Here is a 72089-nt window from a genome sequence, read left to right as displayed (position 1 = left end):
ATCTCACGGGAACCGGTGTATCCACTGCGGCAAGGCCGTTGCCTCTGTGGTATATGGGACTGCACATAAATTCACAACACCTCATGAAACTGCTCTTACACAGCATACCACAGCTTTATACAGGTTGAAAAGTATTTAAACCGACAAACTCTGTGAGGCTGTAGGGGATATCAAAACAAATATTTTTCCTAAATGTAATTTTTTCCTAAGAAGGTTATTTAAACCAGTGGATGCCGTATTACACTCTTCAATTGTTCCACAACCTGGAACCAATTGATTATCCATCCAGACCACAGTTTTCGCAGTGGTACCTGGACCACTGTGAAATGCATCCTGCATTTCCATCCTCTGTGTTGTTTACCGATGAAGCAACGTTCGTCCTGATGGAGTCTTCAACATGCACAGTTCTCATATTTGGAGGGAGGATAACCCACATCCCACAGTTACTAGCGCTCATCAGGTGTGGTTCTTTCTTAATGTGTGGGTCGGTGTTGTTGGGGACTGTTGAATTGGGCCGTATCTGCTACCTAGGCCATTAAATGGCAGGCACTATTACAATTTTCTCGACGGAGCATTGCCAGAATTGCTGGAAGACGTCCCGCTCCCTACAAGACAACGCATGTGGTTCCAACATGACGGGGCGCCGGCACATTTCAGTCGTCGTGTGCGTCGATTCCTGGACTGACGGTTCCCAGAAGCGTGGATTGGCAGAGGTGGTCCTGTACCATGGCCTGCTCGATCCCCAGTTACGTCCCCACTGACCTTTTTTGTGTGGGAGAGATACGCAACCTTGTTTACGCAACTCCTGTTGCATAAGAAGAGGGTCTGGTGGCCCGAATAGTAGCAGCAGCATGAAGAATTCAGGATACTCCTGGGGTTTTTACCCGTGTCAGACAGAACATTATCCGACGGTGTAACCTTCGTTTACGTGTCAATGGAGGCATTTTTGGAAATCTACTGTAATTGAAATTAGGTTGTGTTAATGTGTTGTCTCTTGGTCATAAAAAAATGGAAAATTGTTTGTTGGTTTAATTGACTTGCCGCCAGAGAAATCTTCCTCTACCGGTTTAAATACTCCTCATCGGAAAAAATGACATTAGGGGAAAGTATTTGTTTTGATGTCCCCTTCAACCTCCTAGAGTTGGTCGGTTTAAATACTTTTCACCCTGTATTATTGAGTGGGTTAGAGCTTGTCACTTAAATATGTGTCCTTGGCTTTACTGAACAAAATATTCTCGGTTTTAAAGCAGCGGTAATTCCAATAATATTCTCGAGCATGTCTTGCTAGCCCGTTGTCAGGAGTGAAACTACTTTGGATGTCGAAAGGAAGCAACGCTTGTAGGGAGGCGGGAGCGGCAGTTTCAAACGTGGCGTCGGCTTCCCCGCACCATCTGACGTCACTCGGTCCCCCGCTGGGCCGCAGCCGCTATGAGCTGCCCAATTCGCCATCCTCGCACCCGTCGTTTCGGCCCTCTCCAATTGGTGCCGGCAGCCGTAATCGTGGGTATATAAGTGAGAAATAGTATCCGCTCCCGCCTCCCGTCTCCAACGCGGATCCTCTACGACCTGATTCCTTTCCCACATCTGCTCCTTTTCCTCGAACACGTCCGCGTCCTCTACGCCTCCCGCCGACTTGATCCCCCTAATCACCTGGTTGCTCTTCTCAACCCCCACCCGCTACTGTGCCTTCACTGTTGTGTCCCCCCTATCCTCCACCTCTACACCCTTCATCTCCTTTCCTGAGATGGCTTCCATCAACTCCCCTCCCAGATGATACCCTCTCTCCTTCCATTTCTCCCTCCTATCAACTATGATCCTCACCTTCCCCTCCCTCCCTCTGTCCTATTCCTGGGCTATCTCTCCGCCCTTACATCCTGTTTTTTTCTCCACCTACCCACTTCTTGACTCCATTTTCTTCCACTGAGTCCTTTTTCTTTCCCCTCCACTGTCTTCCCCACTCCTTTCTCGCATCTGCCTGGTTCTCACCTTTTTTGTGCCCTCTACCTCCATCGGTTCCCCCCCATTTTTTGCTTTTCCTCTCCTCCCCTCCTTTTTCCCCTGTACCAACCAGATTCTCTATCCCCCCCCCCCCCTCCATACCAATATGTCTTCGTATTCTATAATGCAATGTTTTCTAAGAGTGTTCAGTGTTGTGTGTCCCCTTTGTAAAGTGTTGCGAACAGAAACCAGACTGTCGCCATGTTTTTAATTGTGCCTGTCTATATTCTAAGTGTTTTTAATTGGCGTCACTGACCCCTTTGTTTTTTATGTTTTTATCCTTTTTAAAACAAATCTTATGGGACTTACGGAACTGCTAGGGTCATCAGTCCCTCAGCTTAAACCCCACTTAACCTAAATTATCCTAAACACACACACCCATGCCCGAGGGAGGACTCGAACCTCCACCAGGACCAGCCGCACATTTTATGTTTTCTTCACAACTTTTTCGCCATGTGGCAGTTTTAAATCGTCATCGTTTATCACCTCTTTTTATTGTTATATCTCCTCATTATCGAAATACAATAAAGCAAAAAAAGCCCCAGCAGTCAATAGTTTTACTGCTAGGGAGATGGTGGAGCTAGCTATCACAAACTCGAAAATTTTATTGGCATTGACGTGATTTGAAAACCAATAAGATTTTATTTGCGGAATGAAATTTTCACCCTGCAGCGGAGTGTGCGCTGATATGGAACTTCCTGGCAGATTAAGACCATGTGCCGGACCGAGACTCGAACTCGGGACCGTTGCCTTTCGCGGGCAAGTGCTCTACCAACTGAGCTACCCAAGCACGACTCACGCCCCGTCCCCACAGCTTCACTTCTGCCAGCACCTCGTCTCCTACCTTCCCAACTTTACAGAAGCTCTCTTGCGAACCTTGCAGAACTAGCAATCCTGAAAGAAAAGATATTGTGGAGACATGGCTTAGCCACAGTCTAGGGGATGTTTCCAGAATGAAATTTTCACTCTGCAGCGCAGTGGGCGCTGATATGAAACTTCCTGGCGGATTAAAACTGTGTGCCGGACCGAGACACGAACTCGGGACCTTTGCCTTTCGCGGGCAAGTGCTCTACCAACTGAGCTACCCAAGTACGACTCACGCCCCGTCCTCACAGCTTTACTTCTGCCAGTACCTCATCTCCTACCTTCCAAACTTTTAAAGTCCCGAGTTCGAGTCTCGTCCGGCACACAGTTTTAATCTGCCAGGAAGTTTCAAGATTTTATTTATTTTAGACAGCTTTAAAATTTTCAGTTTTAGCCTTTATCAGTTTCATATACCACGACTGGTTTTCAGAATGCTTGATAATGACAACATGTCGAAATTGCAGCCGCAATATATATTGTTTTAATAGCCGAAATCTAAGTAATTTCATTCACAACTTTCACGAACGCTGAAGATCCAGTTATCATGAAACATCTATATCGACTCGATACTGGAATGACAGTGCACCATTGGGCGAGTATGCACGAATGCAATCTACACAAGATTTCACTGGACTCAATTCGCAAAGTTTGTTTCTATTGTGTCCAGTGTTGGAAGCGAGTTGGGCTCCTGTGCCGGGCAAGTCGGCGATGCGTCCCCTGCCTCACGGCTGGCGGCTGCAGACAAAAGCGGCGGATGTCACGCACCGCCGTCCGGCCCATTGTCCCCGCGATCTGTGCCAGCGCTCCTCACACACGACACGACACGCCACACAGAACCCACAACACAAGACGTCTCACACAGTAGCCGCCCGCCCGCCGGATAGCTGCACTGCTCAATGGGTGCGCCTGGCATCTCGGCAGCCCGCGACGCGCAGCAAGGTTCCCCCAATGTCGCGGCCAAGGCCACGGTGCGCCGGGACTGGCGCCAGCAGTACTTTCTCGCCAAGACTCGCTGCTGCAAACTGCGCCATCGCCTTCCCACGGCGCGTCTACCACTGCACTGGCGCGACATTGTTTCGCGGACCACTTGCCTGCTTTCTGTCTTGTACTCGCTTCTACATCTACATCTACATACATACTCCGCAATCCACCATACGGTGCGTGGCGGAGGGTACCTCGTACCACAACTAGCATCTTCTCTCCCTGTTCCACTCCCAAACAGAACGAGGGAAAAATGACTGCCTATATGCCTCTGTACGAGCCCTAATCTCTCTTATCTTTGTGGTCTTTCCGCGAAATGTAAGTTGGCGGCAGTAAAATTTTACTGCAATCAGTCTCAAACGCTGGTTCTCTAAATTTCCGTAGTAGCGATTCACGAAAAGAACGCCTCCTTTCTAGAGACTCCCACCCGAGTTCCTGAAGCATTTCCGTAACACTCGCGTGATGATCAAACCTGCCAGTAACAAATCTAGCAGCCCGCCTCAGAATTGCTTCTATTTCCTCCCTCAATCCGACCTGATAGCGATCCCAAACGCTCGAGCAGTACTCAAGAATAGGTCGTATTAGTGTGTATAAGCCCTCTCCTTTACAGATGAACCACATCTTCCCAAAATTCTACCAATGAATCGAAGACGACTATCCGCCTTCCCCATAACTGCCATTATATGCGTGTCCCACTTCATATCGCTCTGCAATGTCACGCCCAAATATTTTATCGACGTGACTGTGTCAAGCGCTACACTACTAATGAAGTATTCAAACATTACAGGATTCTTTTTCCTATTCATCTGCATTAATTTACATTTATCTATATTTAGAGTTAGCTGCCATTCTTTACACCAATCACAAATCCTGTCGAAGTCATCTTGTATCCTCCTACAGTCACTCAACGGCGACACCTTCCCGTACAACACAGCATCATCAGTAAACAGACGCACATTGATATCCACCCCATCCAAAAGATCATTTATGTAAATAGAAAACAACAGCGGACCTACCACACTTTCCTGGGGCACTCCAGATGATACCCTCGCCTCTGATGAACACTCACTGTCCAGGACAACTTACTGGGTTCTATTACTTAAGAAGTCACATATTTGGGAACCAATCCCATATGCTCGTACCTTAGTTAGGAGTCTGCAGTGGGGGACCGAGTCAAACGCTTTCCGGAAGTCAAGGAATATGGCATCCGTCTGATACCCTTCATCCATGGTTCGCAAGACATCATGTGAAAAAAGGGCGAGTTGCGTTTCGCAGGAGCGATGCTTCCTAAAGCCGTGCTGATGCATGGACAGCAACTTGTCTCAAGGAAATTCATTATATTCGAACTGAGAATATGTTCGAGAATCCTGCAACAAACCGATGTTAAGGATATTGGTCTGCAATTTTGAGGACCCTTCCTTCTACTCTTCTTATATACAGGCGTCACCTGCGCTTTTTTCCAGTTGCTCGGGACTTTCCCTACAAAAGCAAAGACAAGGAACTATAAGGAAGCAGTCGAAAAGCTTCCGTTTGAACGCGTCACTGCAGCGTGTATGCAACGTAGCGCGACTCAAATGCGGGTATCTAAGCACCCGCATGTAGGCAAGCGATTAGTGCATTCGTGTCTTTCTGGCGGGCGGAAGAGTGAACATTTTTTTTACTTATCAGTTTCTGACTCGTTTGATGCGGCTGATGTGCCAACCTCTTCATGTACGAGCAGCACTTGCAACATACGTCGTCAATTATTTGCTGGATACTTTCGAATATCTGTCTTCCTCTAAAGTTTTGCCCTCTACAGCTCTCTCTAGCACCATGGAAATCATTCCCTGATGTATCAACAGATATCCTATCATCCTGTCCCTTCTCCTTTTCATTGTTTTCCACATATTCTTTTCCTCTCCGATTCTGCGCAGAACCTACTCATTTCTTACTTTATCAGTCCATTTAATTTTCAACAGTCGTCCGTAGCACCACATCTCAAATGCTTTGATTGTCTTCTGTTCCGGTTTTCCCCACAGTCAGTGTTTCACTACCATACAATGCTGTGCTCCAAACGTACATTTTCTGAAACTGTTTCCTCAAATGGAGGCCTACGTTTCATATCAGTAGCCTTCTATTAGCTAGACGCTGTTTAGAAGGGCGTAAAGCTGCCCCTACTGTCCAATCTGTATACTGAAGAAGCAATGGCGGAAATAAAAGAATGCATCAAGACTGGGACCAGGCTGATGACATTGTTATCGTCAGTGAAAGGTTCAGTTGAATGGAATGAACAGGATGATGAGTACAAATATGGATTCAGTCGTCGTCGTCGTCGGCTAATACTCGTATCCGAGTTTTCATTTCTCTCCTGAGATTTCCTTTGTCACGGTTCAGTCGTGGAAGTGTCGTTGATGGCTTAGCAATCCAATCCTAGCGTGGAACAGGCGGCCACAGACATTACAGCTGATGGAAGGTGGAGGACGTGGCTGAGCCTGGAGGAGTTTACGTCTCTGGCGTTTGTCATTCTCCATTCTTCGACGTTCCAGCTCAAAGTTTTGAAGAGCATTTGAGGTAACTGAGCGCCAGCGACTTCGGTCTTCTGCTATTGTGGACCAGTTACTCGGATCGATGTTCAAGTTTTTCAGATTTTTCTTGTACTGATCCTTATAACGTTTGAGAGGGGCACCTCGTGGCCTTTTACCTGTGCTCACTTCGCTGTACAGCATTTGGCGTGGAAGTCTGTCATTTTTCATCCGCTGGACATGTCCGACCCATCTGAGTTGATGCTCAATGATAAGAGCTTCCATGCTATGCATTTTTGCTTTCTCTAGAACAGCCGTGTTGGATAGGAACTCATCCCATTTCAGGTTCGTGATATATCTTAGCTTCTGTTGGTTGAAGCGTTCTAGTTTCTTCAGATCGCAGCGATATAACGTCCAGGTTTCGCAACCATATAGCAGGGTGGAAATGACTACAGCTTTGTACACCATCAGTTTGGTGTACAGCGTTAGGTCTTTATTCAGGAAGACACGCTTTGTAAGACGACCAAATTCTACATGTGCAGCACGTAATCTATTCTCCACATCTTTTCCAGATGAGCAGTTGGATGACAGTATGCTTCCCAGGTAGAGGAAATGGTCCACTTGTTCCAAGAGTGTATCATAGATGGATATGCTGAAGTCAGGAACGGAGGAGCCAGGAGTTGGCTGCGCCATCACCTTTGTCTTTGGAATATTGATGGAGAGACCAAATCGTTCGTACGCCCTGCTGAAGGAATCAACTGACAGCTGCAACTCTGCAGGTGAATGAGCTGGAGAGGCATTGTCATCAGCATACTGCAGCTCTGTCACACGAGTGGTACTGGTGAACCTTTTTGAATGGAGTCTGGACTGGTTGAATAATCCTCCATGAAACCTGTACTTTAGTTCTATTCCTGCATTGTTTACGGTTGTCTCGTAAAGCATAGCTGCCAGATACAATGAAAATAATGTAGGTGCAAGAACGCATCCTTGTTTAAGCCCACTTGTTATTGGGAATTCACCAGTCATTTCATTCTGGCAGAGGACCTGTCCAGTCATATCAACGTGGAGAGCCTCAATCAGGTCAACAAAATGTTCAGGGCAGCCGAAGCGTTTTAAGACCATCCACATGGCTTCTCTGGGAACTGTATCAAAGGCCTTTTCTAGATCGTAGAAAACAAATAGTAAAGGCTTTTGCTGTTCTCTGCACTTCTCCTGTAGTTGTCGTGCACAGAAGATCATGTCAATTGTCCCTCTTGAAGGTCGAAACCCGTATTGAGACTCAGGTAGTATAGTCTCTGAAAGTGTCTGGAGGCGATTTAAAAGGATTCTTGCAAAAATTTTTCCAGTGACAGAGAGTAGAGATATTCCCCGGTAGTTACCACAGACGCTTCTGTCGCCCTTTTTGAAGATGGTGACAATTGTGGAGTTCTTCAAGTCAGCTGGTACCTTGCGGGTTTCCCACATTAATATAATAAGTGAGAAGAGTCTAGTTTTTAGAGGCAAGCCGCCACCCTCAATAAGCTCCACCGGGATGCTGTCAGGTCCAGGAGCCTTCCCAGGTTTCACACTCTTGAGTGCCTTGCAAAATTCTTGAAAAGTTGGAGGATCAGCCAGCCAGGGTTTTGGAGGGTGCTGTGGGACATTTTTGAGAAAATCTCCAGCGGCAGTAGAAGGGCTGTTTAACAGTGAGCTGAAGTGCTCTTTCCAATGGATTCAGTATACCTCGAAGAAAAATGGAAGTTATTGGAAGTAGCAGAAATGAGAACAGCGAGAAACATCAACCTTGTAGATGTAAATGTTTTGTGACTGGGTCCTACCGTTGGGTAGACCGCCGAGTGCAAACCTTTCGATTTGACGCCACTTCGGCGACTTGGGCCTCGATGGGGTTGGAATAATGATGGTTTGGAGAACACGACACCGAGTCTCTGAGTGGAGAAAATCTCCGACCCATCTGGGTATCGAACCCGGGCCGTTAGGACTGACATTCTGTCGCGCTGACCACTCAGCTACCAGGGACGGACAACACTGGAGATTGCGAGGTAGAAGAAGTACAGGGTTATTATAAATGATTGAAGCGATTTCACAGCTCTACAATAACTTTATTATTTGAGATATATTCACAATGCTTTGCACACACATACAAAAACTCAAAAAGTTTTTTTCGGCATTCACAAATGTTCGATATGTGTCCCTTTAGTGATTCGGCAGACATCAAGCCGATAATCAAGTTCCTCCCACACTCGGCACAGCATGTCCCCATCAATGAGTTCGAAAGCATCGTTGATGCGAGCTCGCAGTTCTGGCACGTTCCTTGGTAGAGGAGGTTTAAACACTGAATCTTTCACATAACCCCACAGAAAGAAATCGCATGGGGTTAAGTCGGGAGAGCGTGGAGGCCATGACATGAATTGCTGATCATGATCTCCACCACGACCGATCCATCGGTTTTCCAATCTCCCGTTTAAGAAATGCCGAACATCATGATGGAAGTGCGGTGGAGCACCTTCCTGTTGAAAGATGAAGTCGGCGCTGTCGGTCTCCAGTTGTGGCGTGAGCCAATTTTCCAACATGTCCAGATACACGTGTCCTGTAACGTTTTTTTCGCAGAAGAAAAAGGGGCCGTAAACTTTACACCGTGAGATTGCACAAAACAGGTTAACTTTTGGTGAATTGCGAATTTGCTGCACGAATGCGTGAGGATTCTCTACCGCCCAGATTCGCACATTGTGTCTGTTCATTTCACCGTTAAGAAAAAATGTAGCTTCATCACTGAAAACAAGTTTCACACTGAACGCATCCTATTCCATGAGCTGTTGCAACCGCGCCGAAAATTCAAAGCGTTTGACTTTGTCATCCGGTGTCAGGGCTTGTAGCAACTGTAAACGGTAAGGCTTCTGCTTTAGCCTTTTCCGTAAGATTTTCCAAACCGTCGGCTGTGGTACGTTTAGCTCCCTGCTTGCTTTATTCGTCGACTTCCGCGGGCTACGCGTGAAACTTGCCCGCACGCGTTCAACCGTTTCTTCGCTCACTGCAGGCCGACCCGTTGATTTCCCCTTACAGAGGCATCCATAAGCTTTAAACTACGCATACCATCGCCGAATGGAGTTAGCAGTTGGTGGATCTTTGTTGAACTTCGTCCTGAAGTGTCGTTGCACTGTGATGACTGATGTGAGTGCATTTCAAGCACGACATACGCTTTCTCGGCTCCTGTCGCCATTTTGTCTCACTGCGCTCTCGAGCGCTCTGGCGGCAGAAACCTGAAGTGCGGCTTCAGCCGAACAAAACTTTATGAGTTTTTCTACATATCTGTAGTGTATCGTGACCATATGTCAATGAATGGAGCTACAGTGAATTTATGAAATCGCTTCAATCATTTGTAACAGCCCTGTAATGAATTTGTGCTACCTAGGCAGCAAAAATAGCCCATATAAGACAGAGCAAGAAGGACATCAAAAGCATATTAGCAATGGTAAAAAGTATTTCTGACCAAGAGAAGTCTACTGTTATCAAATATAGACATTAATAAGACAAAGAAATTTCTGGGAATGTACAGTCGTGGACAAAACGAGCGAGACCCCTCGCCTTTTCGTTATGCTGATCTGCACAGCTTAGAAGTCTGCTACACAGCATAACAGGCTAGGCGACGAAGTGCTACCAACATACTATGCACAGGCGTGAAATTGAAAAACTATCCGAACTTTGTCAAACTGTTTTCAGTCATGTATAATACTATATTAACGCTGGTTAGTGTGTTAAACACAACACGTAAATATAAAATATAAATGAAAGAAGAAACACTAATTTGTATGAACTGTATTAGTAAAAATGAAATCCAGCTTATTGAGATAGCATAACTGTTTTAGTAAGACAAAGTACCCCACATCTTTACGAATTAGGAAAATACTACGCGCATTCGGCTATGTCATCGTTCAGACCTGTCACACTGGATTACCGTTGCTGAACTACCACGGAAGTGTAAAAATTTAGCAATGCGTGAAGATTCGTAACGAAATTCTGTTAATGGCGAAAAGGGTTTCAGCGGGTGCGGTGGCCGAGCGGTTCTAGGCGCTTCAGTCACGAACAGCGCGGCTGCTTCAGTCACAGGTTGGAATCCTACCTCTGGCATGGATGTGTGTGAGGCCCTTAGGTTTAAGTAGTTCTAGGTCTAGGGGACTGCGCAGGATAGCTTCTGTAAAGTTTGGATGGTAGGGGACGAGATACTGGCAGAAGTAAAGCTGTGAGACCGGGCGTGAGTCACGCTTCGGTAGCTCAGATGGTAGAACGCTTGCCCGCGAAAGGCAATGGTCCCGAGTTCGAGTCTCGGTCGGGCACACAGTTTTAATCTGCCAGGAAGTTTCATGTAGTGAAGTCCCTCCACAACGGAAGTGGCTTGGCGCGTTATAAGAGGTGGCTAGCCGTTGCACGGTACACATCGACGGTGGGAATGGAGGCAATTGGAAGCCGGTTTGCAAGGAATTAGGTCTCGATGGTGGATTTGGTTGCTGCTTGGTACTCTCGACAATAGGGAATGGCTCTAACACGTTAAAAAGCCGACGACAAGAGGAAACTTTACAGAGCATTCAAACATCAAGAGCCGTGAATGCAGTCAGCCGCCATGTCACTTGCCACCACAACTTCACCACAACTTCACGAATTTCACGCATACAGATATGTATCGGAGGAAGAAGATGCTGTAATATGCAAATGACTAGCTTTTCAGAGCATTCACAAAAGGTTGGCGCCGGTGGCGACACCTACAACGTGCTGACATCAGGAAAGTTTCCAACCGATTCCTCATACACAAACAGCAGTTGGCGGCGTTGCCTGGTGAAACGTTGTTGTAATGCCTCGTGTAAGGAGGAGAAATTCGTACTATCACGTTTCCGACTTTGATAAAGGTTTATCGTATCGCGACTTTGCTGGTCGCGTTGGTCGAGATCCAATAATTGTTAGCAGAATATGGATCAGTGGGTTCAGGAGGGTAATACGGAACGCCTTGCTGGAGCCCAACGGCCTCGTATCACTAGCAGTCGAGATAACAGGCATCTTATCCGCATGGCTGTAACGAATCCTGCAGCCACGTCTCGATCCCTGAGTCAACAGATGGGGACGTTTGCAAGACAACGACCATCTGCACGAACAGTTTGACGTTTGCAGCAGTATGGACTATGAGCTCGGAGACCGTGGCTGCGGTTACCCTTGACGCTGCATCACAGACAGGAGCGCCTTCAGTGGTGTACTCAGCGACGAACCTGGGTGCAGAATGGCAAAAATTCATTTTTTCGGATGAATCCAGGTTGTGTTTACAGCATCATGATGGTCGCATCCATGTCTGGCGACATCGCGGTGAACGCACATTGAAAACGTGTTTTGGTCATCGCCATACTGGCGTGTCACCCGGCGTGATGGTATCGGGCGACATTGTTTACACGTCTCGGTTACCTCTTGTTCGCATTGACGGTACTTTGAACAGTGGACGTAACATTTCAGATGTGTTACGACCCGTGTTTCTACCCTTCATTCGATCCCTGCGAAACCCTACATTTCAGCAGGACAATGCACGACTGCATGTTGCTGGTCCTGTACGGGCCTTTATGGATACAGGAAATGTTCGACTACTACCCTGACCAACACATTCTCCAGATTTCTCACCAATTGAAAACGTCTGGTCAATGGTGGCCGAGCAACTGGGTCGTCACAATACGCCAGTCACTACTCTTGATGAACTGTGGTATCGTGTTGAAGCTGCATGGGCAGGTGTACCTGTACACGCCATCCAAGCTCTATTTGACTCAATGCCCAGGTGTATCAAGGCCGTTATTACGGCCAGAGGTACTTGTTCTGGGTACTGATTTCCGAGGATCTATGCACCCAAATTGCGTGAAAATAAAATCACATGTGAGTTCTAGTATAATATATTTGTCCAATGAAGACGCGTTTATCATCTGCATTTCTTGTTGATGTAGCAATTTTAATGGCCAGTAGTATAGAATTGTTGGATGTCCTCCTGAAGGATCTCGTGTCAAATTCTGTCCAATTGCGTTACAGTGCAAAAATCCCGAGCTGGTTGGAGTGTGGTGCTCAATAATGCTCCAAACATACTCAACTGTGGAGAGTTCTGGCGCCCTTGCTGGCCAACATGAAGGCGAGCAGTGGAAATCCTCGCTGAACGCGGGCGGGCATTATCTTTTTGAAATGTAATCCCAAGATGGCCTTGCGAGGAACGGCAACATAGCTTGCCGTAGAATATCTTCGACGTACTACTGTGCAGCGAAAGACAACCGCAGGGGTCCTGCGATTAAACGAAATGACACCCCAGATCATCACTCCTGGCTCTCGGACTGTATGGCGGGCGGCAATCAAGTTGATATCCGACCACTGGCCGAGGCGCCTCCAGGCACATCTTCGCCTGTAATCGGAGATCAGTTCGATCACTGAAGACAGCTCTACTCCGGTAAATGACATTCCAGGCCACGATTATTTTCAATAATTCGCTACAGTTTTCTTTCGTTCGAACGGGCAACAGCATTAGATGAGTATGTGCCAAGCAAGATGGTAAGAGATGGAAAAGAGCCACCGTGGTACAAAAACTGAGTTAGAAAACTGCTGCGGAAGCAAAGGGATCTTCACAGAAACCATAAACGTAGCCAAAGCTTTGCAGACAAACAAAAATTATGCGAAGCGAAATGTAATGTGAGGAGGGCTATGCGAGAGGCGTTCAATGAATTCGAACGTTAAGTTCTATGTACTGACTTGGCAGAAAATCCTATGAAATTTTGGTCTCATGTCAAAGCGGTAGGCGGATCAAAACAAAATGTCCAGACACTCTGTGACCAAAATGGTACTGAAACAGAGGATGACAGACTAAAGGCCGAAATACTAAATGTCTTTTCCAAAGCTGTTTCACAGAGGAAGACTGCACTGTAGTTCCTTCTCTAGAGTGTCGTACAGATGACAAAATGGTAGATTCCAAAATAGATGACAGAGGGATAGAAAAACAAATAAAATCACTCAAAAGAGGAAAGTTCGCTGGACCTGATGGGATACGAGTTCGATTTTACACAGAGTACGCGAAGTAACTGGCCCCCCTCCTTGCAGCGGTGTACCGTAGGTCTCTAGAAGAGCGTAGCGTTCCAAAGGGCGCAGTTCATCCCCGTTTTCAAGAAGGGATGTCGACCAGATGTGCAGAACCAATATCTCTAACGTCGAGCAGTTGTAGAATTATGGAACACGTATTATGTTCGAGTATAATGACTTTTCTGGAGCCTAGAAATGCACTCTGTAGGAATCACCATGAGTTTGGAAAAAGACGATCGTGTGAAACCCAGCTCACGCTATTCGTCCATGAGACTCAGAGGCCCATAGACACGGGTTCCCAGGTAGATGCCGTGTTTCTTGACTTCCACTGTCGTTTAATGAACACAGTAAGAGCATATGGACTATCAGACCAATTGTGTGATTGGATTTAAGAGTTCCTAGTTAACAAAATGCAGCATGTCATTCTCAATGGAGAGAAGTCTTCCGAAGTAAGAGTGATTTCAGGTGTGCCGCAGCGGAGTGTTGTAGGACCGTTGCTATTAACAATATACATAAATGACGTTGTGGATAACATCGGAAATTCACTGAGGCTTTTTGCGGATGATGCTGTGGTATATCGAGAGGTTGTAACATTGTAAAATTGTACTGAAATGCAGGAGGATCTGCAGCGAATTGACGCATGGTGCAGGGAATTGCAATTGAATCTCAATGTAGACAAGTGTAATGTGCTGCGAATATATAGAACGATAGATCCCTTATCATTTAGCTACAAAATAGCAGGTCAGCAACTGGAAGCAGTTAATTCCATAAATTATCTGGGAGTAGGCATTTGGAGTGATTTAAAATGGAAGGATCATATGTTGACCTTCGGCAAAGCAGATGTCAGACAGACATTCATTGGAAGAATCCTAAGGAAATGCAACCCGAAAACAAAGGAAATAGGTTACAGTACACTTGTTCGCCCACTGCTTGAATACTTCTCACCAGTGTGGGATCCGTACTAGATAGGGTTGTAGAAGAGATAGAGGAGATCCAACGTAGAGCAGCGCGCTTCGTTACAGAATCATTCAGTAATCGCGAAAGCGTTACGAAGATGATAGATAAACTCCAGTGGAATACTGTGCAAGAGAGACGCCCAGTAGCTCGGTACGGGCTTTTGTTGAAGTTACGAGAACATACCTTCACCGAGGAGTCAAGCAGTTTTCTGGTCCCTCCTACATATGTCTCGCGAAGAGACCATGAGGATAAAATCAGAGAGATTAGATCCCACACAGAGGCATACCGACAATCTTTCTTTCCACGAACAATACGAGACTGGAATAGAAGGGAGAACCGATAGAGGTACTCAAAGTACCCTCCTCCACACACCACCAGGTGGCTAGCGGAGTATGGATGTAGATGTAGACCTCTGCTTCCAGGATCCGTTTTGTAGAGGATAGTTCGTTCTTCATATCTGGCACACTCAGTTAACATTAAACATGTCAGATAACTCTGTTACAGATTGAGGTGGTGGTGGTTAGTGTTTAACGTCGCGTCGACAACGAGGTCATTAGAGACGGAGCACAAGCTCGGGTTAGGGAAGGATTTGGAAGAAAATCGGCCGTGCCCTTTCAAAGGAACCATCCCGGCATTTGCCTGAAACGATTTAGGGAAATCACGGAAAACCTAAATCAGGATGGCTGGAGACGGGATTGAACCGTCGTCCTCCCGAATGCGAGTCCAGCGTGCTAACCACTGCGCCACCTCGCTCGGTGTTACAGATTGACGTCAACAATATAGGCCAGTAATTATGTCTGAAATCTTTCTTGAAAACGTGAATCACCTTTGCCTTTTTTCAAACCGACAGCTGCCCTGCGTTGCTCCAACGCCTACGATAAACTACTGCTAAAAAGGGAGCAAATTTTCGCGTAATCAATGTAGATTCTCAGAAGTCTCTCGTCCTATCCAAAAGCCTTTCCATTGGCGAGCAACTGCTAATTTCAGTATCTTCTATTTACAAGTTCGTCCGATAATTGGTAGGAGGAAGCGTTTTACTCGCTTTCCAAGCGTAGCCAGTCAACGCAAATGTCTAGTATAACATCACAAGCCTTTTAATGGTCATGCTCCTGACGGAATTTGAGTGAGTGAACGCGGTCTAATAGGAGCAGCGCATTTCCAGCTCGCTTTAAAACGTTCCCGCCTGCCGCTGTAGGAGCTTTACTGCTATCGCGTTGTATCGCGGGTTCTTTTTTTCTCCTTCCTGTTTACCACGGCCGGCGTCTGGCCCGCGCCTGCCGCGTATGCAATCCGAAACACTCCGCGGCAAATGTCAAGGACACAGCAGCAGAGTCGGCGACATGCAGCGCCAACGCACGCGGACTGAAGCGCGTCAATAGAATTTCCTATTTCCACCTGTTGTTGTTATTGTGGTTGCTGTGTCCTCCAGGCTAAAGGATGTTTTGACGCCTTTCTCCACGATAACCTAACGCAAATCTGACAAAACTCTACCATCTGGTGAGCAAGATGTATGAGACAGGCGAAATTCCCTCAGACTTCAAGAAGAATATAATAATTCCAATCCCAAAGAAAGCAGGTGTTGACAGATGTGAAAATTGCCGAACTATCAGTTTAATAAGTCACAGCTGCAAAATACTAACGCGAATTCTTTACAGACGAATGGAAAAACTGGTAGAAGGCGACCTCGGGGTAGATCAGTTTGGATTCGCAGAAATGTAGGAACACGTGGGGCAATACTGACCTTACGACTTATCTTTACCGAGCGAGGTGGCGCAGTGGTTAGCACACGGGACTCGCATTCGGGAGAACGACGGTTCAATCCCGTCTCCGGCCATCCTGATTTAGGTTTTCCGTGATTTCCCTAAATCGTTTCAGGCGAACGCCGAGATGGTTCCTTTGAAAGGGCACGGCCGATTTCCCATCCAATCCTTCCCTAACCCGAGCTTGCGCTCCGTCTCTAATGACCTCGTTGTCGACGGGACGTTAAACACTAACCACCACCACCACCACTTATCTTAGAAGCAAGATTAAGGAAAGGCAAACCTACGATTCTAGCATTTGTAGAATTAGAGAAAGCTTTTGACAATGTTGACTGGAATACTCCCTTTCAGATTCTGAAGGTGGCAGGGGTAAAATACAGGGAGCGAAAGGCTATTTACAATTTGTACAGAAACCAGATCGCAGTTAGAGTCGAGGGACATGAAAGGGAAGCAGTGGTTGGGAAAGGGGTGAGACAGGGTTGTAGCCTCTCCCCGATGATATTCAATCTGTATATTCAGCAAGCAGTAAAGGAAATAAAAGAAAAGTTCAGAGTAGGTATTAAAATCCATGGAGAAGAAATAAAACTTTGAGGTCCGCCGATGACATTGTAATTCTGTCAGAGACAGCAAATGACTTGGAAGAGCAGTTGAACGGAATGGACAGTGTCTTGAAAGGAGGGTATAAGACGAACATCAACAAAAGCAAAACGAAGATAATGGAATGTAGTCGAATTAAGTCGGGTGATGTTGAGGGAATTAGATTAGGAAATGAGACACTGAAAGTAGTAAAGGAGTTTTGCTATTTGGGGAGCAAAATAACTGACGATGGTCGAAGTAGAGTGGATGTAAAATGTAGACTAGCAATGGCAATGAAAGCGTTTCTGAAGAAGAGAAATTTGTTAACATCGAGTATAGATTTAAGTGTCGGGAAGTCGTTTCTGAATGTAATTGTATGGAGTGTAGCCATGAATGGAAGTGAAACATGGACGATAAATTGTTCGGACAAGAAGAGAATAGAAGCTTTGCAAATGTGGTGCTACAGAAGAATGCTGAAGAATAGATGGGTAGATCACATAACTAATGAGGAGGTATTGAATAGATTTGGGAAGAAGAGAAGGTTGTGGCACAACTTGACTAGAAGAAGGGATCGGTTGGTAGGACATGTTCTGAGGCATCAAGGGATCACCAATTTAGTACTGGAGGGCAGCGTGCAGGGAAAAAATCGTAGAGGGAGACCAAGAGATGAATACACTAAGCAGATTCAGAAGGATGTAGGCTGTAGTAGGTACTGGGAGATGAAGAAGCTTGCACAGGATAGAGTAGCATGGAGAGCTGCATCGAACCAGTCTCAGGACTGAAGACCACAACAACAACAACAACAACAACCTACCGCAAGCAACCCTCTTCGTCTCAGAATAAACTGCAGTAGCCCAAATGCATTCCAGCGTGCGTACTGCAGCCAAACATTGGTTCCCGTCTTCAGTTTTTTACAACAGCACCTGCATCCCTTACAAAACTCACTATTTCTTCATGCTTCAGGATTTGTAGTACCAGCCGATTCCTTCTTTCACCGAAGTTGTGTGGTAAATTTTTCTCCCTGATTTCATTTAGTATTTCTTCATTAGTTAATGACTCTGCCCCATTTATTTCTCAACATTCTAGTGTCGGATCAGTCTCAAAAACTTCCAACATCTTGTTGTCTGAACTCTTCATCGTCTCCATTTCGCTTCCACGCAAGGCTACAATCCAGACATATCTCCAGAAAACACTTTCTAGCACTTAAGTTTATTTAGTAGTCTTCTTCTAGTAACCAACTTATTGCCAAGATCGTTATGCTAACACAATTACTGGACTACTAATTTCGGCTTATGTATTGTCATTCTCAGATCCATAAAATCTGGCAATGGTTGTTATGTCATACAGTGCTTACACCACTCTGTCATACGAGGATTGCACAATATGCATAAAAAAGTCGAGGTATTACAATGACATACCAGGTGTTCTGTCATAAAAAATGCATACTCAAACCCGTGCATATTGTATGATAGAATATCTGACATTTGTTTGTAATGCCTCGAGTTTTTTTATGCATATTGTATACACTTTATGTGACGCAATGGTGTAAGCACTGTACGATGTAACAACTGCCAGATTTCATGCATTTGAGGATCTCAGTACGTACTGCAAAAACTAGGCCGGCCGGTGTGGCCGTGCGGTTAAAGGCGCTTCAGTCTGGAACCGCGTGACCGCTCCGGGTCGCAGGTTCGAATCCTGCCTCGGGCGTGGATGTGTGTGATGTCCTTAGGTTAGTTAGGTTTAATTAGTTCTAAGTTCTAGGCGACTGATGACCTCAGAAGTTAAGTCGCATAGTGCTCAGAACCATTTGAACCATTTTTTTGCAAAAACTAGTAATCCACTAGTACACCTTGTCAAATAAATTAATTTTAAGAATACTACGGTACAAACATATAGATCACCTTCTGCACTGGATGATTATGCCAGGTAACCACAACATAAAATTATGTTATAGGTTATCAAAATTCTTTTTTTCAGAAGCGATTTTCTTACTGTATGCATTTTATGTAGTCTTTACTTTGGGCATCGTCAGTTACTTTTCTCCCGAACTAGGAAAAACCTCTCTACTGAAACTTCCTGCCAGACTAAAACTGTGTGCCGGACCGAGACTCGAACTCAGGACCTTTGCCTTTCGCGGGCAAGTGCTCTACCATCTGAGCTACCCAAGCTAGAGCACTTGCCCGCGAAAGGCAAAGGTCCCGAGTTCGAGTCTCCGTCCGGCACATACACTCCTGGAAATTGAAATAAGAACACCGTGAATTCATTGTCCCAGGATGGGGAAACTTTATTGACACATTCCTGGGGTCAGATACATCACATGATCACACTGACAGAACCACAGGCACATAGACACAGGCAACAGAGCATGCACAATGTCGGCACTAGTACAGTGTATATCCACCTTTCGCAGCAATGCAGGCTGCTATTCTCCCATGGAGACGATCGTAGAGATGCTGGATGTAGTCCTGTGGAACGGCTTGCCATGCCATTTCCACCTGGCGCCTCAGTTGGACCAGCGTTCGTGCTGGACGTGCAGACCGCGTGAGACGACGCTTCATCCAGTCCCAAACATGCTCAATGGGGGACAGATCCGGAGATCTTGCTGGCCAGGGTAGTTGACTTACACCTTCTAGAGCACGTTGGGTGGCACGGGATACATGCGGACGTGCATTGTCCTGTTGGAACAGCAAGTTCCCTTGCCGGTCTAGGAATGGTAGAGCGATGGGTTCGATGACGGTTTGGATGTACCGTGCACTATTCAGTGTCCCCTCGACGATCACCAGTGGTGTACGGCCAGTGTAGGAGATCGCTCCCCACACCATGATGCCGGGTGTTGGCCCTGTGTGCCTCGGTCGTATGCAGTCCTGATTGTGGCGCTCACCTGCACGGCGCCAAACAAGCATACGACCATCATTGGCACCAAGGCAGAAGCGACTCTCATCACTGAAGACGACACGTCTCCATTCGTCCCTCCATTCACGCCTGTCGCGACACCACTGGAGGCGGGCTGCACGATGTTGGGGCGTGAGCGGAAGACGGCCTAACGGTGTGCGGGACCGTAGCCCAGCTTCATGGAGACGGTTGTGAATGGTCCTCGCCGATACCCCAGGAGCAACAGTGTCCCTAATTTGCTGGGAAGTGGCGGTGCGGTCCCCTACGGCACTGCGTAGGATCCTACGGTCTTGGCGTACATCCGTGCGTCGCTGCGGTCTGGTCCCAGGTCGACGGGCACGTGCACCTTCCGCCGACCACTGGCGACAACATCGATGTACTGTGGAGACCTCACGCCCCACGTGTTGAGCAATTCGGCGGTACGTCCACCTGGCCTCCCGCATGCCCACTATACGCCCTCGCTCAAAGTCCGTCAACTGCACATATGGTTCACGTCCACGCTGTCGCGGCATGCTACCAGTGTTAAAGACTGCGATGGAGCTCCGTATGCCACGACAAACTGGCTGACACTGACGGCGGCGGTGCACAAATGCTGCGCAACTAGCACCATTCGACGGCCAACACCGTGGTTCCTGGTGTGTCCGCTGTGCCGTGCGTGTGATCATTGCTTGTACAGCCCTCTCGCAGTGTCCGGAGCAAGTATGGTGGGTCTGACACACCGGTGTCAATGTGTTCTTTTTTCCATTTCCAGGAGTGTAGTTTTAATCTACCAGGAAGTTTCATATCAGCGCACACTCCGCTGCAGAGTGGAAATCTCATTCTGGAACCTCTCTACTGCTTGTACTGCATTTTCTAATCTAATTTCACTGACGTCGCCCGATTGCATTCGACTACGCTCTGTTATCCTTGTCTCATTTTGTAACCCTATCTTAAAAGACGATTTCGACCAACTGCTCTTCCTACCCCTCTGCTGTCTCTCACACAGTACCAAAAGATCTGGAAGAGAGTGTAACGATATTTAGTAGAATACTTTCTGTGTGCAGGATACGTAGCAAGTTGGTGTCCTTCGCTATGTGCAACAAATGTCTTCTGTTGTAGGACACTGAGAGAAATTCGCTTGTTTTGTTTCTTTCTTTCTGGTGAATGCTCGACGTCTCGACACTGGCATATAAAGGGATGATAAAAACGTTCCTGTTTGAGGCCGCTCCCACAGTGTATAAGCATTCGTAGTGCGACTTTAAATAGGAGAGACGTTCAATAAGCAATACAACACATTTTTCCCTAAAAAGGTTGTTTTCTTTAGGGTTTTAGTACACCATGTTATTGCACGTTCTTCCGGCTCCAAAACCCTACTTTTCAACATAACTTTAGTGGGAAGGCTTGTGTGCTCACATGGTACCACTCCACTGGTCAACGACGGAGCCAACGTCTTGCTGCATCAATATCCTCCCCATTATCTATGTTCTGCTTCACGCAGAGTGTATCCTTCTTTAGGCCAGACCGATGGAGATCCGGGCAAAGGGTTGGAACAGGAATGACAGCCCAGTGACATTTTGTGAGTTCCTCTCGGATGCGCAGACTTTTGATGACATGCGTTGTCATGGAGAGGTTCTAATTTTTGTGGTGACGAACACACTAAAGTCGTTTCTTCAATTTCCTGAGGATAGAGGCAGGACACGAGACGGCATAAACCCTTCAGAATCCCAGAAGTCCGCCGGCATGACTTTGGCGGCTAGAATGTGGCTTCGAACTTTTTCACTTAATGGACTGCCGTTTTGTTTCTGGTTCGAGATGATGGACTCACGTTCCACTGTGACGATGTTCACCGAAACGTTGTCACGAACAGCCTCGTAACACTCAAATAATCCCCCACACGTGGTCCGCCCGTTGCTCTTTATGGTTTTCTGCTAGGTGGAGAGAAATTTAGTGAACACACATCTTTAAGTACCCCAACTGATGTTGGTGTCAGTACTACCAACGGCGACGTCCAGTCGCACAGCGAAGTGTTTGATCGTGATCCATCGATCACTTCGAATGAGCGTGTCAGCACGTTCCAACACTACAGGAATCGTAGCTGTGTGCGGCCGGACGGGGCGCTGGAGATCAGATACGTTTGCCCAACGACTCATCGAGCTTTTGTTCACTGCCAGGTCTCCGTAGCATTTGGAACGCGCCTATGAACGCCAGCGATGCTCTGGTTTTCACCAAAAGAAACTCAATGACATCTCTCCACTTGGAACGCATTTCAGTTACAGATGCAATTTTGAAGGCTATGTATTGCGCCGCTAGCTATCCGAAATTCTTGGGACTATAGGACCTACCCATCTCGCATCTCCTTTCTAATCGGCGAACAAAAAGAAAATGTCGCATTACTTATTGAACGCCTCTCATAAGAAGAAACATGCGGACCAAGGAGTAGTGTGACATTCCTGCCTTTCTGACGTGCGTGCGGTAAATGTACAAACGTGAAGTATGACGGTATTGTAAGACGTCATGGTCTCCTGACCTTCATTGCTTACATATTCCGCCCTCACAATCATATTCCGCACATCAAGCCGCTTCATTCGAACCCAAACTCGATAAGATAAAGTCAATGTTGTATGAATTCATGTAAACGATATGCAAATAACTAGTAAATCGCAAGTACGCACCGTGGTTGAAATACTCGAGGCTGGCGTACACACATACATTCCAGACACGACGGTCACGGGAGCTTTTATTTCGAGAGAGGCAACCGCACGCCAGGAGGCCGGTCCCAACCCATCTACGTCGGCCGGTGACCGCCCGTAGAGCAGGCAGCGTTCGCCCGAGTGAAAGGACGACCCCGTGTTCGCCTTAAAAGCAAATTCCGCTACATTGTGTGGGAGCGCACAACCTACCCATTCTTTACAAATATAGCATTCAGTTCCAGAGATTTTCACAGGGAGACAGCAAACGCCAAACGACGATGCTACAGATTTCCGGATTGGTTGCCTTAAACGAAACGTCATTCTACCGTTTTAGAAGAGCAATGCTGATTGGCAGACGATATTCTAGCGCCTTGATCTGAAGGAATAATGGAAGAGACCGAATGACATACCCCTTCACGTCTGGCGTGGAGAGGGGCCATTCTGTTGTCGCTCATGGAGTGAGAACATGTAACGACAGCCTGCACGCTCGTATGTGTACTGAAAGAGCGAGGAACAAGTCTCTCCTCAGTACTTCACTGGGAGAACACCTCTGTCGAGAACAAATCGAAGTGCGACTCTCTATACTGAGTCCTTGCGATTAAGCGTTGTTCACTGTGTTGGCCGCCACACTTATTGTACGGTGTGAACGGACAGAGTTATAGCTAAGCGCCTGTGAGCGGCATCGCGGTGGACTGGTTATGTGACCAGTGTACCACGCCAATAGTTAGACTAGGGGCGAATAGGAGTCCTTGACTTCATCAAGGCGTAGGGAGAGTTTGATTGGCGAAGGTCAGTCCAGATAGAACGAGAGTTATCTTATTTGTCAGCAGCGAGCGGCGCAGACAGCAGTCATCACACCTTACAGTATTGTGTGCTACAGCTCTTGCGAGCCCCATATTTCCTCCACAACAGTACACTTCACTGCGTTTCATAGACGACAGCCTCGACCGTACCTAGCAACATTCTAAAGGATTATTATTCAAGTTGAGTAGGGGTGGCTCTCAGCCATTCTGCCAAGTCAATAACAATCTTAAATTTTGTATAGAAATTGCATTAGCGAATCCTATCCTTGAGAGGTAACTTCACATTCCGAAAAGAACCTGGAAATAACGTGTTCAGTTCATAACTAAAAGTGCCATTGTGATTTCTCAGAATTTTTGCAAAATAAATAATAATTTTCGTTAGTTTCATGTTTTTCTTACACTAACTAGCACTACTCCAGTGCCCAAGTATCCCACTAGTTACGTAAGAAATTTTGTGAATTTTTGTGTCATTTCCTTACAGCGGAAGACTCCAGAATATATTTATTGCTGAAAGTTTTTCAGGCATTTCTCTTTGGAGCGTCTGTCTGACTTGTGTAGTAGTGTGGGGGTGGAAATTGCATCTTGCAGGAGCCACCGAGTAAAGGGTACTCAGATTAATCCGCTGCGCAGAATGGTAGAATAGCAACCCCACGCTCACAATGTGTCCAACGAGCTGTTATTCTTTTCTTGTCTGCCGATGGACAAACTCTGGTAGTCATCCGTCAGAAAATGAAATACGTTTATGTGCTGCCAGGTGCGCGCTGGTCACGACTGGACATGAGACTCGTCTATCGTAACGCAAAAGGTACGCCAACTCAAGTGGGGGTCACTCGAGCACCTGCTCTGTGCTTCTGATCTCTTCCCGTGCGTTTATCACGCCTTCGGGCACATAGAAAGTCGAGTCGACATATGCCGAGAACAGGCGACGCCGCGATCACCAAGGACGACACAGCCGATAGCTAGTGTATACAAGGGCATACCAGCACTCCAGTGGCAGTCATACCACTTGAATATGGCCAAGGAGTGCTCGGCTGGAAGCTCGAGTAATTTTAATTACTTGATGTGGTTTGAAATCTGAGAAAATTTTATTGGGAATTATGATTAAACGATTACAAAACATTCAGTGCAAGTAGTCACGTCTATGAGATATTGAGGAGTATATGCGCAATGACTTAAAAGTGGAACGACCACATAAAACAAATCGCACAGAGTCAGATGCTATGCTGAGGTTCGCTGAAAGAATCCCACTACGTTTAACATACGCACAAAGCTGTTAGCTTATGAAACTCTCGTTCGACTGTTACTTGTATTAGATTGGTGCACATGTTGTGAGAAGTCGTGGACTCCTGGCCTTCATTGCTTAATTATTCCGCCCTCAAAATCATATTCCGCACATCAAGACGCTTCATTCGACCCAAACTCGATAAGATAAAGTCAACATTGTATGAATTCATGTAAATGATATGCAAATAACTAATAAATCACAAGTGCACACTGTGGTTGAAATACTCGAGGCTGGCGTACACACACATTCAAGACACGACGGTAACAGGAGCTTTTACTTCGGGAGAGCAACCGCATGACAAGAGGTCGGTCCCAACCTACCTACATCAGGTGCTGACCGACCGTGGAGCGGACACCATTTGCCCGAGTGAAAGGAGGAACGACTCCGTGTTCGACTTAAAAGCAAATTCCGCTACATTGTGTGGGAGCGCCCAGCCTATGCTATCTTTACAAATATAGCACGCAGTTTCAGAGATTTTCAAAGGGAGACAGCAAACTCCAAATGCCGATGCTACAGATTTCCGGATTGGTCGCCTTAAATGAAACGTCATTCTCCCGTTTTAGAAGATCAATGCTGATTGGCAGACAATATTCCTCACACCTTGAGCTGAAGGAGTAGTGGAAGAGACCGAAAGATATACCCCTTCACGTCTGGCGTGGAGAGGGCCGTTCCGTTGTCGCCCTTGGAGCGAGAAAACGTAACGAGAGCGTGCCCGCTCGTACGTGTACTTAAAGAGGGAGGAACAAGTCTTTCCTCAGTTCTTCACTGGGAGAGCACCTCTGTCGACAGCAAATCGGAGTGCGACTCTATATTGAGTCCTCGTGATTAAGTGTTCTTCACTGTGTTGGCTGCCACACTTATTGTGCGGTGTGAACGGACAGAGTTACAGTTAAACGCCTGCGAGCGAATTTTTGAGTGGCATCGCAGTGGACTGGTTATCTCACCGGTGTACCACCCCAATAGTTAGACTAGGGGCGAATCGGAGTCTTTGACTTCATCAAGGCGTAGGGAGAGTTTGATTGGCGAAGGTCAATCCAGATAGAACGAGAGTTATCTTATTTGTCAGCAGCGAGCGGCGCAGACACCAGTGATCGCAGCTTACGGTATTGTGCACTACACTATTGCGAGCCCCATATTTCCTCCACAACAGTACACTTCACTGCATTTCACACGCGACAGCCTCGACCGTACCTAGCAACATTCTAACGGATACTTATTCAAGTTGAGTAGGGGTGGCTCTCAGCCATTCTGCCAAGTCAATAACAATCTTAAATTTTGTATAGAAATTGCATTAGCGAATCCTATCCTTGAGAGGTAACTTCACATTCCGGAAAGAACCAGGAAATAACGTGTTCAGTTCATAACTAAAAGTGCCATTGTGATTCCTCAGAATTTTTGCAAAATAAATAATAATTTTCGATAGTTTCATGTTTTTCTTACACTAACTAGCACTATTCCAGTACCCAAGTATCCTACTAGTTACGTAAGAAATTTTGTGAATTTTTGTGTCATTTCCTTACAGCGGACGACTCCAGAATTTTTTTTTTTTTTGCTGAAAGTTTTTCAGGTATTTCTCTTTAGAAAGTTAGGAGCGTCTGTCTGACTTCTGTAGTAGTGCGGGCGTGAAAATTGCATCTTGCAGGAGCCACAGGGAAAAGGGTACATCTCAGATTAATCCGTTGCACAAAATGACAGAATAGCACCCACACGCTTACAAAGTTCTCAGCCCTTTCCCATAAATTTTATAAACACAACAGATACGTAAAACAGAGACTTTAATTACCAGTAATACATCCTCATTCACCATTCGCAACAGTCTGCCAACGATGGGTAACATTTCGATTCCGCGACTGTAGAAATCATATGGTTCTGAGGCGAAGAAACTCGTCGACCCATGTTCGGAGCGCAGTTTCAATCAGAAAGGATGTTCCTTGAAGGTTGTTCGCTAGAGAGCGGTGACGGTGAAAATCTGAGAGCTCACTAACAGGTGAATAAAGTGGGTGCGGGAATGAATTCCTAACCAATCTCCCGTAAAGTTTTTTGATTCAGTGTAGCAGAATGCCGGCGGGCGATATCATGGAATGGCATCGCTTCACGGAGGCCTCGTGATCGTTGTTCTTAGATCGCATTGTTGAGAATAAATGCCAGCATTGATGGTTACTGATACGTGTTACAGAATGGTTCAAATGGCTCTGAGCACTATGGGACTTAACATCTATGGTCATCAGTCCCGTAGAACTTAGAACTATTTAAAAATAACTAAACTAAGGACATCACACAACACCCAGTCATCACGAGGCAGAGAAAATCCCTGACCCCGCCGGGAATCGAAGCCGGGAACCCGTGCGCGTGAAGCGTGATACGTGTTACAAACCGGACACAATGGGAAGGACCAGGCCCCTTTATTTTTTTTCTTTTATCACTCGTTTATTACATCAGAGAAATACACATTTTAATACAAAATTTAACTACATGAAATATTGCTCCCAGTAAAGGTTAACATAAGCAGATATCAGTTTAGCTCAAACACGTAGCTAGTGACTGAATCACGACACAGACACTTGAACAATTTCGGTAACAAATAAATAGCGTGCATTTGTATTCACAGTAACCAACTAATCAACAGCCTTGCCATTGAGTAAGTAGTAGGCCATTTGGAACGAATTAGGAACATCCCGCAACTAGGGGGAGTTAACACCAACAGTCTTTAAATGTCTTGCTCCCCATTAAATAAACAAACTTACAGCAATTAAATGAATAAAAAATCAAACACACTTCACTCCACTCAAACTCTTCAGTGGAAGTCAGACCAAAATGAAGATTCCATTAACTTACTAGCACTGAAGTCACACTAAAGCTCATCTCTGTGTTCCCAGACACACATGGGGTAAACTTATACAAGACAAGATTTTGAAGGGAGCACATCAGTAAAACCGGTGGTGGAGCTAACTCGTGCCACTGAAAATTAACGTACTAGACCGCGGCACAAGGTGATATACAATGAGGTTGCCTTAGTGCTATACTGCGCTCCAAAATATTAATTCAAATGTCCAATTCAAAATTAAGTACACATAAACCAGTATTAACTAACGAGGAGTGACACCAGGTCGCTCGAAGGGATGACAGCACTTAATTGAAAAGACAAATGCAGGAAGCGGCAGTAACATCAATCACCTTCTCCGAGTTTTAACCAGGAGTCACTTCCCGCTATACAAGTAAACATTTCACCAAGCACAGGGAAGGAATCCCAAAGAGAAAATTCAAATAAAACCTCCAAAAGATTATAAAGGACAGAGAACCCCAACTATTTAAATTTAAAAGAATTAGCTCTCCCCAAAGGCAGTGTAAAGGCGAAGGCCACACTTAAGAGGCCAACAAAATTGGTTACGAAAGGTCTTATACATTTGCTCCTTTTCTTGAAAGAAACACAAGGCTGCGTAACTTCTGCTGGCTTCTGCTGGACGTCCGGTATGGCTCGTGTAGGATACACCAGGCAGCAACCCAAGCTAGGCGGTCGCAAGGCACGGCGAGCAAAATCAGGAGAGTAGACAGGCAGGCAGCCAACACATATCCTCCATGCTGAACCGGCAGACCGCGTACAACCAACTCCACATATACGTGGTTGCTTCCCACCTCGTACCTCGCGGCGTCTCAGCAGGTAGCCCGAGCAAACGTCAACTGCCACTCGCCCCGCGAATGCGGAAAACAACAAGGCAAGCAAAGGTAAGACACATCGAAGGATCGATAATGGACATCCAGGAGACTGGCGCGCCAGTAACGAGCGCCACGGCTCAGTTACATCCCGGATAAAGCAATTGATAGTGTACCGCACCATCGCTGTTCCACGATATCCATAACATTATCTTTCGTGGAAGCGAACAGGTGTTTGTTCGGGAACGTTCTGCTTTGTTTGGGCCCAACCATTCCTTCCATGCTAGCCGCGCGTTCTACAGCGCTGCTTCCCGAGCGGGAAGGCGTGCCGGTCCCCGGCACGAATCTGCCTGGCGGATTAGTGTCGGGGTCCGGTGTGCCCGTCAGCCTATGGATGGTTTTTAAGCCGGTTTTCCATCTGCTTCTCCTTATTCCTCCTCAGTTACACTACGTCGGCGATTGCTGCGCAAACATCTACATCCACACGATTACTCTGCAATTCACATTTAAGTGCTTGGCAGAGGGTTCATCGAACCACAATCATACTATCTCTCTACCATTCCACTAGCAAACTGCGCGCGGGGAAAACAAACATCTAAACCTTTCTGCTCGAGCTCTGATTGCTCTTATTTTATTTTGATGATAATTCCTACCTATGTAGGTTGGGCTCAACAAAATATTGTCACATTCGGAAGAGAAAGTTGGTGAATGAAATTTCGTAAATAGATCTCGCCGCGACGAAAAACGTCTTTGCTTTAATGACTTCCATCCCAACTCGCGTATCATATCTGCCACACTCTCTCCCCTATTACGTGGTAATACAAAACGAGCTGCCCTTTTTTGCACCCTTTCGATGTCCTCTGTTAATCCCAACTGGTAATTATCCCACACCCCGCAGCAATATTCTAACAGAGGACGAACGAGTGTAGCGTAAGCTGTCTCTTTAGCGGACTTGTTGCATCTTCTCAGTGTCCTGCCAATGAAACGCAACCTTTGGCTCTCCTTCCCCACAATATTATCTATATGGTTGGTTCAAATGGCTCTGAGCACTATGGGACTTAACATCTTAGGTCATCAGTCCCCTAGAACTTAGAACTACTTAAACCTAACTAACCTAAGAACATCACACACATCCATGCCCCAAGCAGGATTCGAACCTGCGACCGTAGCAGACTCACGGTTCCCGACTGCAGCGCCTAGAACCGCAAGACCACCGCGGCCGGCTATCTATGTGGTCTTTCCAACGGAAGTTGTTCGTAATTTTAACACCCAGATACTTAGTTGAATTGAAGGAGTTGTACTATTTATCGAGTAATCGAATTCCAACGGATTTCGTTTGGAACTCATGTGGATCACCTCACACTTTTCGTTATTTAGCGCCAACTGCCACCTGCCACACAATACAGCAATCTTTTCTAAATCGCTTTGCAACTGATACTGGTCTCCGGATGACCTTGCTAGACGGTAAATTACAGCATCATCTGCGAACAACCTAGGAGAACTGCTCAGATTGTTACCCATGTCATTTATATAGATCAGGAACAGCAGAGGTCCCAGGACGCTTCCCTGGGGAACACCTGGTATCACTTCAATTTTACTCGATGATTTGTCGTCTATTACTACGAACTGCGACCTTCCTGACAGGAAATCACGAATCCAGTTGCACAACTGAGACGATGCCCCATAGGCCCGCAGCTTGATTAGAAGTCGCTTGTGAGGAACGGTGTCAAAAGCTTTCCGAAAACGGGATCAACTTGAGTTCCCCTGTCGATAGCGGCCATTACTTCTTGCGAATAAGGAGCTAGCTGCGTTGCACAAGAACGATGTTTTCTGAAACCATGCTGATCACGTATCAATAGATCGTTCCCTTCGAGGTGATCCATAATTTTTTAATACAGCATATGCTCCAAAACCCTACTGCAAACGGACGTCAATGATATAGGTCTGTAGTTCGATGGATTACTGCTACTACCCTTCTTAAACACTGGTGCGACCTGCGCAATTTTCCAATCTGTAGGTACAGATCTATCGGTGAGCGAGCGGTTGTATATGATTGCTAAGTAGGGAGCTATTGTATCAGCGTAATCTGAAAGGAACCTAATCGGTATACAATCTAGACCTGAAGACTTGCCCGTATGAAGCGATGTGAGTTGCTTCGCAACCCCTAAGGTATCTACTTGTAAGAAACTCATGCTAGCAGCTGTTCGCGTTTCAAATTCTGGAATATTCCATTCGTGTTCCCTGGTGAAGGAATTTCGGAAAACTGCGTTCAATAACTCCACGTACGCGTACACCACAATTACTCAACCGCGGCTGGTCCCGGCGGAGGTTCGAGTCCTCGCTCGGGCATGGGTGTGTGTGTTAGGATAATTTAGGTTAAGTAGTGTGTAAGCTTAGGGATTGATGACCTCAGCAGTTAAGTCCCGTAAGATTTCAAATACATTTGAACAATTAATCAACCACGCGAACATCTGGGGTTACACTCGTGTGGTATGAGACGTTCCTGGGAGGGTCTACTAAGGGCCGAACCGCACAATAACCCTGTGTTCGGTGTGGGGCGGCGGTGGGGCGGGTGGACTGCTGTCGCCTGTTGTGGGGCTGTGAACCACTGAGGGCTACGTCGAGGCGAAGCCTCTCCGTCGTTTCTAGGTCTCCGGTTCAATACACAATTCTTACCTTTTCCTTATGTTAGCACAAAGACACCATTTCTCGTCACCAGTAACGATATGAGATGGGAGTGGTCGGTGTCGAACAGATGACGCGCCAGCAGAGATGCACATACGGCCACACTGTTGTGCTACTTTCGCTTAAGGCATACGCTATCCATAATACCGATTTCTGAAGCTTCCCCACTGTATGCTTCTCCGTTTCATGCAAATGTTGCACGATGCTCGAATGATCAGAGTTCATCGCGTTTGCTAGTTCTCGAGAACAATGACGTGGATGCCTGTGAATTAAATAATAAATCTTAATGAAAACCAGAAGGTGCTCCTGAACGTGAAGAGTCACTAATGTCAAAACGAGCCTCCGTAAGGGAAAACGGAAGGCAATCTTTTTATCCCTATTTTGCCAATGCAATTTTACCCTTTGATTAGGTACACTTTTCAGAAAAACTATAAGTGATAAAACAATGAAATTTTTACTGCATATATGTAACATATATACCTCAATTTACGAGTAAAATGAACACAATACCTCTTATGGTTTCTAAGAAAAAAATTATTCTTTCACTAGTAAAATTTAACTTTTTTAGTATATTAATTACTATAAAACACTTTCTGATTGTTTGGTGGTTCTCAATTTACTTGTAATAACTTATTACCATCTGCAGTACAAATTGACCAAATTTCATTTTTCTAACCCCATTAGTTTTTCAAATAATGTTACCTGAAATTTAAAAAAAAAGTTAGTTTATAGAAAAATCCATTTAAAGTTTAATATTGCAATTATAGTATAGTTATTGATGAGAATTACTTACCACTAATATTTTCCTGCACCATTGCGAGCATCATCTGAATCACACTGATCTTTTCTTCTCTTGGTCCCTCTTCTTTTCTTCTCTTGGTCCCTCTTCTTTTCTTCTCTTGGTCTCTCTTCTTTTCTGTCTGGCTTCTATTACGCATTTTAAATTAGCAGTATCAGCTTTGCGTATTCTCTCTTTATCTAATTGCACGAAGGATTTTGCAGTATTTCCGCTATATTTTACTCCCGATAATGTCAAAACATCCAGTTTTCTAATCGCACCATCATTGAAGCATAAAGTAGCATCATAAACACCAAATTTGAGGGTTGTAAGCTGAAAAAGTACAGTTTTCGTTAACCTGTTGCAAAATGACAGAATTCAGACATTCATTTAAATTTTGGGTTTTCCCATGAAGGTAGGAAACACTGAAGCGATAAAACAATAGGAGCATGAAATAATATACAAGGAGTAATAGAATGCTCTGCATTATCCCTGCATGGCTCAAAAAGGAAGGCGTGGCATTTGAATGTCAGATTGCACAGAGCGTCACGAAAACCATCATACCTCACGAAGAAATTGTCGTACTTATAGAGAACAAAAACTATTTCACGCAGGAAAGACCAAGCATTTCAAATATGCTAAAATCTGAAAATCGAATTTTTGAAGCCCACTTGCTTTCCGTCTCCCCTTGTAAGACGTGTAAATTTCTACTGTCTATTTGTGAAAGATGTTTATATTTTATTAGTAGGATTAAGTAGGAATAATTAATACTTGTCGTGTTGGAAATAATTGTGGTAGCAGGGAATGTCTGCACCAAATTATTGTTGGCAAGAGAGACTGCAAATTGATATAATTTTAAAAAGGGCGGGAGAGACCGCGTATGGATACATTTTAAGAAAAGAGTGGGAAAGACCGCGCATTGATACATTTTGTAATGGTAGCAGGGATTGTCTGCACCAGAAAGCACTGTTGGCAGGAGAGACCGCACTTTAGCGTTCATAGGAGGTGAGTAGTAAGCGAGAAGTGAAGCGAGTCGGTAGCAGGTCTGAAGCGAGAGGTTGAGAGGAGCGGTGTGCCTGCCAGCCACCAGCTATGATTTATAAGAGATTATAAACGGATGTACAGGGACATCACATAACTATTATAGTAAGAGGAACTAATATTATTGAATTATTTTCTTTGCGAAACTCAAGACTACTGAAGGTATGCTTGCGTAATGCTAGTTGTAAGATTATTGTACAAACTAAGTCCCATTTGAACGTTTGTAAAATCATTTCATTACCAACAGTACAAAAATTGGAGGGCTTTCAGAATATAATTAATTTTTGCCAGAAATGTTGCATTACTGATTGTAATCCATCCCAAAAAGCATCAACGTAGAACTTTGCAAAAATTTATTGTTGTCAAGAAAAAGTGTAACAATGAATTACGTGACTAAAGTCAAATTAATTAAAGAATAACGTCAGCTTTGCTATTAAAGAACAACGTCAGCTTTGGTAATAAATACAGCCACTTATTATGAAAGCTCACCAGCAGCTAATAGAGTATAGTAAAACAGAGTAAGTACATTCATGTCGCAGTTCGATGTAGCAGTCAGATGGCGACCCAGTAACAGTAAAAAAAAGGTAAGGAACAATTTTAGGTTATTGCTGATAACGACTGAGGTCCAAGACGAAGACAAATTCTATGTTTCGTCGAAATAATCAGAAAATAACTTTTAATAAGCAGCATTTAAATTTGTATGCGAAGATTGAGAAAGAGAATTAATTTCAAAGCAAGGATTTCATTTGTTATTATTAAGCAAGAGATAGCAATCCTAAGGGAATGTTTCATAGGATATTGTAGAAGGGAAAGTTGGCGTAACACAAAAGAGATACAGAGGAGAGTGGAAGGTTTCACCCTTAAAAAGAGACACTCATTTTCTTGCCGTGCTCTGCCCAGTGGCATTATTCCGTTACACGGTGCAAATGTTTCTGTCTACCTACACTGCCGTCACCGCTCTATTGAGCTCAAACAGAAGACTATGTCGAAAATGTGCCGATTTCTCCACTTGACACTCCGCTTCATAATGTCCACAGCAGATGGTAAAATTACAAAAAAACTCAGGTAGCAACAGTGAACCACAAATAAAAAAATGACAGTCGATAAATAAAACCATAACAATGTGGTGTCACCGCCAGACACCACACTTACTAGGTGGTAGCCTTTAAACTGACCGCGGTCCGTTAGTATACGTCGGACCCGCGTGTCGCCACTATCAGTGATTGCAGACCGAGCGCCGCCACACGGCAGGTCTAGTCTAGAGAGACTCCCTAGTACTCGCCCCAGTTGTACAGCAGACTTTGCTAGCGATGGTTCACTGACTACATACGCTTTCATTTGCAGAGACGACAGTTTAGCATAGTCTTCAGCTACGTCATTTGCTACGACCTAGCAAGGCGCCATATTCAGTTACTATGTATCCTGAACAGATAATATTGTGAATCACGTACCGTCAAGAGCGACGTTCATCATTAATGGATTAAAGTTAAGTATCAAACTAATTACGTCCGCTTTCTGAATTCTAACTCCTTGTCATGTTCCAGACCTCACGTCAGTATATTTCTTCCCTCCTCACGCCAGCCTGCGTCAGCTAAAACGCGTGCATTTCGGCCTCCTCTAGTAACACGGTCTTGGCTCTTCTGCCAACACAACAAACACGAATGCCATTATGAAAAACAAAACCGCTATGAACTTGAGCACCAACCTAATATATCGCTCAGGAATCTGGGGCCATGAGGTACATAGAGGCCGTGTGTCCTAAAGGTCGTCAGGCGTTTTTTCTCCGAGGTCTCAGCAGATATTAGCAAAACCGGTTTTGCGATATGTAAACGGAGTGATCCCCCAACAAATACTGGTGACCACGTCTTTCATGATACGCCCAGTGTCGACTCAAAGGTTCCCGTTACAGTCAAAACTATTTTTAACGCATAACTGCACGTGCCTATTCGCTCTAATTGTCCCAGATTACTCTAGTGTCATATTTGTTTTATCGATATGAATTAACAGCAGCAGTACAAGATGGTACTGCAGCAGCGACGCCACTGCCATGGCTCTTTGAAACATCCCCTTAAAAGAATTAATGAATTACTGTGCTGATAAACCTCTTACATTATTTGATTTTCAAACAGCTGAGCAGAACTGAACGTACTCAGACATTTCGCTCTTTACTTATTCTGATCAACACTAAACTGACACACAATATTTTTAGCGCAACGCAATCTGACTTTCGAAAATCCCTACAAAAGAATGGCCCTGACTAACATTGAACTGTACCTTTCAGAAATCACTTACCTCACAAAAATCTTCATTACTCGAACTACTGCAATACAGCGAGCGCCACTACTGCCAGCTAAATAAAAGATTCAAACTACGGAAGGCACTAACCACTTATAGGGATAGTTAGCAAATGAAAGATATTAATAGAGAACAATGTACTTACCTTAACAGTCATAATATATATAGCAGTTCATGACAAATTACAAAACTCCGCCATCTCTCTCCCCACATCCACCACTGCTGGCGGCACACCTCCAACTGCGCAACGCTACGCGCTGTTCACATCCAGCTGCCGCTGCCCAACACTACAATGGCAGACAACAATGCAAACCAGCCACAGACTGCACACAGGTGGCGTTACCAATAAAAAACCTAAACAGCCTACTTACATAGCCCCCATGCTCCCCACAAAAAATTTTACAAATTATTTTGGGCAGTGGACAATAATGATTTGATTAAATTTTTCATAATTACAGTAACAAAGATATCAAATGCACACACGTATTGATACAATGTTGGTCAAAAGCTAAAATTTTCTCACAGTCTACGAAGATAGTCCTGATCATTCAGTAGTAAAAGAAATTGCACACAGAAGTAGTGGATTTCCATGCAGTCTTGAAGAAGTAGTGTTGTCCTTCCAACGGAAAGACAGTGCTGACTCTCGACATGCAGACAGGTAATGGGCCACAACAGACCAAACCCACAGCAGAGTCAGTCGAAGTTTTGAAGAATATTGGTAGGTAGGTCATCACAGAGCAGACCCACTGTAGTCCTGGTAGAGATTACGGTATTGGTGGGCCACCAGAGGTGCAGACCCACTGCAGTCCTTGTAGAAATAATGGTATTGGTGGGTCATCAAAGATGCAGACCCACTATAGTCCTTGTAGAGATAGCTAGCAGCCATCTGTTGCGACTGTGCAGGTGCACAATCACCATCGAAGAGTCATGCAGAGAATATAGTAAGTCCACAAACCACCACTTGTGCACTCACAAAAAAATTTTTTTGAAATGTCCTTAGAACCAGCAATGCTGTTATCCAGTCCCTTGCTGAATTATTAACACACGTGCAAACACTATCAGTCCCTACTTCTCACATATTGTCCATATACTATGACCAACAGAAATGTGTGCAGTGAAATGTAACTTACAAGTTACTTAATTTGATGAACTGGTGTCAATTACAATTTTATAACATAAGAATACAAATACAAAGGTACAAAATACATCATTAAAAAACATAACAATACAGATAACATTTGTAGTAAAACAGGCTTTACAAAAGAATAGAAATAGACATATACATCAGTGTTACAGGAATTATGACATAAGTAAATACATAAAAATCACAAGAACTTTTGAAACATCACCTTCACATATGAGCAACAAAACAGAATAAATAATGTCTCAACATCTTTACAAAGTAAATAACATAGTATTAGAAAAATTCTACAACATAGCTCTCATCAGCTACACACATAAAGACAGGAAAAACACAAATACACAAGGGTACACAGACATATAGAGGGATGACACAAAAGGAAAGGACAGGGTTTGTTTTACTGTAGTATTTTGCATGGAGATCTCCCTTTGTTCATCATTATTCCCAAAAGTACTATCTAAGCCTGCTTTCTGTATTCTGTTCACATCCTCTTTCAAAATAGTTTTTCTCCACTGTACACTACTTTTTTTTTTTTTTTTTTTTTTTGGCCAAACCATTTTCTTATATCTTCTCAATGCATTTCTTCCAATTCATCATAGTTAGTTTCTTGTATAGCCTACCCCATTTTAAGCTAACTTAAATCTACTGAGCTCAGATGCTAAACTAAGGAACGAGGCAATGCAGCAGCACAAAACAATTAACACAAACAGCAAGGATAAAAAATACAAAAGGCAAAGCGAGCAGCATAAATTACAACTAATATAAGGCAATGAGCAGCAAACAAGAAAAATAAATCAGTAGTAAAACTGGCTTAAAAGAATAATACAAAGTGAAATTTAGTAGCACTATGCCTGGCAAACAGCAGCAGAAAATGCTATAAACCTAAACATGACAAAGCTCAAGCAGAAAAAATAGTACACTAAAGAAAACAATGCATATAAGGGAAATGTCTATTCACATCTTAATGACTATGTAATTAAAGTGGTGCACCACAAGAAGTTATTCTACCAAAAAAAAAAATTACCAAGTAATTGAAAAGAAAATTCCGTATGCAATTCCTGTGAAGGGAAATGTCTTTTCATGCTCCTTCGTTTTTTTTAATAGATCATAAAATTTCTTATTGACTGGATCTGTAGGCATAAAATAACTATATTAGTACATATATTAAATTTTATTTTAACCAATGCTGCAGTGCAGCTAGAAACTAGATATTAAAGAAAATGAGCAAATATGTACAAAGGACAGCATGAAACACCATTCATTAGCCATATGGCATTTAATAAGGCAGTAAAAATTCTCTCAATTCTCGTAGATAGACACTTGTACTAATCAGGTGTGCAGATGTAAGAATGTTTCCAAGTTATGAATGTGTCGTATTTGCGATGCTTTCTACAAAGGAATGTCAATAGCAAGGATAATAGCCTCCCTTTTTTTTTCTCCACCTGTACCTCTGAAAGGCACACGCTAATGGCTTTTTTTTTCAGGCGACTGTCGCCCAGCTGGGTGCCCACGACACATTAGGTGCAGGTGGTCACTTAACTTTCTTACCGAAATATTTACGACACCAGTTTCTGCTACAGTGACAGTCTCATATAAAAATATTTCACAGGTCAAGAATTTGCGTTACAAATCTGTAAAAACAAAATCCTATTGATATAACAGTGTCCAAAAAATTTTCGTTGGCATTGTGATACATTCACGCATATACACACATTTCATAACTCTTAAAGTACGATTCTTGGTTTCCAAAAACCTTTTTCACAAACCAGAGTCCCTAACCACTACTCATTATTCCTTACCTTATTCGTCGACACTTCTTCAATATTTCATCATTACAGATATGTAGCATAATCAAATAACTCATATAGCATCAGCTTACTGATCATAAACATACCGCAACAGCATAATACACAGTCATCGTAACAATAACATCATAACACCTCAGTCAACTCTCAAAATCGTCGTAGCTTCCTCCAATAATTTCAAAACCAAAAAAAATTCACTGCTCATGTCAAAAGTGTCATCTGCCTCAAACGTACTTTTAAAAATCGTGATCCCATACCAAATACATCATTCAAAGCTCTCATAGTATCACAATGGTTCCAAAAAAAATATGAACAGTTTACAAAGTACAGACAAAATACAGTTTCATAAGTGTGAAGTTACCCAACTGTGTAATTGCATAAACATGTGTCACAGATGTAGTAAAAAAAGTTTCTTTCTCTGTTAAATGATCAGATAGCTGTGTAATTCTGTGTTAGAGAAATATGGTACCGATGTGTAAAGTTGTATAAGCAAATACCATATTAGCTAGGGCTCCTTGTGCTTGCCAAACACATGGTACACAAAGTAAGCGTGTACCCCCCTGAGGATTAATGTAATTATACCCTCAGGTGTTACAGATTACAGCAATGGAATGAAATGTATCACGGAAAACTTTCTTTGTAATTCAAAAACCTTGAAAAATAAATGGTTTAAGTACAAAATTGATCACTCAAATGTGTGTCCTGTAGCGCTAAATGTGCGTCTTGCTGTAAGATAATTCTGTGGAAGTGTTGTAGTTATCGTCCTCTGTAAGCAAAGTTCTGCTGAAGTCAATGTACTTACCTCATCATAAACGAAGGTGAAATGCTTTGCGAATAGATATCGTAGTTATTATGTTTATTGCCATGATGAAGAAAGTACTGTGCTGTAATGTATTGTTGTGCTACGAAAAGGCTGTCTCATTGTAGCTATACCACAAAAGTTACTACTAAAACATGTTTTACTTTCCAGAAGAATTCAGAAAAACTGTGGAGATATAAAACAGATACACCGCAAAAGCAACAATGTAAATTGTCACTCATTAGTAGCGTCGTGAGAATATCGTGTAGCTGTCAAATAAACTAACCACTGTGTCACCTGGTATCTCTCAGAAAGCACCTTGAATCCACAATGTATTTGCAAGTAAACCGAAATGGTGCATTAAAATCTCATTAGCAGTACTGGTAAATGTTCTAAGTATGTGAGCCTTATAGTCGTTACGTAAACGTGCAACTAACAAGCAAGAATGTACACACACAATAACTCTGTGTCGTCTGTTCACAATAACAATGCATTCGTAATTTCTGTTTAAATAAGTTCTCTTGGTTCTTGACTGGATATTTAACTTCAAACATTGTTGTATGTTAACAGATTCTAAGTCTGACAAAGCACACTAGTAATGTAAAGTGAAAAGTTATAAGGCAAAGACAAAGTTAAAAAGCAGATTATCTTTCAATAAACGGTTTTACATGTGAAATGTGGTGTAAACCTTTACTCTTCCTAGTACGCAGAGTTTCAACTTCAACGCAATTATCATGTGGTATACGTCGGATTCTGTAAGGTCCATTGTAAACTAGAAAGAATTTGTGACTCAAGTGTTTCTTCTTATGTGATAATGCATGAGCTTTAATCAGAACTTTCTGACCAATATACAATTTCTTTGCATTTGCTTTACCGTGTAGTTTTCTCCTTTTGTCTGCTGCAGATTTTATATTTTTAAGAGCCAAATCAATTATGTCTTTGTGTCTAAGTTTACGTGTATTCGGGAAAGGTACAAGATCTCTGATTCTGTTCGGTGGTTCTTCATTCTTTAGTACAAGAGTAGGTGGTAAAGCAGTGGAATCATGAGGCATTTCATTCAGCACATTTTGAAATAAGTGTAAATATCTGTCCCAATGCTGATGCTTTCTGTGACAATAAAGTCTGCAAAGCTTATTGATTTCTTTCATAATCCGTTCAGACGGGTTACAATGTGGTGAATACAATGAAATAAAAACAGGTTTGATTTTATGATTCCGAAGCATGCGTGACCAAACAGCAGATCTGAATTGAGGTCCGTTATCTGAAATGACTTTGCTAACGTGTCCAACTTCACGTAAGAAATTTTTAACAAAGCCGTTGGATACAGATCGTCCAGTGGCTTTACGTAACGGAGTGAAAGAAACAAATTTTGAAGTAAGTTCAACAGCTACTAGAACGTACGAAAATCCATTAGATGTTCTGACAAGCGGTCCCAAGAGATCAACAGCAGCAAATTGTTTTAATTTAGAAGGAATAATAGGAAACAACGGAGCACGATGTGAGACTGTAGATGGTTTCGCCTTTTGACAAAGTTTACAAATAGACAAGACTCTTCGAATTCTTTTTTCCATATTGTTAAAATAACAAGTCGTTCGAAGAATATGATAACATTTTCGTGGACCAAAATGTGCGTAGCTGAAATGAATTTACCAAATGAGCTTATTAACAAAATCGTCAGGAATGCAAAGTACCCATAGCTTGTCATCAATAGTGCAGCGTTTGAACAGTATGTTGTTTCTAACCAGATAATAATGCCGAATCTGTGTGTGTGTGTCTTTTCATATCATTTTCTCTTGATGTCTTTTCAAATCGGATCTTTATCTTGTTCATGAGCAATGTCCTTTAAAGATGTGGTGATGAAGTTTTCAAAGGCGACTTTCTGAATGTAAAGAATACTGAAATTTTTTTCGAGGTTGCCTTCTGTGTTACTTTTCTCCAGCCCAGCTGGTGCGCGTGACAGTGCGTCCGCAACAATGTTCTCCTTGCCGGGAATGTAGACTATTGTGAAGTGGAATTCTTGCAGAAACAATGCCCAACGTTTTAACCTGTCATGATTTAATTTTGAAGACATAAGAAATTGTAATGCACGATGATCACTGTATACTTTTACGTGCTTACCAGAAAGAAAGAAACGGAATTTGTTAAATGCCCAAACGATAGCTAAAGCTTCTAATTCAGTAACGGAATAATGTTTTTCAGATTTTGTTAGCACTCGGCTGGCAAAAGCAATGGTTTTCTGAATGGTAGTGTCATTTTCTATGGCTTCTTGAAATAAATGGGCACCAAGACCGACTTTAGAAGAATCCGTGCTAAGGCAGAAATCTTGTGACAGATCTGGATGAGCTGGTATTGGCGCGTTAAGTAGCGATTCTTTCAAAGAATTGAATTCCAACTGTGCTTGTTCGTCCCAGTTCCAAATAGTATTTTTTCCAGTAAGAGAACAAAGTTTTGGTGTAGCAAGAATTTGCATATTCAGAAAACGACGGTAAAAATTTACGAGACCTAGAAAACTGCGGACTTGTATTTTTGTGGATGGAACTGGAATGGCTCTGATTGCTTCTAACTTTTCAGGATCCTGCTGAATGCCTTCAGAAGAAATAATATGTCCCAAAAACTTCACTTTTGTCCTACCGAATTCAGACTTTTCCAAGTTAACTGTAATTCCAGATTCTGCAAAAATATGTAACACGCTGTTGAGGATGCGATTGTGTTGTTCCCATGAGACTTCTGCTATCAGAATGTCGTCTACATATAAGGTGATGTGACGTTTTAAGAACTCAGGTAATATGGAATTTAGCCCGCGAATGAATGCTGCCGAAGAAATGTTCAAACCAAAAGGAAGTTTCCGAAACTGATAACAAACGCCGAAACAAAGGAAAGCTGTGTATATTCTACACTCTGGATGAAGTTCGATCTGATAAAAGCTGGATCTGAGATCAATAGAAGACAACACTTTTACACCATTAAAATTTTGAAGAAGTTCTTCCATCGTCTGCGGCCTGTCCGTTTCAGGAATGATGATAGTATTGATTTGTCTCGAATCTAAGACAAGCCTGATCGATCCATTTTTCTTCTCAACAACATGTAATGGATAGTTGTATGAGCTTACTGCAGGCTCAATAATGCCCTCATTAAGCATAGATTGTATTTCTGTTCTAACATGGTCCCTATAATGTGCTGGAATTACGTATGGTCTAACACAAAATTTAGTATCCTCACGAACACGAAATTGGTATTGAAATCCCTTGATTGTTCCTGTTTTGTGAATAAAAACTGTGGAATGTGCTTGTAAAATCTCAATAAGGTCCTGCCTATCAGTGTCATTACAATTCTCAATTGTTTGAATTTTATTCTGAATTAACTCATTAATTTCAAATATGCCGTCGATATCATCCCTGTCAGTACTTGCAGAGTGATTGTTAGTGTCAAGTTCCGTCGAAAATTCCGAACTGTTGTCTAACAGGAGGTAAAGCCGATTAATTTCCTCGTCATGGTTTGAGAGCCAATATTCAAATTTCAAAGCTACTGACTTACCTTCTTTCTCTAAACTTATTTCAGCATCGTGAAAGTTTAAGATTGCTTTGTATTCATTCAAAAAGTCTACTCCCAGTATAATTTCCGTCGACAATAATGGAACAATAAGAAAGTTCATAGAGAAGCTGTGGTTTTGACAACAGAATTCTAAGTTGGTTTGCTGGCGTACATCTACACTTTTTCCAAAAATTGCACCTTGTAATTTAATCTTACGTAACGGAAGTGTGGGGCAATCGTTCGATTTGTTGCATTTGCTAAAAGCTGTTTCACTAATTACTGAAATGAGACTGCCAGAGTCAAGTACTGCCGTAAATTTTACGTCATTTACAGTAATGTGAATCACAGGATATGCAATGTTGTTATGTTTTACGTCGTGTTCTTGGAGTAAGATGTCCCTAATGTCTTCCATTTTTACGTAATTACTAGCTACGGCAGCTGCGTCGTTAGTGTCATAAGTACGTTTTGTGGCTGCCAGCGGTGTGAGTCATTGCCTATTGTCTCTTTGTTGGCGCGCGTCGTTATTGGGATTTGGAGATCTAACTTCTACAAATTCACCGTGACGAGAGGGCCCTGCTCTGTTTGAATCCCGCCAGTTCTGATGCAATTCGGGTCTGTCGTTACGATCACATCGTCTGTCGTCATGTCGGTAGTTCCTGTAGTTTCTTTCTTGTCGGTTAAGTGGTGGAGAATTTCTCCCTGAATCGTAACTGCGCGCTGGACCGTTGCGTCTAAAGTTATTCTGTCTCCCGTAATAATAATTATTTTGGTTCCCATATTGTCTGTTTCTCTGATTGTCTCTGTGATAGTCACTACTGCGGAGAGGTGATCTTTCCCTGTAATTATTACTACTCTGCCAACGGTTGTCGTACGGGTGGTGTCTATTTTGGTCACGATTTGCGTTGTAAGAATAGCCTTGTCGTGTCCAGTTATTGTTTCTGTCGCCACGGAATTGTGACGGATGTGACCTGCAATTGTTGTGTTCCTGTTTTCGCGTTCCCCGATTGTCAGTGTCAATTTCCAGTTCTTGTAACAGTCCCCGAAAAGCTTCAATGTCTTCTTTGCAACGTCCTGCTAAAATAATATGTCGTAAATGTTCAGGCAGTTTGATTAAGCAAATGGGGATGAGTTCTGAGGGGCTGTATGGGTTTGACAGGTACTGATTCTTGTGCAACATGTCTTGAAAATATTTCACAAGACTGGAGAATTCAGATTGTTCGAAATGTTTCATCATTATGATGCCATGTTTTAGTCGGTCTTGTGTGGCTAGAGACCAATATGCTGAGAGGAAGGCATGGTAAAATTCTCCTTCACTGTGGCAATCGTGAATGACCGATCGCATTCTTACAGCTGGTTCATTCTCTAAGTAGCCACACATAAATTCTAATCTGTGTTCTAACAACCAGTTGGGGAGAAAACAATGAGAGAATTGATGGAGCCATGCTTGTGGATGAATGTCGTTGCCAGAATTCTTAAATGTTTTGAATTTACGTGTAGTAATGAACAGCTTATAGTCAAAATCATCATGTCGGCGAGTCGCATATCGGTCATTGTTAGGTCGTGTCGGCCGTTCCATCTCAAAATTCGGTGCACATTGCCAATTTCTTTCATAAATTCCGAAATGCCCTGTGTTATTATTTTGCGTCTTTTCCGTATTTCTAAGTCCCTCTTCCCATGTAATTTTTGTATTACTTGTGCCAACTGATCTTGTACTTCCCGGATTTCTCTTTGGTGTTGCATATTAATTTGATTCAGATTTTGTTTCAGTTTCCTAATTTGTTCGCTCTCTTCTGTGTCATTAAAGACTGCCGGTTTTGTGTCATTCAGATTATCATCTACCTTCGTAGATAAATTAGTGAATTGATCCGAAAGTTCGGCTCCTTTCTCCGATAGTGTACTTATTTCCTCAGTGTGTTTTTCTGAACCACGTTTCAGAGTATCTACTGTGTCCTTTAAGTTTTCCTGAGTTTTTGCAAGTTGCGTAACCGAATCGGTAGATGCAACTGAGTCAAATTTAGCTTGCAAGGTCTCATGATTTTCATGAACAATAGTTTCCAGTTCTTTTATGGCTGCTTCTTGATTCTGTAATGCATTTTCATGCCGCGAAAAAATAGGTTGAAAATGATCACAAATTTGTGTTTTTACGTCATTACAGATTTTTGACATTTCGATTCAATGTTATGTAACTCAGTAGTTAAATCTTCACGTGTTTGTTCAAGAGTTTGTTCCAATGAGTCTAACTTTTTAAGATTTTGTTCCACTGTGTCTAACTTTTTAAGATTTTGTTCCACTGTGTCTAACTTTTTAAGATTTTGTTCCACTGTGTCTAACTGTTGCTGTGTTAGTCTCTGATTTTGTTCCATTGTGTCTAACTTTTTAAGCTTTTGTCCCATTTGTTGCATTAATTGTAATAACAATGCACTGGTGTCTGAAACATGTTCCTCAGTGCTTTTCGGCAGTGAATTTGCACCGGCAACATACACATTTTAACAAGCGGAAAATGGGTCTTGACTCATTTGAGAAAACGGTGAGGGCGCAAAACCTGAATCTACAGTATTTGCAAAATTGTGTCCTGTCATTTCGGATTCCTGAAGCAAGCTTTGCCGAGCGATCGATCGATAATGCCTCCCTGTTCACTACCTGTTTCACTGTCTACGCCATTGTTTGCCGCCCGCTCCATTTCCCTATGCACAGTTACCAAATTACTACTTTGAACGTCTGTTAATTCATTACACAGTGGTGCTGGCAAGCTACGCTCGTCGACACTATTATTTCTCAGTTTACTTTGGAGCCTAGTATTACGTTTTTCACACGCCATTATTGTCACAATATTTCACACGATAACACAGAAAAACACAATTTGAAGAGCAAAAATAGGGGAACACATTAACATAGCACTGAAAATAGTATCTAGTTAATTGCAAGCGCAGCTGCGAAATACTTGCTGCAAATCTACATGCATGCCAGAACTGTTTTACTCTACAACAATGAAAGACTGCTACTACAAAGGAGATTCTCTCTACAATTACGCGCTAGCAATAAACAATAGCTACACTAATTACACAAACTACAAGGAAAAAATCAGAAGATTCCAGTGAGGTATCCTCGGCTAAGGGTCGACATATGAAACGTCCCCTTTGAACAATTATACAGGACTGTCCTTAAACTGACACACAATATTTTTAGCGCAACGCAATCTGACTTTCGAAAATCCCTACAAAAGAATGGCCCTGACTAACATTAAACTATACCTTTCAGAAAACACTTACTTCACAAAAATCTTCATTACTCGAACTACTGCAATACAGCGAGCGCCACTACTGCCAGCTAAATAAAAGATTCAAACTACGGAAGGCACTAACTACTGATAGGGATAGTTAGCAAATGAAAGATATTAATAGAAAACAAACAATGTATTTACCTTAATAGTCATAATATATATAGCAGTTCATGACAAATTACAAAACTCCGCCATCTCTCTCCCCACATCCACCACTGCTGGCGGCTCACCTCCAACTGCGCAACGCTACGCGCTGTTCACATCCAGCTGCCGCTGCCCAACACTACAATGGCAGACAACAATGCAAACCAGCCACAGACTGCACACAGGTGGCGTTACCAATAAAAAACCTAAACAGCCTACTTACAAAACATGCTGCACTTAGGTCCATGCTGCACACTCTTTTGATGTGGAAGGAAACACCCTGAAGAATGAGATAGGTACAATAAAGAGCACTGCCATAAGCAATGGCTACACAGCCAAAACAATTGACAATTTAGACAGACAAAAGCACAAAAACAAGACAACACATGACATCATTATGAAAGAAGGGAAAATATTCGCCAGTATCCCATACCTGGTCCCCATATCACTAAACATTGCTAACCTTTTCAATATATATATATATATATATATATATATATATATATATATATATATATATATATATACAGGGTGGTCCATTGATAGTGATCGGGCCAAATATCTTACGAAATAAGCATCAAACGAAAAAACTCAAAGAACGAAACTCGTCTAGCTTGAAGGGGGAAACCAGATGGCGCTATGGTTGGCCCGCTAGATGGCGCTGCCATAGGTCAAGCGGAAATCAACTGCGTTTTTTCAAATAGGAACCCCCATTTTTATTACATATTCGTGTAGTACGTAAAGAAATAGGAATATTTTAGTTGGACCTCTTTTTTCGCTTTGTGACAGATGGCGCTGTAATAGTCACAAACGTATAAGTACGTGGTATCACGTAACATTCCGCCAGTGCGGACGGTATTTGCTTTGTGATGCATTACCCGTGTTAAAATGGACCGTTTACCAATTGCGGAAAAGGTCGATATCGTGTTGATGTATGGTTATTGTGATCAAAATGCCCAACGGGCGTGTGGTATGTATGCTGCTCGGTATCCTGGACGACATCATCCAAGTGTCCGGACCGTTCGCCGGATAGTTACGTTATTTAAGTAAACAGGAAGTCTTTAGCCACATGTGAAACGTCAACCACGACCTGCAACAAATGATGATGCCCAAGTATGTGTTTTAGCTGCTGCTAATCCGCACATCAGTAGCAGACAAACTGCGCGAGAATCGGGAATCTCAAAAACGTCGGTGTTGAGAATGCTACATCAACATTGATTGCACCCGTACCATATTTCTATGCACCAGGAATTGCAAGGCGACGACTTTGAACGTCGTGTACAGTTCTGCCACTGCGCACAAGAGAAATTACGGGACGATGACAGATTTTTATTGAGCGACGAAGCGTCATTCACCAACAGCGGTAACGTAAACCGGCATAATATGCACTACTGGACAACGGAAAATCCACGATGGCTGCAACAAGTGGAACATCAGCAACCTTGGCGGGTTAATGTATGGTGCAGCATTATGGGAGGAAGGATAATTGGCGCCCATTTTATCGATGACAAACTAAATGGTGCAATGTAAGCTGATTTCCTACGTAATGTTCTACCGATGTTATTACAAGAAAAACACTCCATGACATAATGGCGATTTACTTTCAACATGATGGATGTCCGGCACATAGCTCGTGTGCGGTTGAAGCGGTATTGAATAGCATATTTCATGACAGGTGGATTGGTCGTCGAAGCACCATACCATTGCCCGCAGGTTCACTGGATCTGACGTCCCCGGATATCTTTCTGTGGGGAAAGCTGAGCGATATTTGCTATCGTGATCCACCGACAACGTCTGACAACATGCGTCAGCGCATTGTCAATGAATGTGCGAACATTACGGAAGGCGAACTACTCACTGTTGAGAGGAATGTCGTTACACGTATTGCCAAATGCAGTGAGGTTGACGTACATCATTATGAGCATTTATTCCATTAATGTGGTATTTACAGATAATAAAGCTGTAACAGCATGCGTTCTCAGAAATGATAAGTTCTCAAAGGTACATGTATCACATTGGAACCACCAAAATAAAATGTTAAAACATACCTACGTTCTGTATTTTAATTTAAAGCACCTACCTGTTACCAACTGTTCGTCTAAAATTGTGAGCCATATTTTTATGACTATTACAGCGCCATCTATCACAAAGCAAAAAAAGTGGTCCAACTAAGACATCCATATTTCTTTACGTACTACAGGAGTACGTAATAAAAAATGGGGGTTCCTATTTAAATAAACGCAGTTGATATCCGTTTGACGTATGGTATCGCCATCTAGCGGGCCAACCGTAGCGCCATCTGGTTTCCCCCTTCAAGCTAGACAAGTTTAGTTATCTGTAGTTTTTTCGTTTGGCGCTTATTTCGTGAGATATTTGGCCCGAGAACAATCAAAGGACCATCCTGTATCAGTTTCATCCTCAACTAATAATAAATTAGGAAACTTAGTCATCCATAACATAAAATCAAATATGCAAACATACAACAACAGTGCATTGTACAAAGTATCATTCCGCAGTGGTCCTGCCTACTATGTAGGGAAAACAGGCAGAAATTTGAAAATCCGCAATCAAGAACATGTAAATGCTTTCAGGCTCAACCACTTTGAAAAATCAGTCATTGCACAACGTATGAAGGGCTTATTTGAATAGTGGTACAAGTCCATTTTTGCTCATCCTGATATACAGAGTCCTGAAGTTAAATGAGCGCTGAAAAATCTGCAAGTATATATACTTGAGCATTTCTGGTATCTCAACTGGAAACGAAACATGTCATCAAAAAATCTAGAAAACCATTTGGTAGTTTTACATAATGAAGTCAATGGTAAAACCCTAAATCTGTTAACACAACTGGAGATATGCCTCCACAAAATCAAAAAAACCAGTATCGATGTTAATGGAACGAACAGATTTCTTAAGCCTCAGCTATTTCAGTAAAGATCAGTTCTAAAGTTATTTCCTGTATATGTCAATTGTTTCCTGCCTATGTCAGTTATTTAATAATTATATCTTTAGAACTATGAAAAATTCATCTTTGACCACACCATGTGTGATGTGTTTATGAACATGCGTTAGCGAATGTGACTCTTGGATGAAGTGATATGCTTGAAAATGATGGAGGAAAAAACTTACGCTGTTACTGAAACGTTAAAAACGCTTTTCTTGGATTATTTGGTAAATTTATACTATTCATCTTTTCCACTATTCGCACATAATTTCCACGTCTGACTTACGAAATCCGTAACCTAACAGCAAACCTTTTCTTGACAGGAATATGTATTTCATCTCAGTCAAGAGATCAAATAAAGCATGTATTAAGAAGAATTACACCTGAAGATGGACCCTCAGAGTCCGAAACGCATCGTGTACTGAATTAAACACGAAAGATTGTGATTGAAGGCGTTTTTTTAACTCATACCTCGAGTGTATGGAGTACAGTCAAGTTTGAAGCTGCAAAATATGGGTAAAATTGTAATGAATGGTATTTCTAGCGGCTGACACAAGTTTCGCATTGCTAAAACTAACTTGCTCTACCGAATCTTCGCAGAAATGGGCCAGATGAGTCTTAGGCCACCCTGTATGAGATCCAAAAATGGGCAGCGTTTTTCGTCACAGGTCCTTTTAGGAAGAACGAAAGTGTGACGGAGATTATCTAACTCCAGTGGAAGACGCTACTGGACAGCATCATGGTGTCATTTCCTGTTAAAATTCGAGAGCGGTCTTTCATGATCGAGTCCACAAATACACTCACGGGAAAAAAATCATAATGAATGAGTCGTGAGACGTAACCGAAAGTAGGTAGGTGTATTTCTACTCCTGAAAAATGATGCTGTCCAAATTTTGTGCACGTCCCATAAGAATGGTTCTAGTACCACCACTATGTGGATACATAACAGGTTTGCTTTAAATACACTCTGTAACTGTCGTGAGCATTAGTTACCTTTGAGATTGGAGGTGGTGAGCCGATATCAGTCAAGAAAGGCTTTAGGACAACAAAGACGCCGTTATCAAATACCTAGAGTTGCATCTACATCTACGTGATTACTCTCCTATTCACAATTAAGTGACTGGCAGAGGATTCAATGAACCGCCTTCAAGCTGTCTCTCTACCGTTCCACTCTCGAACGGCACGCGGGAAAAACAAGCACTTAAATTTTTCTGTGCTAGCTCTGATTTCTCTTATTTTATCGTGATGATCATTTCTCCCTAAGTAGGTGGGTGCCAACAGAATGTTTTGCCAATCGGAGCAGAAAACTGATGATTGAAATTTCGTGGGAAGATCCCGTCGCAACGGAAAACGCCTTTGTTTTAATGACTGCCACTCCAGTTCACTGGAGCACTGCGGCACTATTTCTCCTACTTCACGATAATACAAAATGAGCCACCCTTCTTTGAACTTTTTCAACATCATCCGTCAGTCCCACCTGATACGGATCCCACACCGCTCAGCAGTACTCCAGAATAGGGAGGACAAGCGTGGTGTAAGCAGTCTCTTTAGTGAACCTGTTGCACCTTCTAAGTGTTCAGCCAATGAATCGCAGTCTTTGGTTTGCTCTACCCACAACGTTATCTATGTGATCGTTCTAATTTTTAATTGTAATCCCTAAGTATTTAATTGCATTTACAGCTTTCAGATTTGTGTGAGTTATCGCGTAATCGAAATTTAGCGGATTTCTTTTAGTACTCATGTGAATCATTTCCCACTTTTCTTTATTCAAGATCAATCGCCACCTTTAGCACCACACAGATATCTTGCCTAAATCATTTTGCAATTCGTTTTGGTCATCTGACGGCTTTACAAGACGGTGAATGACAGCATCATCTGCAAACAATCGAAGAGGGCTACTCAGACTGTCTCCTACGTCGTTAATATCGATGAGGAACAATAGAGGGGCTGTAACACTTCCATAGGGAACGTGGGGTATTATTTCTGTATTACTCGATGGTTTTCCGTCTAGTACTACGAAGTGTGACAGGAAATCAGTAATCCAGTCGCACAACTTAGGCGATATCAAATTTTTCTTAAATATTTTCATTTATCAGCCAAAAGAATTTTATTAACTTTTCAAAGCAACACGGCCAGAATTGCACACCGCAGAGTCTGTAGCTAGTATACAGGGTGTTACAAAAAGGTGCGGCCAAACTTTCAGGAAACATTCCTCACACTCAAATAAAGAAAAGATGTTATGTGGACATGTGTCCGGAAACGCTTAATTTCCATGTTAGAGCTCATTTTAGTTTCGTCAGTATGTACTGTACTTCCTCGATTCACCGCCAGTTGGCCCAATTGAAGGATGGTAATGTTGACTTCGGTGCTTGTGTTGTGCCTTTACAAGTACGACACAACATGTGGTTCATGCACGATGGAGCTCCTGCACACTTCAGTCAAAGTGTTCGTACGCTTCTCAACAACAGATTCGGTGACCGATGGATTGGTAGAGGCGGACCAATTCCATGGCCTCCACGCTCTCCTGACCTCAACCCTCTTGACTTTCATTTATGGGGGCATTTGAAAGCTCTTGTCTACGCAACCCCGGTACCAAATGTAAAGACTCTTCGTGCTCGTATTGTGGACGGCTGTGATACAATACGCCATTCTCCAGGGCTGCATCAGCGCATCAGGGATTCCATTAGACAGAGGGTGGATGCACGTATCCTCGCCAACGGAGGACATTTTGAACATTTCCTGTAACAGAGTGTTTGAAGTCAAGCTGGTACGTTCTGTTACTGTGTGTTTCCATTCCATGATTAATGTGATCTGAAGAGAAGTAATAAAATGAGCTCTAACATGGAAAGTAAGCGTTTCCGGACACATGTCCACATAACATGTTTTCTTTCCTTGTGTGTGAGGAATGTTTCCTGAAAGTTTGGCCGTACCTTTTTGTAACACCCTGTATTTTACACTCCTGGAAATGGAAAAAAGAACACACTGACACTGGTGTGTCAGGCCCACCATACTTGCTCCGGACACTGCGAGAGGGCTGTACAAGCAATGATCACACGCACGGCACAGCGGACACACCAGGAACCGCGGTGTTGGCCGTCGAATGGCGCTAGCTGCGCAGCATTTGTGCACCGCCGCCGTCAGTGTCAGCCAGTTTGCCGTGGCATACGGAGCTCCATCGCAGTCTTTAACACTGGTAGCATGCCGCGACAGCGTGGACGTGAACCGTATGTGCAGTTGACGGACTTTGAGCGAGGGCGTATAGTGGGCATGCGGGAGGCCGGGTGGAAGTACCGCCGAATTGCTCAACACGTGGAGCGTGAGGTCTCCACAGTACATCGATGTTGTCGCCAGTGGTCGGCGGAAGGTGCACGTGCCCGTCGACCTGGGACCGGACCGCAGCGACGCACGGATGCACGCCAAGACCGTAGGATCCTACGCAGTGCCGTAGGGGACCGCACCGCCACTTCCCAGCAAATTAGGGACACTGTTGCTCCTGGGGTATCGGCGAGGACCATTCGCAACCGTCTCCATGAAGCTGGGCTACGGTCCCGCACACCGTTAGGCCGTCTTCCGCTCACGCCCCAACATCGTGCAGCCCGCCTCCAGTGGTGTCGCGACAGGCGTGAATGGAGGGACGAATGGAGACGTGTCGTCTTCAGCGATGAGAGTCGCTTCTGCCTTGGTGCCAATGATGGTCGTATGCGTGTTTGGCGCCGTGCAGGTGAGCGCCACAATCAGGACTGCATACGACCGAGGCACACAGGGCCAACACCCGGCATCATGGTGTGGGGAGCGATCTCCTACACTGGCCGTACACCACTGGTGATCGTCGAGGGGACACTGAATAGTGCACGGTACATCCAAACCGTCATCGAACCCATCGTTCTACCATTCCTAGACCGGCAAGGGAACTTGCTGTTCCAACAGGACAATGCACGTCCGCATGTATCCCGTGCCACCCAACGTGCTCTAGAAGGTGTAAGTCAACTACCCTGGCCAGCAAGATCTCCGGATCTGTCCCCCATTGAGCATGTTTGGGACTGGATGAAGCGTCGTCTCACGCGGTCTGCACGTCCAGCACGAACGCTGGTCCAACTGAGGCGCCAGGTGGAAATGGCATGGCAAGCCGTTCCACAGGACTACATCCAGCATCTCTACGATCGTCTCCATGGGAGAATAGCAGCCTGCATTGCTGCGAAAGGTGGATATACACTGTACTAGTGCCGACATTGTGCATGCTCTGTTGCCTGTGTCTATGTGCCTGTGGTTCTGTCAGTGTGATCATGTGATGTATCTGACCCCAGGAATGTGTCAATAAAGTTTCCCCTTCCTGGGATAATGAATTCACGGTGTTCTTATTTCAATTTCCAGGAGTGTATTTTTCTTCATGGGAGATCAGAATATGTAGCGATCCACCGTTAGTGTTTTAGATGTAAGACAACTTTATTTATTTGTTGTGTGTACAAGGACAAAAGTTACCAGGTTTAAACAGGACCAGAGGATTCAGTACCTATTCGAAGCTAAGGCATTCATCCAACGTATTACAAAAGCCGATATTTTAAAGAACGTTACACAAGTTGCTTGCTAATGTGGAGGACTGGACTCTCTTTGGTGAACGTTTTTGGTGCAGATTCATATGTAGACAGAAAATGAAGTTGCTATCCTCAAACACAGAATAATATCGATGTTTAATACAAGGGAGAGAACATTATAAAATATAATGTTACACAGCATCATATTCAATGTATACACCTGATAAAATGTACATATAAAAGCGTCAATTATATCTCAAACGTAAAGTAAATCGCATCTGTAGCGTTAAAACAAGCTAAAATGCAGTGTTCAGAAACGGGCTGAAATGTCACTCAACAGTCATATGTATTCAAATTATAGTAGTGATCAATTACTGTCAAATATCGACTATATTTATACTTTTGGAGCTAATTAAAACTGCAGAGCAGCCAAAAGTTGCATATAACTTGCTTTTTTATTTTCAGATGTTTCACATAACCGATATGAGCGTCTTCAGAACTGTGGAAATGTAGTGTGGTACACCATGATACAATAAGATAGATTGCCGGCCGGTGTGGCCGTGCGGTTCTAGGAGCTACAGTCTGGAGCCAAGAGCCCGCAACGGTCGCAGGTTCGAATCCTGCCTCGGGCATGGATGTGTGTGATGTCCTTAGGTTAGTTAGGTTTAAGTAGTTCTAAGTTCTAGGCCACTGATGACCTCAGAAGTTAAGTCGCACAGTGCTCAGAGCCATTTGAACCATTTGAATAAGATAGATTGAGAGATTTAACTTACAACGCGGTAACTTACGTTACATAGCCGTGGACTACACGTTACAAATACCGTTCTGTATATAGCGCCGCTGTCATACATAAAATGCAGTGAGTTGGTTGTGCTCAATTAATGTAATGTCGTGCATTCTGAGTTGAAACAGCAAGACATACATTTCTCTCTGAGCAAGTCAAACCCCTATCGATGTGCGCTTTGGCCGAAATTTCCTCATGAAGTCTTATGTAAAACAACGTATCACAAGAAACGTTAGTATCACTAAACTGTGGCAAGTATCCGACGCTGTTTTGGGGGTTCACACATACAAGTTTAAAGAACATACCTGGTTATTAAGTAACTTCAAAAAGACATAGTAAAATGACAAATTATAACTACCACTTTCAGGGGCGTTAATATACACATTTCAAGTATATAAAAGGCTATTAATGGCATCAAAACTTACTTTTATTAACGTACATTAAGAGTGCGATTCAGGCCTGGCGACATGATTCCTCTTACGTCTACAACTATTAAGACGCAATACATTGTGAGGTAGGTATTTACAGCATACATATTTATTCACAACATACGTAATGGGTGCATATGTGTATTTTGGGTGTACTCACGATGGTAACAAATTTCAAATAGCACGGAACTTTCGTCTTTAAACCAGACACCAGTTAGGAAGAGCAACCATGTTAGCTCTGCTGACGTCACGAAGATGTTAAGGATCTCTGCTTTTACGGGTACGAACACATTTCTAACATTCACATAAAAAGATCAACATAAAAAGAAATTAAAATTTCCCTTTTAGTTACACTTTGACTTTTGTTTTTCTAGTCATCAGTCTTCTGACTGGTTTAATACGGCTCGTACGAGTTCTTTTCCTGTGTGAACAGTTTCATACCAGAGTCGCAGTTGTAACCTACGTCCTCAATTGCTTTAAGGAGGTATTCCAATCTCTGTCTTCTTCTGCAGTTTTTACCCTCTACAGCTTCATCTACTACTGTGGAAGTTATTTCCTTATGTCTTAACAGATTTCCTATTAGCTTGTCCCTTCTTGTTGGCAGTGTTTCCCATATATTCCTATCCTCGCCGATCCTGAGCAGAACCTGCTCACTGTTTACCTTATCAATCCACATAATTTTCAACATTATTCTGTAGCACCACTCAAACGGTTCTATTTTCTTATATTGCGGTCTTCTCACAGTCCATGTTTCACTGCCATACAATGTTGTGCTCCAAGCGTACATTCACAGGAATTTCTTATTCAAATTAAGACTCGTGTTTGACACTAGAAGAACTCTCTTGGCCAGGAATGCCCCTTTTGCCTTTGCTAGTCTGCTTTTTACGTTCTGCTTTCTCCTTCCGTCATGAGTTATTTTGCTGCCTAAAATTAGAATTTCTTCTAGTTATAAGGTTATGTTTGTTCTCGTTTCCGATACTTGTGATTGTTTTATCTTTCTTCAGTTTATTCCTTCCTCAGCGGGCACCGCCTTAACGTAGCAGTCTCCGTGCGGGCGAGGAGGTTTGCGAAGGCGAGGAGCCAGACTGAGTGTGCCCCACAACGACCTATCGGAAACCTGTCTCCTATCCTTTTCCTATCCCTAGACCTTTGGAGAAAAGAGAGCCACCTGTATGAATATCAAGAGCTCAGATGGAAACCCTGTTCTAAACAAAGAAGGCAAAGCAGAAAGGTGGAAGGAGTATATAGAGGGTCTATACAAGGGCGACGTACTTGAGGACATATTATGGAAATGGAAGGGGATGTAGATGAAGATGAAATGGGAGATACAATACTGCATGAAGAGTTTGATAGAGCACTGAAAGACCTAAGTCGGAACAAGGCCCTAGGAGTAGACAACATTCCATTAGAACTACTGACAGCCTTGGGAGAGCCAGGCCTAACAAAACTATACCATCTCGTGAGCAAGATGTATGAGATAGGCGAAATACCTTCAGACTTCAAGAAGAATATAATAATTCCAATCCCAAAGAAAGCAGGTGTTGACAGATGTGAAAATTACAGAACTAGCAGTTTAATAAGTCACAGCTGCAAAATACTGACGCGAATTCTTTACAGACGAATTGAAAAACTGGTAGAAGCCGACCTCGGCGAAGATCAGTTTGGATTCCGCAGAAATGCTGGAACACGTGAGGCAATACTGACACTACGACTTATCTTAGAAAACAGATTAAGGAAAGGCAAACCTACATTTCTAGCATTTGTAGACATAGAGAAAGCTTTTGACAATGTTGACTGGAATACTCTCTTTCAAATTCTAAAGGTGGCAGGGGTAAAATACAGGGAGCGGAAGGCTATTTACAATTTGTACAGAAACCAGATGGCAGTTATAAGAGTCGAGGGCATGAAAGGGAAGCAGTGGTTGGGAAGGGAGTGAGAAAGGGTTGTAGCCCGTCCACGATGTTATTCAATCTGTATATTCAGCAAGCAGTAAAGGAAACAAAAGAAAAGTTCGGAGTAGGTATTAAAGTCCATGGAGAAGAAATAAAAACGTTGAGGATCGTCGATGACATTGTAATTCTGTCAGAGACAGCAAAGGACTTGGAAGAGCCGTTGAACGGAATGGACAGTGTCTTGAAAGGAGGGTATAAGATGAACATCAACAAAAGCAAAACGAGGATAATGGAATGTAGTCGAATTAAGTCTGGTGATGCTGAGGGAATTAGATTAGGAAATGAGACACTTAAAGTAGTAATGGAATTTTGCTATTTGGGGAGCAAAATAACTGATGATGGTCGAAGTAGAGAGGATATAAAATGTAGACTGGCAATGGCAAGGAAAGCGTTTCTGAAGAAGAGAAATTTGTTAACATCGAGTATTGATTTAAGTGTCAGGAAGTCGTTTCTGAAAGTATTTGTATGGGGTGTAGCCATGTATGGAAGTGAAACATGGACGGTAAATAGTTGGGACAAGAAGAGAATAAAAGCTTTCGAAATGTGGTGCTACAGAAGAATGCTGAAGATTAGATGGGTAGATCGCATGACTAATGAGGAGGTATTGAATAGAATTGGGGAGAAGAGGAGTTTGTGGCACAACTTGACAAGAAGAAGCGACCGGTTGGTAGGACATGTTCTGAGGCATCAAGGGATCACAAATTTAGCATTGGAGGGCAGCGTGGAAGGTAAAAATCGTAGAGGGAGACCAAGAGATAAATACACTAAGCAGATTCAGAAGGATGTAGGTTGCAGTAAGTGCTGGGAGATGAAGAAGCTTGCACAGGATAGAGTAGCATGGAGAGCTGCATCAAACCAGTCTCAGAACTGAAGACAACAACAACAAAAACAAGCCCGTCCTTTTTTTTCCTTTCCACTTCCCCCATTTAACGGATGCTGGCGGTTAAACCACGTGCGGAAATGCCAAGGCCATATGCCGAACATCTGGTAAATCGCCAGTGCCTGAGCGAAAAGTGGCAGCCCCGCCAAGGCAATCGGAAGCGGCGGGCCAATCACCCGCCCTTATTAAATAAACTGAAAAGGAAATCGAAAACTGGCTTTTGGAATTTACGAACCTTGAGGGAGAGTAGCAAGCTGAAACAAGTGACCAAGGAAATGAAAAACTGTAAGATTGATATCCTGGGATTGAGTGGAGCGAGGTGGCTAGTTTGGTGAAATGCAGATACAGGGTGGAATTACGTTTTTACACTCAGGATGTGAAGAGGAAGAGGATCACTGGGATGGAGTTGGGCTCCTGTTGACCAAGGCAGCAAAGAAGAGCCTTCTAGAATGGAGACCTGTGTCCTGTAGGATCATGACTGCCAGATTGAAGACGGAGGTCAGAAACGTGACGTTCATCCAATGCTATGCCCCTACAGATACAATAGAGATTAAGAAGAAGAAGGAGTTCTATTACCTGCTACGATAGACCGTAAGCAAAGCGAACAAGAAATATGTCCTCATTGATATGGGAGACATAAATACCAAGGTGGGGGATAACAATGATGGGTAGGATCAGATAATGGGGTTACATGGCTTGGGTGAAATGAATGATAATAGCGAAATATTTAGTAACTTCTGCGCAAGCCATGACCCTGTAATAGGAGGAACCTTGTTTCCTCATCGGAGATGTATTATAACATGGGTATCCCCAGATCAAATTACAGAAAATCAAATTGACCAGATCGCAGTATCCAGGAAGTTCAAGAGGCGCCTGGAAGATGTGCGGAATAGAAGAGGAGCAGACGAAAGCAGCGATCATCATCTTGTTACTGCTAGCTTCCGAATGAAGATTTTGGTTTTCAGAAAGAAATTCGAGCCAAGGAATAGAAGATTCGACGTAGGAAAACTGAAAGCTCCACAGATAGCTGAGTGGTTCCAGCTGGATCTCCGCAATAGATTCCATGCGCTGAACTGGAGATGACTGTGGATAAAGACATGGAGGAAATGTAGACATAAGTTAACAGTACCTTTGTGCAAATGAGCGAGAGACAACTTGGCTTTAAAAATCGCCTCCGGAGAGATTGGATATCCAAACATACCTGGAGGAAGGTCACCCGTAGAAAGGAGGCCAAGGGAAGAGTAAACCAGAACAGGACTAGGCAACAAAAAGGACAAGCACAAGCTGATTATAGAGAAGCAGATAAGGAAGTGAAAAGGAGACCACAGAAGATGGGTAGATGAACAGGCTGATAGAGCAGAATAGGCAGCGTCGAGGGGGGGGGGGGATGCAAAAGAACCATATGATATCACTAAAATGCTCTCAAATAAAAGATTCCAGACGAACTAACTAGTAAGGAACAAGAAAGGAGAGATACTAACTACACATGAAGAACAATCAGGTTGAATGATCACTTCAACGAAGATCTAAATAGAGACTTTGGCAGTGAGGTAGAAAAACAAACGGAATATAATGATTCTAGTCCCAGCACTGGTGTAAATGCAGCTACGAAAGCAGAAACTCGGATAGCGCTGAAGCAGATTGAGAATGGGAAGGCACCAGGACCAGATAATATAACATATGAGACGCCGAGCACCACTGTCGAGTTAGTGTACATCCTCTCAGAGAGGAGATGGAGAGAGGAGAAACTGCCAACAGATTGGAAACGAGGTATTATTGTGAAAATACCCACAAAAGGAGATGTTACTAACTGCAAGAACTGGAGGGACATTACCCTATTGTCAGTACCGAGTAATGTACTTTCGAGACTCATTTTAAACCGCATTAAGGATTCTGTGGAAGCAAAACTGAGGAGAGAGCATGTGGGTTTTAGAAAACATCGAAGCTTTGTCGATCTTATCAATACTCTCAGAATTATGCTGGAACAAAGTGCAGAGTGGCAGCACACCCTCTACCTTATCTTCATTGAAAAGGCATTCGACTCTGTCAATCGAAGAGTCATGTGGGATACACCTGGAAAATACGGCATTCCAACGACGATTATTAACATCATCAAGGGAATATATGAAGACTATGAATGCCAAGTACTACATAATGGAGAAGTAACAGAGCCTTTCCAAGTTGATTCGGGAGTACGACAAGGGCGTATTCTTTCGCCAACACTATTTCTTTCGGTGTTGGACCATGTGATGAAGACAGTGACGGAGAGACGGAAGAGAGGTTTGCAATGGGGGATGCGGGATAAGCTCGAAGATCTAGATTTCGCAGACGACATCTGCTTAATGGCTGTTGTGTACATAGTTCCGCGTAATCAGCGCATACACAACTTTACCACTAGAGCGCACCCCGCTAAGCACAACAGCGCAGGCGCAGCGCTCGTCCGTCTCCGCACTACGAGATGGCGCTGCCTTAGAGACGGACCAAATTCTGCTTCCGCCGATCCGCGTATTAATATGTAACGCATCCAATGAGATTGCTGCTAACGTAGAACCTTTTCTCCTCATGGATCACACTTGCGCAGTGATACATGAAGGCGCGAGGTATTATAACGTGTGTACAGAGCTCCGATTGGTCAGTCTGCATCAGTCTGTACCAGTCTATAGTCAGGTTTCAGTCTGCGCCTAAGAAGATTATCATATTCCTGTACATAGCCATGAAGATAAATGTGTAGACACTTCGTCAAGTATCAGAGATATGTGAGAATAAGATTAAAGTACCAAGACCAAAGGAACTTCAGATCGTCAGTTGCAAACAGCATCCAGAATCAAGTTACGTAATGTGTATGCTTTTTATTATTTCTGTTTAAAGTTGGTCACCATCAATCTGCTACTCTAAGCGTGCAAGTGGCATTTCTATCGTCTGACTTAACGCAGAAGATAAACACGCCACGATAAGACCACGAGACATATTGCTGAGACTCGCCTACTTCGTTAGAGCGACAAGTCAAATAATCTGATGGTGTGTGTACTGAAGGTCTTACAGTACACACACCACAATGGCACAACGATATCGAGACATCGAAGAGAAACTGACCAGGTTACAGAGAGAGGCGGAAGTTGCAGGCTTCAAGATAAATGTTCGCAAAACCAAAGAAATGCGGATAAATTCGACCATCACGACTAGGCTGGAGAGGACGTAGAACAGGTCCAATATTTCCTCTATTTCGAAAGTATAGGAGGCGTTGAGAAGTACGTCCGTAGTCACATCCGCAAAGCTAATGGTGCGTTTGTACAACTGTACCCTGTTTATAGAAATAGGAACGTCTCAAAGACGGCCAAACTCCGAATTTTCAATAGCAATGTGAAGGCTGTTCTTTTGTATGGTTACGAAACTTGGAAGGTGACTAACCACACCGAAAACCAATTCCAAGTTTTTATCAACCGCTGTCTCCGGCGTATTTTAAATGTGACATGGCCAGATATAATGACAAATGAAGGTTTTTGGAGGGAGACAAATCAGCATGCAGTTAATACACAAATCAAGGATAGAAAATGGAACTGGATTGGGCATACATTGAGGAAACCAGGTGGAGCTGTTGAAAGGGTGGCGTTGGACTGGAACCCTCAAGGAGTTAGAAAACGTGGCCGTCCCAAACAGACCTGGAAAACAACGATCGAGAGAGAAGCTGCAGAGGATGGGAAAACCTGGAGTGAAGTGAAGAGACCCGCTAGAAATCGTACCAGGTGGAGGAGTTTCGTCACGGCCCTATGTTACAGAGGGAACGACAGTAACTAAGTCAAGTAAGTCAGTCAGTGCATTTCCTATCCATATTCGGTACTCATTAGGCTATTCATTCCATTCAACCGATCCTCCAATTCTTCTTTACTTTAAGGACAGCAATGTCATGTCCATTGCAATGATTAAAAACCACCTACAACTAAATACGAATGGTTGCGGATATGGATCATAGCGACTTTATTCGTCTAAAGATTATAGTTTATTAAGAGTAAAAAACGGAAAAAATTTAAAGTTACGTTGCATGAAATTTCCGCATTTAACCATGACGGAAAACGGACCATTCATTTTGACAGTGATAACATCACAAAGGTAATGAATCGCCACTTTTGCGGGCATGAGATTACATATCAAACCAGTATGAATATCAGGGAGGTTTCAGACCATGGAGAAGCTGTGCAGAGCAGATAATTAGTTTAAAATTGATTATGGCATACTACAAGAAACGGAACAAACCTCTGGCAATAACATTTGTATATTTTAAGAAGGTATATGACTATCTCCACAGACCCTCAGTATTAAAAATTTTAAGAAATCTACGACTCAATCAAAAACTAATTAAAATAATACAACTCACTCCAACCAAGTTTAGAGGCGAAATTTCGGAACTATTCCTCATAAAAACAGGCTTAAGACAAGGTGACTGCCTATCACCATTACTGTTCAACTGTGCACTGGAATACATAATGAGAGACTGGTACAAGGACAATCCAAAGATGATAAGAATTGGAAGTGCAAAAGATGATATTATCTTAAACTGCTTGGGATTCGCTGATGATCTTGCTCTCCTAGCCAACACCGTTCAAGAAGCCAGGCAACAAGTGAAATCACTACAAGACATAGCAGAGAAAGTAGGCCTTACAATATCATTTGAAAAAACGGAGATTATGCTAACTGATCCACCACTTGCAAACAAAATTACAATAGGAGAACAAGAAATCAAAATTATTGATAAATTTAAATATTTAGGCGAAATAATAACATACGATCTAAATGAGAAGCCATCATGGCTGAATAGAATTAAAAAAACTGAACTACGCAAATTGCATTACCAAAACTACATACAACAAAAAAAGCCTATCTATAGATGCAAAATTAAAATACTATAAAACACACAACCAGAAATAATGTATACAGATGAAACTATCTTCAAAACAACTAATACAGCAGAAACTGACAGAATACTAAAAATTGAAAGAAGAATAATTAAGACATGTATAAATAAACAGTATAAAATAAATGGACATTGGAGAATAGCATCAAATGAAACAGTATATAAGGAAATAGAACCAGTCATGAGCACGATCAGGAAGAAACGCATCTCATTCTTTGGACATCTGATGAGAACTCCAGAAAACAGAATTAGTAAAAAAATAATACAAAAATTCTGGAATAGCAAGAGCGACGTTAAATGGATCACAGAAATTAAGGAAGATATAAAAGAACTCCAAATTACAATAGATGACCTAAAAAACAAGACAGAGAATATCAGAATACTGCAAGACCCGTAAACCAGACTACAAACGAAAAATCAATAAAACGAGTACAGGAAGAGTGGTCTCAGATGAAGAAAGAAATAAAATATCTTAAAGAATGAAGAAATATTGGGCAGACAGAAGAGCAGAACACCTTTCATATAAGAATATACTCTAATAATTATAGTACCTGAATATCATATTAAGTTATTGTTGAGCCAAATTATATCCCTGTGTAACAACTTGTTTACAACTTTGTATTTTTGACTAGAGTGGTCCAATGAACGCCATAAAATAAATAAATAACTAATAATAATAATAATAATCTAACCAGTATTTTAACATGAGACATTAAGAAACAATTTGAAGTTGTAATTGACATTAGTTAACCGGTGTTAGCGGGACAAACACAAAAAAGGCTGGCACTGACGAACTCGCTGTTGTGTCTAGACAAGACAGCCTAGACACAATGAGAGGAAGCCGAAAGGCACGCGCTTAAACTCACGCAGGCTGGCGTTAGGTCTGAAACTGGATACGTAATGAATGCTATAAAGAAAAGTACGTAGCTTTTGGAATACTTAACTTTAATCCACGTTTGTAGAACATTGCTCTTGATGATACATTAATAGAATCTCAATATCATTGAATACGGCGCCTTGCTAGGTCGTAGCAAATGTAGCTGAAGGCTATGCTAACTGTCGTCTCGGCAAATGAGAGCGTATTGGTCAGTGAACTGTAGCTAGCTACGTCGGCTGTACAACTGGGGCGAGTGCTAGTACGCCTCTCTAGACCTGCCGTGTGGTGGCGCTCGGTCTGCGATCACTGACAGTGGCGACACGCGGGTCCGACGTATACTACCGGACCGCGGCCGATTTAAAAGCTACCACCTAGCAAGTGTGGTGTCTGGCGGTGACACCACAGTCGCAACTGTCATTATCATCAATTATTGCGATTACGATGTGATGGCGGTTACGCATAGTGGAACAGTTCGTTCCCATTATGGCTCGGACAAGGACAGTGATTGTGATCGTCAAATAGTTAGTGTGTAACACTATTTGCCTGTGAAAAGTGGCGGGTGTATGCTATAGTTTACTCACGTAAATGATTTTGTGATGTTTTGTTGTTTACCACTGGATTCATTAAGTAATTTCAACCAAAGCGCGCACCGATAGGGCTTTAGCTCGTTCAGTAAGAAATGATACGTCTTGCTGTTCAATCTTACAATGTACCTCACCAGAGAGTTTACGTTAACTGTACACAACCAAATTATTCCACTCCTGTGCTCGATGTATTCCAATTTCTGAGTTCCTCTACAGTTTTTGCCCTCTACAACTCCATATAGTACCATGGAAATCATTCCCTGATCTCTTAACAGATGTCCTATTGTCTTGTCCCTGCTCCTTGTCACTGTTTTACACATATTCATGTTATCTCCGATTCTGCGCAGAATCTCCTCATTCCTTACGTTATCAGTGCACCTAATTTTCAACATTCGTCTGTAAAACCACATCTCAAATCCTCCGATCCTCTTAGGTTCCGGTTTTCCCAGAGTCCATGTTTCACTAGCATACAATGCTATGTCCAGACGTACATCCTCAGAAATTTCTTCCTCAAGTTAAACCCTATGTTTGATACTAGAAGACTTCTCCTGACAAGGAATACCCTTTTTCCAGTAGTGGTCTGCGTTTGGTTATTTTGCTGCCTACATAGCACAATTCCTTATCTTTATCTACTTCGTGACCATCAATCCTGATGTTAAGTTTCTTGCTGTTATCATTTATAATACTTCTCATTCATTACTTTCGTCTCTCTTCGATTTATTCTCATTCCATTTTCTGTACTCATTACACTGTTCATTCCATCCAGAAGTTCATGTAATTCTTCTTTACTTTCACTCAGGGTAGCAATGTTATCAGAAAATCGTATCATTGATATACTTTAACCTTGAATTTCAATTCCGCTCCTGAACCTTTATTTTATTTCCATCACTGATTGAACAGTAGGGGGCAAAGGCTACATCCCTGTCTTACCCTTTTTTAATCCGAGCGTTCTTGATCGTACACTCTCATTATTCGCTCTTGGCTCTTGTACATATTGCATGTTAACCGTCTCTCCCTATAGCTTACCCCTATTTGTACCATTTTACTATCTAAGGCTTTTTTCAGGTCGACAAATCCTATGAAAGTGTCTTGATTTTTCTGTAGTCCTGCTTCCATTATCAACCGTAACATCAGAATTGCCTCTCTGGTGCTATTACCGTTCCTAAAGCCAAACTGATTGTCGTCTACCACATCCTCCATTTGCTTTTTCAATCTTCTGTAGTCCTTGGCTACGTAATCTGTGAATTTATGTTATTGAATGGTGGTGTAACACAATATATTGTCCTCTTTGTACATCCATAGTTGAAATGAAGGGCACTTGGACGTTAGCTGGTATAAATTTATATTAAAAATGAAGAAATTCCTCCAGCTGTATTTAAGGCGTCGATTTTATTTTGGCAACTAGTTGCAACGTTGTAACAATGTCATCTTCAGGCCCTATAAAATATACCATGCATACAACAACCAATGTGACATCAGTAATCTATGAGTTATTATGTAAACATGTATATTATAGATATATTACATAATTGAATACGTCCATTACGTAATATGTCTATAATATATTTGTTTACATAATAACTTAGTTTACTGATGCCACATTGGTTGTTGTATGCATAGTATATTTAATAGGGCCTGAAGATGACGTTGTTACAACTAGTTGCCAAAATAAAATCGACACATTAAATACAGCTGGAGGAGTTTCTTCATTTTTAATATAAATATATTGTCGTAGTTCTGAAAACGCCGTGTTGGTAGAGTGAAACATGTAAAATAAAAAAAAAGTGACATGCAACGTTCGACTATTCTACAGCTTTTATTTATAACGGTCGCTGTTCTCATACAGATATATTCTGGGACACTCTGTACTTTTGGAGCTCGAGAATCAGGAATCGACCGGTGGCTTTCATGGAATTGCAGTAGTCTAGTTTCTCTTCCTGGTAAGCTGAGTGCATTTCAGAACTCGGTATTTAGCAATCAGTAAGACTGCTCCTCCAATGCGGAAGCTTTCAGAACAGTTTTCGCCCTGATCGGGCGCCGTAAACAGCTGTCATTAACCTCTCTTCAAGGTGACATCTCTGGCTCCGGAGCCAAAAGTTCCATTGCAAGAGTGGTGAAGAAGAGAGGATGAGGGATGGGCAACAGATGGTACCGTGAGTGCTAATACGGCGAGAAACTGCGTCAGTTTAGTACTGCACAGTACGGTTGGTTAACGACACAGTAGGCAATGCTCCGAATTTCTTAGATTCGTTTATTAATATTTGATAAATCACGATCGTGGTTTATTTGTCTGTGATACTGAATACATTCTCATTAGCAAGCTGTATTTCAGGTCTCATTTTTATAATAAATTATATTAACATTAGTAAAATTTGATATAAAATGACCAACTGGAGACTGATGTTGTTGTTGTTGTGGTCTTCAGTACTGAGACTGGTTTGATGCAGCTCTCCATGCTACTCTATCCTGAGCAAGCTTCTTCATCTCCCAGTACGTACTACAACCTACATCCTTCTGAATCTGCTTAGTGTATTCATCTCTTGGACTCCCTCTTCGATTTTTACCCTCCACGCTGCCCTCCAATACTAAATTGGTGATCCCTTGATGCCTCAGAACATGTCCTACCAACCGATCCCTTCTTCTGGTCAAATTGTGCCACAAACTCCTCTTCTCCCCAATTCTATTCAATACCTCCTCATTAGTTATGTGATCTACCCATCTAATCTTCAGCATTCTTCTGTAGCACCACATTTCGATATCTTCTATTCTCTTCTTGTCTAAACTATTTATCGCCCACGTTTCGTCTTCCATACATGGCTAGACTCCGTACAAATACTTTCAGAAACGACTTCCTGACACTTAAATCAATACTCGATGTTAACAAATTTCTCTTCTTCAGAAACGCTTTCCTTGCCATTGCCAGTCTACATTTCATATCCTCTCCACTTCGACCATTATCAGTTATTTTGCTCCCTAAATAGCAAGACTCCTTTACTACTTTAAGTGTCTCATTTCCTAATCCAATTCCCTCAGCATCACCCCACTTAATTCGACTACAAGGACGCCATCATCATTTTTAATCATACAGTAAAGCTGCATGCCCTTGGGAAAAATTACGGCTGTAGTTTCAGCCGTTCGCAGTACCAGCACAGCAAGGCCGTTTTGGTTAGTGTTACAAGGCCAGGTCAGTCAATCTTCCAGACTGTTGCCCCTGAAACTACTGAAAAGGCTGCTGCCCCTCTTCAGGAACCACACGTTTGTCTGGCATCTCAACACATACCCCTCCGCTGTGGTTGCACCTACGGTACGGCTATCTGTATCGCTGAGGCACGGAAACCTCCTCACCAACGGCAAGGTCCATGGTTCAGGTTATATGACTTTCAAATGAATATATAATAATCAGTGACCCCCTTCTTGGAGGTTTCATTTGGCAAATCTAGATTTTGGCTAGTGCCTAGACGAACTGTAACAGAAGCCCGAACAACTGCGAGTGACGTACTAGAACATGCATTGATACTATTAAATGACGCATTGATAATGGCTAGGCACAGCCGAAATCTACATTTTCTAACTGAAACATGCAAGAAAAGGACAACTGATTGCTGTGTTCTACCATCTGAAAGCCCATATTTTTGTATTTCTGGCTACATTTTCGGGTTTCTGACCCAGTGTTCGTTACGTGTTAAGTCTGGCGCGCCTCATGTCGCCGAGAGCGCATGTTGACTGGCCGCGGAGGAGAGGAACGTTTCAAGTGGTAAGTAAAGTACCCTTTGCCACACATCATAGTGTGCCTAGTGGAGAAGTAGATGCAGGCCTTGTTTCGGGGATCAACATATTGCAAGCGGATGGAATCGATGGCAGGTCCCGTTTGGCCGTAAGAGAACAAAGGAAAGTTTCCAAAACACACACACACACGCACACACACACACACAGACGCCGCTAAAGTGTTTTCGTGAGTCGCCGGCTCTTAAGCGAGCGATGCCTCGGCCACCGCGGGAGATCGATCCACGGGCCGCGATTGGGAGAGCCGGGCGAAGGACAGCCTGCCATTGGTCGGCGCGCGCCCGCATGCCGGCAGCGAGGTCGCCGCCGTCCAGGGCCAAAGTGGAAGGCTCGACTTGTCCCCGGCGTGTTTTGAAGGCGTCGCTACCTCTGTATCCGTCACGACACTGGTCGGGACACAGTGGCCTACGCAAGTGCACCGGACAATACGTTAGTCACTAACGCCCCTCCAAATGATAATGACCTTAACGTCAGTGGCAAGACCCTTCACAAAGCTGTTCACCCGTCCAGGCCAAAAATCAACAATTTATAAATTTATAGAATTGTAGTGGCTGTTTTGTCGGTCATCTCCAACGGAACACACAGCACAATTCCATATCTACGAACGAGGATGTCTATTGGTACATTCTCTACAGTTGCAGGACTCAGTGCAGTGTTGCGAGCAACTGGGATAATTCCTGAATGAGATTTCCACTCTGCGCCGGCCGCGATGGTCATGCGGTTCTAGGCGCTGTAGTCCGGAACCGCGCGACTGCTACGGTTGCAGGTTCGAATTCTGCCTCGGGCATGGATGTGTGTGATGTCCTAAGGTTAGTTAGGGGTTTAAGTAGTTCTAAGTGTAGGGGACTGATGACCTCAGATGTTAAGTCCCATAGTGCTCAGAGCCATTTGAACCATTTTTCCACTCTGCAGTGGAGTGTGCACTGATATGAAACTTCGTAGCAGATAAAAACTATGTGCCGAACATAGACTCGAACTCGAGACCTTTGCCATTCGCGGGCAAATGCTCTGCCACCTGAGCTACCCAAGTAGGACTCCCGATCCGTCCCCCCTAGTTCCACAAGGTTCGCAGGAGAGCTTCTGTGAAGTTTGGAAGACAGGAGACGAGGTACTGGCAGAATTGAAGCTGTGAGGGCGGGTCGTGAGTCGTGCTCGGGTAGCTCAGATGCTAGAGCACTTGCCAGCAAAAAGCAAAGGTCTCGAGTTTGAGTCTCGGTCCGGCACACAGTTTTAATCTACTATGAAGTTTCAGTGGAGGTAATGGTTAGGGGCGGTATTTGTGTGTAAGAGGTTGATAATTTTGTGTCGGGTGGTACAGGTGTCTGAATGGCCGATGGTTCAAATGGTTCAAAGGGCTCTGAGCACTATGGGACTTAACATCCGAAGTCATCAGTCCCCTAGAACTTAGAACTACTTAAACCTAACTAACCTAAGGACATCACACACATCCATGCCCGAGGCAGGATTCGAACCTGCGACCGTAGCAGTCGCGCGGTTCCGGACTGAGCGCCTAGAACCGCTATACCACCGCGGCCAGTGGCCGATGGTAATTCAGCATGTTCGGTCAGGAGGCTGGCTGCCCTCTGTAACAATAAAGCTGAGTGAAGAGGTGTCATGTAACATCCACCCAGACCAAATCACTAGAACAATGACAAAGAAAATGAAGAGAAAGGAAAAAAGAAAAGAAAAGGCAACATTTGTAGGGAAGTGCAGTACCCAGGCACAAGTCCTGGCCTAGCACAAATTTTTAGCCATCACCACTGATTTATTTCAATGCCTGTAGAACCACCAATTTGCGACACATCCAGATGGACCTGAGTATTAACATGCTCGGTTCTGGATCAAAAGGAAGTGGGCAGGAGGGGGTATGGAGAGGGCATGCGAGCCAGCCCTGAATAGAATCTGCCTTGCAGATTAAGAACGCGGGCCAGAGAGCCAGGGATCCCTGATGTGGTTTTTAGGAGGTGTCCCACAACCGACTAGGTAAATGCTGGGCTGGCATCCTCATCCTGCCACAGATACTTGCTGTTGTACCGGACGAAAAACATTCGTCGGCACAATGCTGGGTTCTGTACTTTGGTCCTGGAGGAGTTCGAGAGGGCACTGTAACACAAAAAATATCCCAGCCATGCAACAAATTTTAATTCATTTATTCATCTTCCATCATTATGGTAGATAAAGATAAGACTTAAATATCTTGAAGAATATTTAATTATAAGATGTATACGATTACCTGACATACTGGCTTTCCCCATTACGTTCAATACTGGGGTGCTATTCCAATGCCGGAGAGCCCTGGCAATAGTGACGACATAGGGAAAAAATAAGCTGAAGATATGAATTGACGTTTGTTTGGAGAGGGCAACGGACTTGGGCAGTCAGTGCAGCAATTTTAGTCTCAGCGCTGCGATGGTGTGATGGAAAGCCGGCACCATAGCTCAGCGTGTTCGGTCAGAGGGTTAACTGCACTCCGTAATAATACTAATAATAATAATAATAGAACCGAGTTAATAGATCACCGATAAGCTCGAAAAAGCGTCATGGGACGTCTGCCCCCAATAAATAGAACGAACAATAACGAACAAAATGAAGTAAAAAAAGAAAATTTAGTTGCCTAGTAAGCAAAGATACCGGGATTCAAGTCCTCGCCGTGGCACAAATTTTAACTGAATTACTCAGCTTCCTTCACTGTTGTTGTTGTTATTGTTCTAATGGTCTTCAGTGCAAAGACTGGTTTGATTCACCTCTCCATGCTACTGTATCCTGTGCAAACCTCTTCATGTCCGAGTAACTACTGCAACTACATCCTTCTCAATCTGGTTAGTGTATTCATCTCCTGGTTTTATTGTTCTAATGGTCTTCAGTGCAAAGACTGGTTTGATTCACCTCTCCATGCTACTGTATCCTGTGCAAACCTCTTCATGTCCGAGTAACTACTGCAACTACATCCTTCTCAATCTGGTTAGTGTATTCATCTCCTGGTCCTCGCTTCTCTCCAATACTAAATAGGTGATCCCTTGATGCCTCAGAACATGTCCTACTAACCGGTCCCTTCTTTTTGTCAAGTTGTGCCACAAACACCTCCTCAGTTTTATTCAATACTTGATCATTAGTTATGTGATCTACCCATCTAATCTTCAGCATTCTTCTGTAGCACCACATTTCGAAAGCTTCTATTCTCTTCTTGTCCAAACTAGTTATCGTGCATGTTTCACTTCCATACATGGCTACACTCCATACAAATACTTTCAGAAACGACTTCCTGACACCAAAATCTATACTCGATGTTAATTAATTTCTCTTCACTGCAAACGATTTCCTTGCCATTGCCAGTCTACATTTTATATCCTCTCTATTCCAGTCAACATTATCAAAAGCTTTCTCTAAGTCTACAAATGCTAGAAACGTTGGTTTGCCTTTTCTTAATCTAGCTTCTAAAATAAGTCGTAGGGTCCAGATAGGTACAATTAAAAAAAACACAGCGACAGTCTGTTCGCAACACTTAAAAAAGGAGACACACAACACTGAACACTCACGGACAAAACTGCACTATAGAAGACAAATGCAGATGGGGAGAGGGGGGGAGGGGGGGGGGGGGAGGGGGCGAGAGGACGCGGACAGAGGAGGGGGAAAAATTGGGGGGTGGAAAGGAAAAGCACAGTATACTCATCATGAAGATGTATGGGGAGCGTTCCATAAGTAATGCAATACTTTTTTTCTCTGAGCCACTTTCGACTGAAAAAATGCAGGCTTTGTTGTGGGACATCGTGAAACATTCTTGCTTTAGTCCCAATAGTTTCATGAAGTTCCAATCGGTGGCGGCACTATAAGTAGCCTCTGTCGTGGAGGTACATTCTAACCAGAAACTTGTCATTGAGTTTCTTTTGGAGGAGAACCAGAGATCACACATATTCATATGCGCTTCTAAAATGCCTGTGAAGACCTGACAGTGAACTAAAGCACGGTGAGTCATCGGAGAAGGCAACTAGGTCGCGCACACCTCTCCGATCTCCGGCGAGCCGGCCGCCACACACAGCTGTGACTCTTGTAATGCTGGAACGTGTGGACACTCTCATTCCATCAACTGCACGTCTCTGCTGGTAGTGCTGACACACTCGTGCACCAGTTGGGGTACTCACAAGTGAGTGCCCACTGGTTCTCGTCGCATAACAGAAGACCATGAACAGCAACAAGTGACCATCTGTGCGAAACTGCTTGTGGGTTTCGAGGCTGACTGTGACAGGTTTGTGTCGAACATCGTTACAATCGATGATACATGGGTTCATCACTTCGAACCGCAAAAAAAGACAGCAATTCATGGACGCCACATCAAGTCTTCCCCAAAGAAAAAGTTCAAAGCCACGCACTCAGGCGGTCTTCTGCGACTCTGACGGGGTTATTCTGTTTGGTGCCCCTCCCCCCCCCCCCCACCCCCACCCCGTCCCATCCCTCATGGTGCAACGACCAACTCTGAAGTGTTTAGTGCTACCCTCAGGAAACAGATGAAACGATTTCAGTGTGTTTTTCGCCACAAAAATGCAAACTAATTTCTCCATGACCACGCAAGGTCGCACCCGAGAGGAGCTCACAAAACTTCAGTGGACTGTTCCTCCTTCCCCTCCCTATAGCAGTACGTGGATTATGAGGATGTTACTGAAGAAGCAAGACGTCGGCTACCACGTCGACCAGTAGAGTGGTACCATGTGGACACAGAGACCCTGCCAGTAAGGTGGCGTAAGGCCGATGCAAGGAGCGAAGATAACATTGAAAAAGGGTCTTTTAGCCAGAACAGTGCGGAATAATATGGTGTACGAGAATCCTGAATTAAATCGACGAGCTTTGAAGACAAAAAGTGTGCTGCATAACTTACTGAACGCCTCTCGTACAATACTTTGTCATCAAG

At 43.3% G+C, this 72089-nt stretch overlaps 1 pseudogene; it reads right to left on the bottom strand.

The window, feature by feature from the left end:
• LOC126425356 (5S ribosomal RNA) overlaps positions 1-43 on the bottom strand; it is a 118-nt pseudogene extending 75 nt beyond the window's left edge.
• Positions 44-72089: the final 72046 nt, after the last annotated feature.

Source organism: Schistocerca serialis, chromosome 10, assembly GCF_023864345.2.
Source record: "Schistocerca serialis cubense isolate TAMUIC-IGC-003099 chromosome 10, iqSchSeri2.2, whole genome shotgun sequence".
Classification (NCBI taxonomy): domain Eukaryota; kingdom Metazoa; phylum Arthropoda; class Insecta; order Orthoptera; family Acrididae; genus Schistocerca; species Schistocerca serialis.
The sequence above is the reverse complement of the archived record's forward strand: the minus strand, read 5'-3'. Positions and strand labels throughout refer to the sequence as shown.